The sequence below is a fragment of the Pinus tabuliformis genome, chromosome Q (genome assembly GCF_031772625.1).
Source record: "Pinus tabuliformis cultivar Carrire ecotype Pingquan chromosome Q, CPIR1, whole genome shotgun sequence".
Lineage (NCBI taxonomy): Eukaryota > Viridiplantae > Streptophyta > Pinopsida > Pinales > Pinaceae > Pinus > Pinus tabuliformis.
In genome coordinates, this window is record NC_142296.1 from 119295562 (window position 1) to 119367650 (window position 72089).

Genomic DNA, 72089 nt, shown 5'->3' on the forward strand with positions numbered 1-72089 from the left:
AACAACCTTTTGCATGTGCAATTGAGTTGACTGGTTCCCTCCGCGACCGAGAAAAATAGACTTGCATTCATGGGCTGCCTCTCCCAAGGCAGCATGAAAATGCATCCCTTGTTTCAGGGATCTATTTTTAAATTTTGAGGTTACATGCAAGGATCATTTTAGAAACCTCCCACTAAGCGTCGTTTTCCCTATATTTGTGGCATGCGCGTCATAACCTTGATGTTATAAAAAATCATCAACCAGACATTGTAGAGCTCATTCCTCACATCAACCTTGCAACCCTAACATCCCACATCACATCTATGAGCCATTGGCACACTTAGTTCAGTTGTTTTGGGGTAAGCCTTCTTTCCTTGACTTGCGTTATATTCTGGTGCCTTTTATTATGTTTCACTTCGTATGAACTTTGTCTGCTTGATTTCAGTGAGCGCTTGCTATCATTTTGATATATTCTAGTTTGTACTAGCACCATTTTAGTTTTCATTAACACCTCATTGTTGTCGTATGCATGAAACTATTTTCCATGAACGGTCGCCGATTCAGCGACTTGCCTCACCCACATGTGTGTTGTCCTCTTTTTTGAATTTTTCATTCACCATTTGCATGCATGATCATTCACTTATGCTTACACTCAGTATCGCCATGCATTCACACTCACATTCGCTTTCACTTGCCTGTCGGCGAGTCTGGGTAACCTTGGCCTAGACTCTGCCTTCACTGAGACAACAATGCGCAATCTGGGGAAGGAAGGCTCTATCTTCCTCTCCCGAAATGCACATTTCTTCCTAGGCATTGTTCTTTAGGACTATTTTACGCATTTCTGAGGGACAATGACTACTGGCCTAGAAAATTGTGCAATGTAGTCATTGAGCCTGCAGCCATTGCCAGCTGAGATTGTAAATTGTGTAATTCCAGAAGTTAGCAGTGAGACTGGATTGTGCGCAGTTCTAGCAGTCAGCCAGTCTCCCAGTAGCCCAAATTGTGCCTTGCGCAGTTAGTCTCTCGACCTCTTGGCCGAAATTGCGCAACCTTCATGATTAGTCACACAGGTATGTTGCAAGTCAGTTCTCGAGTTCATTTTGGTTTATTGACTGACAGATTGCTTGCCATGAGTGTTGCCATGTATCCAGGTATTTCAGGTTTTCATCTGCCTCTTAGCAGTGCAGGTACAATGGTTTCCAAGAAATCAGAGTCAAAGACACCGTTTAGAGCACACCTGGAGATGCAGTCGATCAAATGTCTACGAGCTTGCCTACTCACGAATATATCAAGTTTTTCATAGACAAGGACATGAAGATATGAAAAAAAAAACATCACAACGAGCAACATCATGAATAGTAGCTGAAGGCAACGTATCGAATGCAACGAATGCAAGAGGAAGATTGTTGACAACATAGAGGTGGAACAAAGTTGCAAGCTCAAGTAGATCCACTGATGATGAAAGCAACGTTGGAGACTCAGGTTATGAGGTGATGGCGCAACATGAATATCGCGTGAAGACATAGAATGGAACAAAGAAGGAGTTGCATGTGTTGAAGAAGCAACTCAAGGAAGAACATGAAGCTACATGGACAGGCGAATGAGTTGCAACAGGAACAAGAACAACAGTGGGTGCAACATGTACTCACGGATGAAACTACACACGCACAAGTTATAGATCTATCCCAATAGGTGGCACGAAGAAGACATGGTGAGTAGTGTTGTTGATCGCATGCAAGGGATTCAATAGCATGCATGTCATTGTGTGCACGCATGCGATTCAACTCATTCAGCACACTCACCAAGGCGAAGACAAGAAGCAAGTCCAACTGGAGTTGAACATGCACTTCAGAAAGCTGATGCACATAACCACTAGCACACACTTGAAGATTAGTACGGACACTATGCATTAGTGCATTGTTGGTTCAACCGCACCCAAGAATACCATGTGCATGTTAGCAGATGAGTTGGATGAAGGGGCTGAACCAATGCACCAGTTGCAACGGAGGCAAGAGTTCGCTTCAGAAAGATGTCACCATGGGGTGCATGCACACCATCACAGATGACCAAGCTTGGCATCAACTCACCAACTTCACCATCACAAGCATGTCAAAGAGTTGGTCTCAGCACAATGGACCGAGTGTCAATGATTTCTTGCGTGGCTTGCTCAAGCCATTTCGTCTCACATCAGCATATGTGCATTGTAATGTAACATCATGTTAAGTGGAAGTTTAAGTGTTGGATGTAACAGTCATAGAGTAGATGAAGAGTCATGAGGGTAAATGAGCTGTCACAAAGGGGAATGTCAACATTCACCCCACCCTTTGCTATAAATAGAACCTCATAACTCATTGTAAAGGTTTTTGGTCAGCCAAGCTTCTAATAAGACTATCTTGGAGAGAGCTTGGACAATATTGTAACACACCTTGGATTCTCCATTGCACGGAGTTAGTACATCTCTTTCGAGGAGCAGGAAGATGTGGCTGTAACGTTCTACTGTTGGAGCTAGTGGGTTTACATGGATGTATTGTATGCTTGGAACTTACACTTCTTAATAAAACATAGCCAACACGTTTTCATGCATATGTTTTTATTATAGTTGGACTATTCTGGTTGTTGTATCAATGTCTGTTGTTTAACTTACGTACTTGTGTATGAACTGTTTTGTATACAATTGTATGAATCTTGTTGCAGATGTGCTATTGGTTTAACCATCACTTTTTATTTCCCGCTGACTTGCTTTCCAGCTTGTGATGCATCTTTGCTCGTGTGTTCCCTTCCCATTTGAGTACTATTACATGTTGCCAAGGGGTGTACTCATCTCAATCCACATGTGTTATAACCTCTCATGCACCTTCCTTGACACACTGCAGCGGTCATACCCTTGCTACTGACAGAGTTATCTTACTTTCCTCTGTAGGAAATCATGGTCGAGGCATTGCTATACGACTCACTGTTGGGATTCCTACACCAAACGGTCTGAGGTCTAATTGGGACTTCTTATTGGGGAGATCCCCTTGACATGTTGGTGGGTCCAACACTGTCAACATATTATAAATATTTCTTTTCTTTTTCATTCCAGTTTAGCGCTAGGTTCAAATAAAATATTCACAGATTACAACATCACATTGTAGCACTGCATTTTTCTCTTCCTTGTGGAAATGCTAGAAGAAGGAAGACAATAAATATGATCTATGGATTTCATGGGATTCGAACCCAGATGGAGTTTGCATGGGAAACACCTTAGGATAGCATCAACGATTATATGGAGGAAGGGAAATGTCATTGGGCATGGAGATTTTGACCATTTGTACATGAGTATGAATTTGGACTATGGAGAGTTCTTCCTTTTTACTAAACATTTGTTCTTGTGGGTAAATTTTTTTGAGGGTTTATATGATCAAAGCATAAATTTCATCTACAATTGAGGGTTTAATGATTATGAGAATGCAAATATTGACTTATTGTTCTTTGTTGGAAATAATACTGAGAGGGGGGGTGAATCAGTATTATCAGATTAATAAAACCTTTTCAATTTCCTACTCAGAAACATATACGCGACTTCTGTTAAGTGAACCAGCGTGTACACGCGACTGTGTCTAAAGCAACTAGCGTATATGCAGATATCTTATGATTCAGTTAATCTTATCTTCAGTAAATGCATCAGAACATTATTAAGCAATTTAGGAGTAAACAGGTGCAGTATAACAGAACAGAATCATCACACAAGAGCCACACACATGAACACCATGATATAAGGTGGAAACCCAATGTGGGTGAAAACCACCTGCTGCAATTCGTCTCTTTCTTTCTTTAATGAGAAACTTCTTTTACAATATACTGGTGCAGTCCTTTACCAGTATGCAGGCTACAACCTGCAGAGGGCTACAACCCTCTCTTTCGTTTTCCAACTACTTTTGGAAGGGAGCTACAACCCCCTCAGCTCTTGTACTAGCTGATCCATTTACTAGTACGTAGGTGCTGACCCTACAACCTTCAGGGACCACGTTTCATCAATTTTCAGACTGGATCCAAGAGTACAAAGCAAACATTACTGCAATACAATCATCAACTTATACTTGCATCATAATTCATTAAACAACCCAATACCGAATCACTGAAACCCTGTCATCAAGAACACAGAACCCAAACCAGAATCTAGAACTCTGCAACAACCACCAGAATCAGCAACAACCTGAAATATCAACCCTTATCATGCATACGCTACTTCACTGTACCAAAACCGCGTGTATACGCGCTTTCTCCAAAGGCAACCCGCGTGCAGATCTAGAAATGATTACTTCTGCCTTTGCTGTCAGATCCGACCCTTACCAAGCGTCCCGAACAGATAACCAACAATACCAGATCCTCTCACTGCGTCAGCCACACACAATCCATGCACCTTTGCCTAGTGATCTTCTCCTTATATAGCTTTAGGCCTTGTTCAATACCAAGAGCCAAAACCATAGAAACACAATACCATCAACTTCAATACTAGGGATCGACACGCCCGTCGAGACACAATGGTCCGAAACCATAGGCACAACTTCCAAGGACTAACCGCCATGGACCAAAGGTACGTTTCCACATACACGCGCTTTTGCTGAAGCCAACCTGCGTGTACACGCTGATTCTCCTTGCTGAACCTGCGTATATCTCTTTCTTGTCCTGCTGTACTGAGATCTGTCTTCTAGTTAAGTTGTCATCACCTGTACCAGTCTTTGAGCACCTGTACCAACCTTCTGAGTGAGTTGCCATCAAGGACAACACTTGAATCATAATGCCAACAATCTCCCCCTTTGGACTTGATGGCAACCACCACACCAAGTCACTCTCCCCCTTTGACATCAAGGGCAAAGGGTGGACCAAGATATTCTCTTCCTTGGTATACCTTCTGCTGACCATACTGCTGTCCATACTCCCCCTGAGTATATGCTGAAATCTCCAAATGTGCTCCCCCTTTGTGTATGCCAAAGTGTACCAATCTATCCATCCTGCTCTTGCTGAATTGCGCTGTTCATGCTCCCCTTGACTGTAGGCAAGATCTGTAAAAGATGTTCTACAAGAAGAACAAAGACTTATACATCATAGAAGACCTTCCTATCATCAAGAGACTCAACATACATTCATCACCCAACCTAGTGGGGATATCCCAATATTGACTCATTCACCTAACCATGTGAAGATACATGATAATACATGAACATTTCATCATTCATCCCAGGCATAGTGGGGAAACCAACATAGGCCGTTACATGACCTTGACATCATAAAAGAGATACATGACATAGTGATGAAATATCTAGACCAAGACTTATGAAAGCCACCAACAGCATCATGATCTGTACCATCAGCCTGCAATACCATTCCTAAACAGTAAGATGTATCATTTAGCTTCATAGACTTTATCAACACCTTCTAACCATAATGCCAACAATGCATTATTCGAAGAATATTCTCCCCCTGAGTGTAAGCCAACCATGTCTGAACCATTTCCTGAGTCTGTTCTGCTCCCCCTGAGCCTGAGCCAACCATGACTGAACCTGGGTCTGTTCTGCTGCCCTTTCTTCATATACGCGACTTTGCAGCCTGTAACTCGCGTATATACGCGACTTGTCTTCAGTCTATCAGCGTATGCAGGATGGAATACTGAATTTCATCACTTTCAGATTCCCCTGTGTCTGTTATGTCAGCTGTCTGAGTTATCCCACACCTTTCTGTCTCTGTCTTCTTCAATTCCTGCAACTGTGATGATGTATGGTCCCCTTGTCTTGAATTTTGAAATCTGCTTCTGCATTCCCTTGCTTTATGCCCATAGTTGTTGCATGTATAGCACCTTATATTTTTCATGTTCCTTCTATCACACTCAAATGCTTTGTGTCCATATGCATTACAGGCAAAGCAATACCCTCTGAAATACCTGGGATGAGATGATCTTTCTTGAACCATTCTACTTCTGCATCTGGCTGCAACATGTCCAAGATTATGACATACATAACATTCAACTTTATTCAGCGGAGGAAATAATCGTCTATCACGTTCATAGTTAGGAGTAAAGGATCTTCCTTGAGGAATTTCTTTTCTTGGTTGTTCCTTGAGCATTTCAGATTTCTCATTAGAGTTTCTTGTCTCACCTTGTGAACTAGATTCACCTTCAACATATTCATGAAAACCAAGACCAGTCTTGATAGCAGGAGATCTTTGACTATTAAGAATATCATCCAAGACTTTAGAACTATCTTGAAATCGTAAAAGCTTATCCTTTTCTTCTAGTTTACCTTTCAAGATATTTACCTCAACTTGATGTTGTTCTTCCTTTTTCAGATACTGCTTCCTTAGGTCTTCTTCAACTTTTCTCCCTTCTTCTACTTGTCGCTTTAGTTTGATCACTTCATGTTCTTGATCTTCAAGATCTTCTTTTAGAGAGAGGATCTTTGATTCAAGTCTCTGAATAGTTGTGCTCTGATCTTTTGCTATATCCTGCAATTTCTCCCTTACCCTGGTTTCCGTTTCCAATAGTTCTTTTAATTTGGCAGCTTCTTCAGTTTCTGCATTCTTCTCTTCATGTGCCATGAGACTTTTAATATCCTCGCTATCATTGGATGAAGCATTCTTCTTCTTGTGCGCCATGAGACTTCTAATATCTTCACTATCTTTAAATGAACTTTTAATATGGGAATAATAGCTTCTACCATCTTCTTCATATATCCTTTCTTTGTTATGAGGACATCTAGCAGCATAGTGACCAACTCTACCACATAGAAAACATTTGAAAGGCAGCTTATCTTTGAACCGTCCAGTTCCACGTTCAAGATTCTTGACAAAATTTACCTCATCTTTTTCCTCTGACACTTCGAATGCGGCCTCTGGTGGTACCTCTAGTCGCATTTCAAAAGCAGTTAGGATCCCGTGAAGCTGTGACATGGTAAGTTTTCGCACATTCTCCTTTTCTTCTACGGCAGATACTTTAGAATCAAATTTAGTAGACAGAGATCTCAAAACCTTTTGAACTAAGACAACTTCCTCAAATTCTTCACCCAGATCCCTCATACAATTCACAATCTCATCCATACGCAGGAAATAATTAGCTACGCTTTCATTACTTCGCATCTTAAGAGTTTCATACCGGATTCTGAGAGTTTGAAGCTTCGCTATTTTTACCAGATCATCTCCTTCGTAGCTTGTAACGATTTTGTCCCATATTTCCTTAGCTGATTTGAGATGCATGATCTTCATAAATTCTGATTGAGTCAAAGTACCCAATAGGACATTAACTACTTTGGCATTGAGCTCATATTGCTTTTTCTCTGCTGGATCTGTAGGAGTTGCTGATGGGAATTTGTATCCTCCTTCTATGAGTCCCCAAACTTCTGCTCCAAGAGACTGTAAATATGCAGTGGTTCTTATCTTCCAGTGAGTAAAATTGTTCCCGTCAAAGACTGGTGGCCTGATGTGTGCCTCTCTTTCTGGATTAGCCATTTTGATGGATCTTTTCCTTCAAGCGATCAAGCTTCCTCTGAAGGACCTGCTCCGATACCAATTGTTGGAAATAATACTGAGAGGGGGGGTGAATCAGTATTATCAGATTAATAAAACCTTTTCAATTTCCTACTCAGAAACATATACGCGACTTCTGTTAAGTGAACCAGCGTGTACACGCGACTGTGTCTAAAGCAACTAGCGTATATGCAGATATCTTATGATTCAGTTAATCTTATCTTCAGTAAATGCATCAGAACATTATTAAGCAATTTAGGAGTAAACAGGTGCAGTATAACAGAACAGAATCATCACACAAGAGCCACACACATGAACACCATGATATAAGGTGGAAACCCAATGTGGGTGAAAACCACCTGCTGCAATTCGTCTCTTTCTTTCTTTAATGAGAAACTTCTTTTACAATATACTGGTGCAGTCCTTTACCAGTATGCAGGCTACAACCTGCAGAGGGCTACAACCCTCTCTTTCGTTTTCCAACTACTTTTGGAAGGGAGCTACAACCCCCTCAGCTCTTGTACTAGCTGATCCATTTACTAGTACGTAGGTGCTGACCCTACAACCTTCAGGGACCACGTTTCATCAATTTTCAGACTGGATCCAAGAGTACAAAGCAAACATTACCGCAATACAATCATCAACTTATACTTGCATCATAATTCATTAAACAACCCAATACCGAATCACTGAAACCCTGTCATCAAGAACACAGAACCCAAACCAGAATCTAGAACTCTGCAACAACCACCAGAATCAGCAACAACCTGAAATATCAACCCTTATCATGCATACGCTACTTCACTGTACCAAAACCGCGTGTATACGCGCTTTCTCCAAAGGCAACCCGCGTGCAGATCTAGAAATGATTACTTCTGCCTTTGCTGTCAGATCCGACCCTTACCAAGCGTCCCGAACAGATAACCAACAATACCAGATCCTCTCACTGCGTCAGCCACACACAATCCATGCACCTTTGCCTAGTGATCTTCTCCTTATATAGCTTTAGGCCTTGTTCAATACCAAGAGCCAAAACCATAGAAACACAATACCATCAACTTCAATACTAGGGATCGACACGCCCGTCGAGACACAATGGTCCGAAACCATAGGCACAACTTCCAAGGACTAACCGCCATGGACCAAAGGTACGTTTCCACATACACGCGCTTTTGCTGAAGCCAACCTGCGTGTACACGCTGATTCTCCTTGCTGAACCTGCGTATATCTCTTTCTTGTCCTGCTGTACTGAGATCTGTCTTCTAGTTAAGTTGTCATCACCTGTACCAGTCTCTGAGCACCTGTACCAACCTTCTGAGTGAGTTGCCATCAAGGACAACACTTGAATCATAATGCCAACATTCTTATGGGTAAACTATTTTGAGGGTTTATATGATCAAAGCATAAATTTCACCTAGAGTTGAGGGTTTAATGATTATGATAATGAAGACCTTGATTGCAGTCAACAATTCATCAAAAGACAATGCACAAGTAATCATTTTTCATGTCCTTATTGTACAGATCAGTTCGTTCCTCCCTAACTTTTCTAGGGTCAAAATGCATGAAATTTTATTTTTTCTTTTCACCTTTTTTTTAGTGGTTGATTTTTTGTGTAATGGACTCTACCATGCCCAAATTCAAAGGGCTTGAGTGATGCAAGCAAATTTTCTGGTAGGATGAAAATACTAGACCTTCCTCAAACTTTGTTACATCAAATTAAAATTTCTTGTAATCATGAACATAAAATATTTTCTGTTTCATCCTTAGATTCTGATCTCAATGTCTATAGTGTTAAACCATGTTACTATTCTTTAAGTAGAATATACTTAGGTCCATTAAGCCTTACAACTCTCCAAATATTAGGTTAATTTCAGCTAAAAAGGAGGAACTTGAATGGCTTTTGCAATTTATACTCAATTCTTACAGACAATGATTAAAAATGGAAGAACACAAATGGTCTGATAAATTTTACCCACCCATCAATTTTCAAGACCTTTGCTATTATTATGAACCTAAACAGAGAGAGTAGAAGAAGAAGAGGATCCTGGATGAGGTAGACCCTGATCTGCTTGATACTTTTCAAAAGTTGGGCATGCCCTTGATTACAAGAAGAGATTGACAAACATTGTTGTAGATGTTGTTTTTGACAGTGTTTTCATTGCTACCATGCATAGGTAGACTCTATAGGCAGTTGATGTTATCTTTTGTTCGTTATAAGAGGTAATTCAGGAGTATCTTGATCTAGTTAGGAAGTATCTTGGCAGGGTTGTTCCTCCTGGTGATAACTATTATGCTACATTGTGTTTTTTTATTTTATTTTAGTGATAACTATTTCTATTAAATCCTCAAGCACACTTTGTCGCCCATGGAAATATACACTTATTTCAAGATGAATGAGATGGAGACCAGGCAGTTTGAGAGGACTCTTGTTGTTGTAGATGAGAGGAGTTATGTGACATATATTGGACAATGCATTGCACCATTTTATGACACCAATAATCTCCATGCCACAATAGTGGATCTCTATTGCACCGAGGGAGCAACGATAAAGTATTCCACTTTAAAGAATTGGTATGTCTGGGATGAGAGGAATGCAGACATGGGATTTATAATTTTATTACGAAAAGAGGTTTGTGCATGGAGACAAATCAAGGATTTCATGAACCTGAGTAGAGACTGGTTCAACAATCACCTAGAAATGCTAAAGCATTGTTTTAAAAGGCAATGATGCAATTGGAGAGTTCTATTCTGTTTCCTTGAAAAATAACTATCAATAGGGGGGCACAAAGATGATCCATATAGGGAAGAATTGCAGGAGTAGTTTGGTTTCTAAAATTATATCTATAGGTTAGTCAAGGAACTACTACAGAGGATTAGTGTAGGTGCAACCAAATTCTCATAATGCAAGGAATTTTTCACAGTGTGATTTGATGCTCATCAGTGACTAGGCAGATACAAATACTTATCGTTACATTCGAGTACAATTTGAGTTGCATTCTAAAGTCTCTAATTTCATTTATTGATAGTCCTTCTTGTGTCCTTGTCTCTCTTAATTTCATTGTGTTAGGATTGGATTGGGTTAAAAAATCAAGCATATCATTGAGTAAAATAGACACCCACATGTCACTACATGTCATTGTGCATACTCTCTATTTTTGATACAACTAGAAGTGAGCAATATGATGTGTGCACAACTAAAAATCCTAGCAAGCATGCTGAATCTAGTCTTAGCATGTAAATCGAAACCAAGAATCATAAAATATCAATACATTTGTGACACAGAGTAAAAAAACACAATAAAAGATTCTATGTAAACATTGTCTATTTAGTGCAAGATACTGCTAATATTTCATAATTTTCATAGATGGTGGATGTCATGAAGATGCCCTCAAGCAAAGTTACTGACTTAAAGATAAGATGGTCAATGCAACTATTTACTTTAAATAGGCTAAATATAGGTAATTAAAACAAGTTTGAAAATCACTAGAAACACCACCCCCACATCATTTTATTTCCAGTTTTACAAGATAATATTGAATAAAATTATGAGCACTTCCATTTAAATTGACCGTACATAAAATAACAAACAAGGTTGATGCTTTTAAAATCTATATCATCATTAAATGTAATATATGACAAGGATGGCTCATAATTTTAAAGGCTATATCCCTCACTAACTATAAAATAAGAGTTAATGAGATGAGAAAAAGTTTGTCTTGATATAACATGTAAATGTTATATTACTTATAGCTCATGCATATTGTATCTTATTGTGCATATGTTGATTGTGTAACTTGAATCTCGGTAATTTTTTACATTTAAATTGTCAAATATGCAGAAGTCACATTACACTAGCTTAAATCTACACACAAATAAAATATCAAAAATATGGTGGGGGAATGAGTAAGCATTTTCACACTGGTTTAAAATTTCCCCTTGGTTGGTGAAGAACCAATTCAATGCTATTTTTGGTGGAGTATTAAGTTATTAACCAAAGATAAAAAAATGTTAGTCTCTTAAATGATTGAAAAAGGATATTTAGAATGTTATATAGAAGTTACATTTCACGTAACTATAATATCGGAACTCCATTTCTTATATAGAAGTTACATTTATGTAGCTATAGAAGTTACATTTACGCGTTTTAGATAGAAGTTATGTTTTACATAGCTATATCTACTGTGACATAACTATAATATTCCAACTCCATTTTTTTCACACTTCTCAACATTTTAAATATTTTTCTATTTTAGTGTGATTATGTAATTAAATAGTTGATATTTTTTAAGATATCTCCTATTTGCAACATTTTGAATTATTAAGTGGGATCTTGGGTAGGTTTTTGTCACTACCATAAGTAGATGGTGTTTTATAATTCACCCAAGAGACTTTAGGAGAAACCTTGAATTGCATGCTTGTTTCCATTATACATCTAATATTTGCAACCTTTTCCACGTGAAGAACCCAATAGCCCATGTTGAACATGAAACAAGTACCTCAAAAATTGGGGAATATTAATTATTCTATTTCCAAAGGGGGATAAATCTAGAGAAGGAAACGATAACTATCATAAATGGCTTTTGTCGGGTTGTATTTAATAAAATCTCACTACAATTTTCTACTAAAGTAAATCAATTGATGAATTTGAAGTTTGAAGGTAGCGTTGAATAGGTGTTGCAAGGTATCTCTATAACACTAGTTATCTACATGATTCTAATGCCATGAGATGGTGTCTTAATAACACTATTGTCCAGTGATGAGTGCTAGATATAGATAGCTTTCTCATATCCTACATGTAAATCGTATCATTATATTTCTATGAAATCTCATAATGTTTTCAAAGTTTGTCTCAGATAAGGAAATATGTATGTACTCTTGAATTTATATATGTTGTAATAATATCAAGAATAAAGTTGTCATTGCAAATAATTGCGATCTACCATGTAAGTTTACTTTACTACATGAAATTCTTGATTTGTTAAATCCCAACTAGTTAGGGTTGAATTTATTTTTGTTGTAATGAAATTAAGAATAAAGTTGTCATTTTAATCACTGAAATTTACCGTGTAAGATTTATTCACTACATGAAATTGTTTATTTGTTAGAGCCCAGCTTATTAGGATTATGAAGAGTCCTCTTTCACGACAATAGTTATGAATCCTTTATTCTTGCTCAAAGAATTACATATTATAGAAAGGTGGAAAATAAATGCGATGCAATTGAATGGTTTTTGTTTTAAAATGTGTGGAGGGAGTATAAAATCATTTTCAGTTGTGTTCAAATATTTTGGAGCACCCATTAAAGTGCTTCATTTTCCTCCTAGTTAATTCCATTTCTACTATCCCAATGCTTCTAGAAGTCATTCTCCAAAGTGATCTCTTAACTATCTTGGAGGGAAATTGATTACTTGATTGGAACCCATGAATTACAATTTGATTAGGAGCAAGGGATGAAAAAATTTCGTATTCTTCAATATATTCCGCAAGTTAAAATCATATCGAACGATTGCCTTTCTGTTTAATTGATACAACAATCACTCGAGCATTTGTTAGGATTTTGAGACCTTTTTCAATGATTTTTTTTTTGAAAGTTATTTTCTCAATTAAAGAAATTAAAGAAAAGGTGAAAATGATGCAATCAAAGGATTTTATTTTTTAGTGCCTAGGAATGCCTTGCTAATGCGAAGGCCTTGGTATTATCTTGACTCAAGATTAGTCACATTTGACTTCCTAGCATTTCTTTAATTTCATTTTTGTTGTGTTTATATTGCTATCCTTGAAGTTGGTGATCTACTATGTGTGTAATAGAAAATATTAACTACTTAGCACTCTCAAAGGTGATATTGATGGATGACTAACTTTAAATGTCCCTACTTGACACTTTAGTATTACATGATCATGCAAAGAAATTATTAATCAATATTAAATGGAAGATGATTAACGTGCAATGTTTCTTGGCTTGTCATATAATTACTACATTTTGGCACCCAATAATATACTTGAGGCTACTTTTTGGTTGTTACTTGTGGATCTTCCCTTTGGCTCAGAAAAAACATCGAGGATAAATGTCAATTGCATTGGCATTGGACATCATCAAAGAGGAATTCACCAAAAGCAGTAGAGGACATGGGAGCAATTGGTACAATGAGCAGATAACTATTAGAGAAACACCAAGGCACCATAGTTTATTGTGTATCTAAATTTACTCAAAATTAACTAGTCACAAAAGTACTTTTTTTATGAATATTTTCATGTATAGAGAAATACTTAAAACACAATTTCAGACTAATTATTCAAACTAATAGCTAATTGATAGTCATAATTTATAATTAAATAGTATGATATGATTAATATTATAGGACACAACTATAGGGTTGGATTGTGAGGGGCATTGTGACAATATATGTACACTTCTCATTGTATTAGACAATCATCTCTCAGAGTGTGATATCCATCCAATGAAATGTACTCTCATAGGCCATTGTGGGATTGAAATTTTTTCTTTTAGTGGAAAAGTGGTGATATATTTTCTTAGGTCTTAGTGTTCTTCTTCCCTAAGGTTTTGACACTACTCACAGTTAGCACCTTCATTTAACCAAGTGAGGTACTCATCTTGGAAACTTGAATCATTTTGTCTCCACAATCCAATATGATGTTGGATCAATCTCATGATCCTAAAAACATAGGTCATAATAGCGAGGAACTTTTACTGTGGGCAAAAGAATATCCAAATTTAAGGAACATGACTCTTTTATAACAAACAATAAAGATATTTATTACACTGATATTTTTTTCTCCCATTTGTTTTCACAAGTTATCTATTGCTGGATATTTTTAACATGTAACTTAGTTGGTATGATTGTGCCTAAGATTTTGTTGAAGGTTGAATTCTAAGTTCCTAAGGTGTTATTTTCTATGGTGATGTTTTATTTGTTTTGTTTATACAGGTCATCTAGCCGCATAGTGGCCATAATCGAATGTTAAGGTATACATCATATAAATATTTTATAGTCTAATTTATTTTATATTCAAGTATTCATCGTCTTTCATGTCTTATTTTATGCACTTTATCTTCTTTCATTTCTAGGAGAGGAACTCTATATTGATGGTAAAAAGCAACAATTGAAGAAAGATGAGAACAATAACACTGGAGCGACAAATGAAAAATGAGAGAGAGAATATAATTTGTCTAGTGATACCCTTAGAGCCAATATCTTACATAAGACACACTCATAGAGACTGATGGTCAAGCCTTCAGAGAAGGTGAATTCATTTGCAATGCTTTGGCAGCACAATGATAATGTTTTGAAATGATGAAACAATATTTCATGTGTAAATTGTAGTCTAGCCGATATTAAGTTGGAAACTCATATTGTACTACTTGATATTTTATATAATAAAATTTATATCGTTGAAATTATTTTTATTTGCACTTGATATTATTTAGTCTTGTAATTGACATATGTAACTTTCTGTTATCATATTATATAAACATGCACATTGTATGGCATTTTTTTTTTTAATTTAGTCGCAAAACAATACTAATTAATTTATGTTGATTAATAATGAACACATAAAATCAATCTAAAACTACTAAATTAGTAGTTTATATTAATTAATGATGAATACGAATAAAATGAATATATGAATAAATTAGTCGTTTATAATGATTATGAATGAAATTAAATAAAATGAATAGAACCTACTAAATCAGTCGTTTATATAATGAATATGAAAATACCAAAAAAAGATAAATAACTACTGCAAATGATAATTTTTTTATTAAAATGATGACTAAATTTTGCATATATACAACTATTAGTAACTAATTTATATTATCTTATAACACAACTAAAATTTAGTCATATTTGTTTGGTCATTAATTAATTTCAAATGATGACTAAAATTTGCATATATATGATATTAGTAGCTAATTTACAATATCTTATAACACGACAAACATTTTGGCCATATTTATTTGGTCATTGATTGGTTTTCTTGAGGATTCATATGGTAATATATTTTTTTTTCTATATTTGGTCATTAATGGCTACAATTAATGACTAAGCCAATGAAAAATTAATGACTAAATATACTACTAGATGGTAAAATTGAAGAAACCAATTAATGACTAAGCTAAAAATGACTAAAAGTTGATCATGTTATAAAATAATGTAAATTAGCTACTATTGGTCACCGACTGAAAAATGGTCATTTATATGCAAATTTTAGTTGTTTTTTTAGTAACTAATTAGTCATTTTGTATTAGTGAGGATAAACAATAATTAATTCAAATCCACAAATCCTCTCGTGGTTACAACCATTTAATAATAAGTAAGAACTAAAAATGTAATAGTAAATAATTACAAGATCTTTGCTAATAACTAAAAACTAATAAAAAAAATTATATATGGTCCAAGTTTATTTCCACATCCAAGATATTTGATGATGATCCAAATCTCCAATGGTTGAAGATAAAATTCAAATTCGAGGCTAGGTGGTGAAAATATGCATTGTTGGAATCTCCAAATATACATGCTACCATTACCAAACTCATCCAACTTTCAAGGATAAGTGAAAACATGTTATTTTTCTAAGATTTAATCATAAGTTCACTTGGAATACTAAAATAAATGCATTAGAATATATGGATCTTAATCCCACATATAATTATTAAAATGGTTTAAATTCAAGGTTAGAGATAAGGACAAGATGATTAAAAATAAAGGAAAATGATGTGAAATAAACAAAGTTACCGACTTAATAAGAACTGTTATCTACAAACTATAACTCTAGCCCAAAAAACCTCTATTTTTTGTGCACAAAATATGAAAAAACACCATGAAAATGAAAAGTGTTGATACTGTAGCAACATATATATATATATATATATGTGTGTGTGTGTGTGTGGGGATTATATATATATATATATATATATATATATATATATATATATATATATATTATCAACGATATCAAAACCAAAAAAATTGTGCAATAAGCATAGAAAAACAATGCAAAAATGAAAAGTGTTGAAGTTACATTTTTTTTTTTGTTTATTATTATTATTATTATTATTTTCAAGTCAAAATTCCAAATTTTTTTTACAATGACACTAAAAAATAATTTTTTTGTGCAATAAATGTGAAAAAAAATACTTGAAATCGAAAGGTGTTGATGTTGCATCAACGTTTGTTGTTGTTAAAATTCCAATATTTTTTAGCAATGGCATTAAAAATAAAATACCATGACTTTGAAATATTTAAAATTCCAATAGTTTTCAACAATAGAGTTAAAGATAAAATATTGTGATTCTAAAAAACATAAAAATTCCAATAATTTCTAACAATGGTATTGAAGATAAATATCATGAATTCAAACAACTTTAAAATTTTGACATTTTTTAGCCATGACATTAATGGTAAAGTATCAAGACTCCGAAAAACTTTCAAATTAAAAAAAAATAGCCATTACATTAAAATCAAATATCATGACCGAAAAAATCCTAAAAATGAATACATAAATCAAAGAGTCTAAATGCTAAAAGTATAGCTCTTTAAAAATCTTCACCTAAGACAATGTGACATATTGCAAACAAAATTTAAAAATCAACCAATAAATTGACACACAATGGGAGTGGACTTGACCCATTACAATGAAAACTTAAAAATAAACCATGAAATTGACATACAATGGGGCAAACTTGATTCATTGTAATGAAAGTTTAAAAATCAACTAACAAATTGGCACATAGTGGGGCCAGTTTGCTAATTGATCATCAGCTGAACTCTAACAAAAAAAATGAAAAAATAGATAAATAACTAAAAATGAAAAAAACAAATTGAAGAAAATAAATAAATAAATAAAATAAAAAAGAGTTAAAAAAAATTAAATGGACAAAAAATAATAATAATAATCACAAAAAAAACATAAAAAAATATTAAAAAAAAAACCCAAAAAAATAAAGCATAAAAAATAATAAGAAACATCTCACAAGAAAAAAAAATCAAACATAAAAAATATAAAAAAAAAACAAATTTAAAAACAATGAATGACAAAAAATATACCACTGAAAAAACATATTTTCAAAATAAAAATAAAAATAAATTAACAAATAAAAATAAATTAAAATACAAATTAATTAATAAAAAATCAATTAAAAAAAATAACATATAAAATACCATTAATTTTTTTTAAATAAATTAGAAAAATAAATTTTAAAAAATAAAGGAAAGGAAAAAAAAACCAAAACTTGTTTGTTTTTTGCCCTTAGGGTTTCCCCATTGATTCTTGGAATCAAAGAGGGGTAGTGCTGGCACAATCCCTCATCGATTTTGGGAATCAATGGGGAGACCCCACCCGGGCGCCAAGGGTTGTGGCTAGGGGATGGTGGAGTGGCAACACCCTACTCCACCAACCCCAGGCTGCGACCCTTGGTGCTTGGGTGGGGGCTCCCCATCAATTCTCGAAATCAATGAGGAACATGTTGAATAGTTGAGGTTGTAGTAAGTGTAGAGGAAGATTCATCTCAGTTTGAGACTCGAGCTTAACAAAGTCTTCCTAGCTACGAACTTATGTTCCTGAAATTGTCCGTAAGGTCTGTAATGAAGAACCATATACTAATATATATCACAGGTTCTTCTACTACCCACCATGAATAGTAGAGGGGGAGTCTAGACATTTCACCAGTCCAACAAGCCCCTTGTCGATTTCAGGAATCGATGGGGAGGCCTCACTCACTGGGGCCAAGTGTCGCACCCCCTTCCCCAAATGCGCCAACCATATGAATTTAAATATAATCGGGCTTCAACACCTGTTAAGAACCATTGGCGTAGCGTGATGGTAAACAACGGTATTTCTGCTTTAGGAGGTCTATGTGTTAAACCTTGCTAAGGCCCTTCATCCCTGTTACAAAATTTTTGGCCAATAATCGAGGGCCATGTGGTGCCCTCTCATTGGGCCATGTGGCGCGTCGTAATTAGGCCACTTCAACAACCAACAACCAATCACAAACTGCCAAACCGACTTGTATGACCCTGCCATTGGTCAACATAAAGTTGGCCCGTTTGACACCATACCCTACATAGTCCACTAATGACATCATCATACAACCTACCGAGTCAGCAACCCAGTCAACCCTGCAAGTTAACTTTTAATTTGTTAATTTATTAGAATTTTCGGAAAAAATCACATAGAGAGTATTTGGTCAACATGTTTCAAACCAACAAGTGTAGTTCATCGTCAGGACAAGTTGAAGAACTAGACCATGGCAGCAGTTTAAATAGAGAGAGGAGATCATCCAACGACTATCTTTGAACAAGAAACGGCTATATTTGACTAGGAAACGACTATAATTGACCATGAATTGTACTGGATCGAGGGATAGGGATAGAGAAATTCAATTAATTCAAAAGTTCGTTTTATTAAATTTATTACTATATTTGATTAAATTTAACTGTTTATATTTAATGAGAATAAACTAATAATAGACTTATTATTAAAGCTATATATAAGAATACAAACTAATATTATTAAATAAATTAAAATTGTTTATTAGAGGCTCACCTACTTAGTTAGAGTAAAATTATTTTAAAGTTATTAGTTCTTATTCATTTATATCATTCTTTAAATTTTACTTCATTAAGGTGAAACTTATTATATTAATTATTACATTATACTAATAATTAATTAAGTTTTAATTTAACTTTATATAATAGAAATATTATTAATGCTAAAGCCATATTAATATTAAATTTTTCTTTATTAAGGTGAAACTTATTATATTAAGTATTACATTATACTAATAATTAACTAAGTCTTAATTTAACTTTATATAATTAATGAGTCTAAAATAATAGATTTATTATTAATGCTAGAGCCATATTAAATAATAAAAAAAATAAAAATAAGAGTCTAACATAATTGAAAAGGGGGCAATTTCTTAATTAAAATTTTTATTTTAAGGATATTAAGGAATTGCAGAGAAAGAAGATGGCAGTTTCTAATTAGTTAAATCTAAGAATGAATATTCATTAATTTATATTAAAGTTTAAATGGGATAATTGGCATCATTCTTTAAAATTCTTTTATAAGGTAAAAAATATTATGTTAATAATGTTAATTACTAAGGCTTAAAAAGATCCTTACTACCTCCATAAATAAATATCTTATTATAATAAGAGAACAAGTAATATTCAAATTCAAGCTTCTGTGATCCATAACTTGTTAATTCATGAGAATTTTTAGAAAAAATCACATAGAGAGTATTTGGTCGACCAAATACTCTCTATGTGATTTTTTCCTAAAATTCTCATGAATTAACAAGTTATGGACCAGAGAATCTTGAATTCGAATATTAACTTTTAATTGTTTGACAAAAGCTTCAAAACGTGATAACTTTCACATAGGATGTCGGATTGAGGTGATTCAAGAATCATTGGAATCAGAACGACGAACACTATAACTTGGAACTAGTTTTGAGTAGCTTGGGTCACCTTTATTTTTTAGCATATTTTTCATCGCCTAGATCATTTCTCCCCACTAAAAGCTTTTGGACCACCAAAAGTTTATTTTTATTCAACAAGTGAGGGTACAACTCCCTCACATTCGTGATCTCAATCCACCTTGCTTTACTTGGATTAGTACCTTTGAGTCCCACTCGAAGATACTCCACATCATCTCTTCATGAAGTCTTGATTCTTCTGTCAAGAATTGTATCTTCCTCCAAATCACCTAAATATTCAGGAGAAAAATCTTTAATGGATGGAATCTGAACATTCTCTTCATTATCATCAACCATTGGAGGCCCATACAATCTCAACTTTTCTACATTCACAACTGAATAAATTTGCATATAAAGTGGCAAATCTAATCGAAAAGCATTATTACCAATCTTCTCCAAAATTTTGAAAGGACTATATCTGATTGGATTGAACTTTTTACCTTCACCTTAAAGTCTTTTCTTGTTGATATACAACCAAAATTGATCTCCCACTTGGAAATATTGATCAACTTGATACTTTTCATGCGTTGTTTTTTACTTTTCCTTGATTTTCTCAAGCCGCTCTTGTATTGTATGATACACTAGATGGATTTGTTTAATGCAATTCTTGGCTTTGTCCACATCATTATGTCCATCTATTGTAATATCTTTACCAAAGATAAAATCCAAAGGATACTTTGGAAAATCACCCAAATAAGCTTCAAATAAAGATACTTGTGTAGATGAATGCCTGGCACGATTGAAAGCATGCTGGATGGAGTGAAAATGTTCATCCCAAAGTTTAGGATGCTTACCACAATATGCATGAAGGAGATGCACTATTGTTTTGTTTACCACTTCTACATGGCCATCGGTTTGTGGATGAAATGTTATGCTCTTATTCAACTTGGTGTCCATGAATTCCCATAAGCTTGACCAAAACTTCCCGACAATTTGAGAATCTCTATAAAAAATAATAGAAGTGGGAAATCGAAAGTGTAGCATACATTTTGGAAGAACATATTTACAATTTGTTTAGCTGTAACATGTTTCTTACATGGCATCAATGCACACATTTTGATGAAACGATCCACAACAACATAAAGATAATCATGACCTTTCTTTGACATTGGTAGTCCTCCTACAAAATTCATAGAAATACTTTCCCAAGGATGAGAAGGAATAGGAAGTAGAGTATACAAACCCAATTTCCTATTGCTAGGCTTGCAAGTAGCACACATGGAACATGCTCTTACATATATTTAAACACTTTCATTCATGCGAGGCCAATAAAAATACCTGTGAATTTGTGCAGCTACTTTGCTTGCACCAAAGTGACCAACTATAAGAAAAGTGTGGGCTTCCCTTAAGACATTGACTCTTTCTCCCCGTGGAACACATAACTTCCCAAGATGATACAATAAGTTGTTATGAACATGATAATCCAACTCTTTAACACACTTGCAGAAAATGATGAAATTAGTGACTAGGTGACTAAAAAAGTTAGTCACAACAATTATTGCAAGTGAATTACTACTAAATTTGAGCAATTTTAAGTGACCAAACTAAAAATGACTGACTTAAACACCTAATTTAGTTTAGAGATAAAATATATGACTAAATAATAAGTGACCAAACTAAAAGCAATTAACTAAAATGACTAATTTAGTCCAAGACTTAAGTATATGAATAGATAAAGTGACAAAATTAATAATAATTAACGTAATTGACTACTATAGTCCAAGAATAAAAATATGACCAAATAATAAGTATAACAAGTATATGAATCAGTCATTTATGTTAGTAATTTTTAATTGTGTCACTACGGAAATGGAAAACTGTGATTTTGATACTAAAGTGTTTCGTTTCACTACAGGGGTCTCTGAATCCATCTGTAGTGTTAAAATTTAGAGACAAAGGGGTCTTTGAATCCATTTATAGTGTTAAAATTCTAAATACCCTTTTGTCTTTAAATTTTAACACTCCAAATGGATTCAAATATTATCAACATCAGTTTGACCTTCTTTTTCCATCGCGGCAATTCTCTCCTACACCAGTTCGTTCAAGGAGGGCAAAGCCAATGGCACTTGATATGAGGGAAAAGCAAAAAAACAAACCAGAGAAATTCGTAACTTCTGAAACTTTCGAAAACCCTAAGAAAGTCATAATACATTTCATTTCTTTCTTCGATCTCTAGGATGAAAGGGAAACCAAACTCAAAGCTAGACAACCCCCAAAAGAGTTTTTCATCCCGTCATAGATGACCTCGAGCCCTGGGGTGGACGAGATTAGAGGACCTCAACAACGAATAATTGGAGCAGGGGTTAGGGCCTCTAAATCGCTAGATGACTACTCTATCAAATTATTAACTTTGGTTTCCAAAGACATGGTAGGCCTGAAATCTGAGGCATGGTGACCTTTTGATCTAAGTTCCAAATGTGAATGGTTAAAATCCTTGTGCTAGACCAAATTTTGTGAAAACCCCCTCCTCCATTGCATAATCCACCAACTCCTCCTCCTTTCTGTGCGTCTGACAGTAAGAAACCAACATCTCATCTTAAAAGAACTTTGGAGGCTTGGCAATCATTTTATGCTTTTCAAAATATGTGTAGAGAAGCAGAGTTATGGGACTGGAAAACACTCAAACTTTTTTTGGCCTTCTAGTGATTCTAGTGATTATCTATGGTTGTGTACTATGGGCCAGCAGTATATCTGACATATAGTGGAAACAAATTGAGAAAATTCAAAAGAATTTGACTACAAACAAATTCAAAATTAAAAGTGCAGTTGCTTATGCTATCTTGTTAAGTGAAACATGGGTTGTTCCTATTGAATCAATTTCTATGGTGCAAGTCATGAGGTGTTTAAAAAAATTGAGCAAATGGAAGAGGGCAGATGGCCTAAGGTTGTCTTTAATGACATATTGTGCAAAAGAAAAAAGACTTGGATGCAACAAAATAACAAATGGTCTAATAAATGGGGTATTTGCTTGAATGTGTGTCCCATAAACAATAAAGAGATAAAAGCTTTGGTTATGGGTAAGTTCCACAAACATACTTGGGATAAGGAGCTAGGGAGAAAGAAAAAGTATCATATTGAAGTGTTTAATCCCACTCATAATCATCAACAAAAAGCATACTTAGAGGCCAATATTTCTTGGAGAGCCAAAATTCTTATTGCTCAGTTAAGGACTAATTCTCATCAACTCCATTGTGAAATAGGGTGCTAAAAAAGGCCAAAAGAAGTGTGGGAGGAAAGAGTATGTATTTCTTTTTCTTCAGGAAAAGTGGAAACAGAAGAGAATTTCATTTTAGAATGTGAGGCCTTCAAAGACAACAAGGAAATTTATGCAAATATTCAGGAAGCTAGCTCTTGGGATAATCTATTTAGCGAGGGGTTTGTTGAGAATCTAGGAGCATTTATTGTGATGCTTCACAGGTAAATAGCCGAATACATCCACCAAATGAAGAAGCAATCTCTCCCATAGGCTACCTTTTTCCTTGTGTACGTTAAAATAATTTTCTTTCTTTTTTACTTTTTATATTTTATAATTTGATTTATTTTTATTGAAAATTACTACATAAAAAAATTATAAAATAATTAAGTATAAAAATATATTATATTTAAAATCAAACAATAAACAAATTATCATTTTTAAGAATTTCGAAATTGAAAAGGAAAAGTTAAAACCTTTTATAGAAAGTTATCTATATATTATTATAATTATTTTCTTGGTAAAAAAGAAATGGATTTATAATTAAGGAAAATTAGAGTTTGGCATATCTTTGAATATTTATAAAAAATATTTTTGTGGAATAAATAAATTTTAGAATTCACTTATGACAAGTATTGAGAGGCTTCATTGTTTGTTTGTTTTTCTTTTTTTAAAGATATTTATGATAGCTCGATAGAGCCTCTATTTAACCACATTAAGGGCTTGATCTAGTGTTTTAAGCGCTCGTTTGAGCTATTGAGGGACTGAGAAATAGAGTTTTATATCCTCTTCTGCAGATTTTTGTGCAACACCATTTTGTACCCTAGAGGACTCCAAGTAGAATTTATCTTTAAGTGGAAGAACTGATCATCTTGGATTCGGGAAGGAACCTTCTATCCAATGGCATAAGATTTTGACATTTTCGAATTCATATGACATTTTTATCTAATTTCTTTTAAACATAATGCTTGAATTTTTTTGAACAGTTTTAAAGAGTTCGAATACAAAATCAATATCATAAAATATACACAATGATTTTTTCTTTTTAAATACCACTATCTTTGTTTACAAGTACTCTTCAAAAGGGTACTTTTGTTTTTCAATTTATTTAAATAGTTGAAAAATGCAATTGAAATATTGCTTCGCCAACTTTGAAAAAAAAAAAGATTTTTAATATTGAAAAATTAGATCTCTTAGTGTAGATCATGCTCATATATATATATTTTTAAAATTACACATTTAGACTAAGTTATGTTACGTGAACACACACATACCTCTTAAAATGTGTGAAAATTTAAAAAAATAAAAAAAATACCACTATCTTTGTTTACAAGTCCTCTTCAAAAGGGTACTTTTAGTTTTTCAATTTATTTAAATAGTTGAAAAATGCAATTGAAATATTTCTTCGCCAAGTTTGAAAAATAATAAAAAAATATAATTTTTCATTAAAAAAAAAATTAATATGAAAAACTTACTCTCTCAGTGTAGATCATGCTGGTATATATATATATATTAAATTACACGTTTTAGACTAAGTTATGTTACGTGAACACACACATACCTCTTAACTTGATGTGTGAAAATTTGCAAGGACAAATATTTCATTTAATGAAAATTTGACATATTATAGGACCCTAAATACTTTTTCAAAAAATATCATAAGGACAACAATGTAATTCTCCACAATTTGTCTTTTTACTCCAAATCATAATTCACAATGCTTATATGAATAACGAAGGCACCAATTTGATAAAAGAGGAAAAACTTGAAATTTCATCGCCACATTTGGCCCAAAAGTGTAACCCATTTTCATGCACTCACTCATAAGCTTATTAGAAATATTATGATGGTGTGGTTCCCTCGTCCCTTGTATTATATCAAATTGAACTTTGATAATTTTTTTAAGGGCTACCCTGGCCAAGTTGGATTCAAAGGGGTCTTTTGCAATGTGATAGGGGAAAATCTCAAAATCCATGCATGACCTTTGGAAATTGAAAAAAGAAATTCATTTGAGCACTATGTGCTTGAATATGGGATGATATTGGTGATACGTGAATGTTACTCCAAGTTGATCATTGAGGGAGACTTACAAATCATTGTCTAGATGTTTCAAAAATTGCAAAACATAATTGCCACTCACAAGCTCCTAAATATATGAAGGTTGGAGGAAGAAATTGAGCACATTCAATCCCTCATCCTAGAGACTCTTACCAGCATCCCCTCCCATTTTCGACAAATTCTATAAAAGTTGTAAATAAACTTTCCAATGATGACATTCTACATTCTCATTCTATTTCAGACCAATTTTAGACCCCGCCCCATAACTTTCTCTCTTCAAGGACTCCGATACTTTTGCTTTGCAAGTTAGTCATTCCCTTGATGGGGTGTCGAGGAGACGAGACTGTGAAAAACACATGATGCCACCATGCCCTTGTCTGCTTGTAAAAAGATAGGTGGATTGTCATTATGCCTTTGTCTGGTGTTGAACATGTGTATCCCTCGGCTTTAGTAATCTTATTAGGTGTTGAGGGCATTCAAACATGCATGATGTTGGTTTTTGTGGGTGGTTAGGGTTATTTGAGGTCCACAATTATGGAGGATATTCATCTCGTTAAGGGATGGGATAGGAAACACCTCTCCCCCCCCAACTTGTGCTAAGTGTAATGTTGTAGTTGTAGGAACCATCTTCAATCATCTTCAACCATCTCATCCATCTCAAGAATAGAGTTGAATTTTAGCTCTTTGTAGTTGAGGTAAACATTGAATGAGATTTCATTCTTGATGAAGAAGTGGATGAAGAATTTGCTCCTTGGATTCCTAACCCAAGAAACATTGGTAGTGGAAATTCCAAGTATTACCAGACCATTGACCTATAATGACAACTAAAAATAGTAATAGGGAATGTCTTAACTAAAAATAATGTGGATTACAATGAGATCCTACTTTGTGTGGGTGAAGTTATGACTACAATTCAGAGAGTAAGATTTTGAGTCGAGGCCATTTCAAAGAGCATTTCAAGCTTAAAGATGGACAACCTAGGCTTGGTTGTTGCATAAAATTCCACAAAAAAAACTCCACTCCAACAATTTTTGTTTATAATTTTTTGATTAATATAAACAATTTTGTTGGTTCATCATCTGGTCCTGATGATGAACCACACTTGTTGGTTCAAAAATTTCTTTTATGTGATTTCTACCGAAAGACTTTGCTTAATAAACATGTTTGATTTAATTTAAAAAGAAATTAATTAAAATGAAAAAAATGAAATAAAATTCATTATGATTGGGAAAAACCCTATCATAATATGTATATACCATTAAAATTTATAGTTTTTATTACAACTAATGAAGAATTGGTCAAACTATTCTGAGGGCATACATTGAATCCCATTAAAATTTAGGCTTTGTTTATTCGAAACAATTTTTTTGTTAAATCGATCAAATGTAGTTTTACAGATTGACTTTGTTGGTTTTCTTATGTGGTTTTTACATAAATACTTTGCTTAATTCATAATTTTAAGAAAAATTAATAAAATCTTATATTACATTATTTGGAAACTGACAGCTTGAATAAAATATCATAGGGAAACTTGAAATTGTTCAAAGTCATTGAGTTAACTCAACGGCTTTCAACGATTTTTTTCATTTACTTGTTTGTAGAGGTAGCGAACAAACAATTTTTTCTTATATTACGGTAACGGAGAGCAAACCTAGATCGCAAAAGAAGGCATAGCTTAGAGTTAATTAATGGTCATGGCAAGCCTCTTTGTTGATTCTTTCTTTAATGATTCTCCAAATAGACCTTGTTATTTATTCTCGAAATCAGCTTCTTATGTTCAGACTTTCGGAAACGATTCAAAATAATGGCTTTGAACGAATTTGGAGAACACAATTCTGATGTTTCATATATGTATATATTTTATAATAGATATATTTTCACAATTATAACTTTTGTCCAATATTGATTCATATTCTTTGTGAAACCTGCCACATTAGTGCAGTGCAATAAGAAATATTTTAAAGAAAGGTTGAGAAATCTTTCTTTATATATAAATACATATTTTTAATATGTTTTGAATTTATTTAAAAATGATCAGTTTGTATCAAATCTATGTATGCTTGGACAGTGCAGACCATTGTCACTATGAAGCTCTGACACATTGTATAATTCATACAGCTAGGCAGTACTTCTTAAGCAAACACTGTGAACTTTGCATGGTCTTTCCATAAAAGTACTTTTTAAGCAAATGCCGTGAATTTTGCATGGTCTTTCCATAAAATTGACTGCACCAAAAATGAGATCCATAGATTTAAAGAAACCTACACCACTGATTGAGAAAATCAAATCATGAAACTCTTCCAGAAATTCCATTTCTAATTTCTCATTTTTCAATGCCGATAGGGACATGTGGCATTTTTTTTGTATTATGTGGAGTTTCTAGAACCTTGAGTGAATTAGGTAAAGTGACATGTCTGTGCTTTCACATTTAGCTTCTTCCGTCGTACACTCTTAAAAAGTTATCACACTACGTTCTTTTGGCTTATACACTTAAAATCCTATCCCATACCTATACACTAAACATCATTAAATGTTGTATGAGTTGTACACGATCCCATACCTATATAACATTTAATAATTCATAAATAAATACCGATCCCAGATTTGGTCTTTTAAATACCATCCTGCTTAGAATTTGTCTTTCCATATTCATCTACTGAGCTGCTCTTTCTGAATCAAATTTATTTTTGTGAAGAAGAGAAGATAGTGAAGGAAGTAGCTCGGTTTAATGTCGAAGGATGGGCTACCAGGGACGAGTCTGCAATTCTCTCGCCCTTCAATTTCACTCGCAGGTTCTTCCTCTCGTCACTCTCTCGCCCTTCGATTTCACTCACAGGTTCTTCTTCTGTTCACTATCACAACTCCTTTTGCAGGAAATTTTGTCCCTTTTTTCTCTGTCGAAATAATGGCAACTTAAAGATGTGACAAGGGTTTTAGACTGCTGATTTTTGGAAGTTCATGCTAGAAAGTTCCGTTCGTTAGCTGTGACTTGTGTTTTATTAAGTTTTGATATTCTATCGTGATCGTTTAAGGAACGAATTGATGAAGACTTTTTGGTGTTTGACAATGGATATTCATGGTTTCTTAGATCAGAATGTTCATAGATTTATTAAAAAGGATGGAGAGGTGTTAGAACATTAATCACTCCTGACCGTATGACGGCGATAGTCGGCGAGTCATCAATGTTAGTCAGCAGCAAGCAGCGGTAGTCGGCCATTGTTGTTGAACCATAAATGTCGGCAGATTGTTGTAGAATTTACGGCTATCCGTGTGTATAAATTTCTATGTTTGTTAATGCACTGATCAAGCTCATTCCATGAGTCTTCAAGTTTCTGATATGGTATCAGAGCAATCTCCAATTTGGTATCAGAGCCGAGGGGCTGTGAGGTAGCGATCTTCTATCCATTGCGAGTGTTGTTCGTGAAAGAGTAAACCTTGTAGGGCCATAGTTGAGTGTGCTCATGAGCCAAGGTGCACAGAGGGCTCTGTGGTGTGAGGCCATGTGCCAAGTCCAATTGTAGTGCTGAGTGTATCAGAAACTTGAAGACTCATGGAATGAGCTTGATCATTGCATTAACAAACATAGAAATTTATACACACGGATAGTCATAAATTCTACAGCAATCTGCCGACTGACATTTATGGTTCAACAACAATGGCCGATTACCGCTGCTTGTTGTCGACTAACATTGATGACTCACCGACTATTGCCATCATATGGTCAGGAGTGATTAATGTTCTAACACCTCCGCTTAATCACCACGACCTAAACTTTAACTTTCCTGCTGGTCTAAGTCTCAGCTAGGCTTACAACAAAACATTTCATTTTTGCCTTCTTATTAAAGGGTCCATGCTTGTTCCTTTTCCTTTGCTGGTGCAGTTTCATTTTCACCTTTCTGGGTTTCCTTATGAAATTCCTTTGCTCCTTGCTTACGTACTTATCGTCAACAACCTCTTCTAGATTGGGATGCAATGCAAGATCCCGAACAAGGTAATCTAATTCATGTTCTCCCCACTTTCCATGAGGAGCCATCAAAATCCACTCATCCTCGAACGTGAGTGGCCTCGGAACAACATCCATGGTAGTATCCTCCACAGTAGCAGTCATCTTGAAAGCAGATCCAATAAAACTTCTAACAATTGGGTTATGAGAGAAGCAAGTTTTACTTTGAGTGATTTCTTCAACGACATGATCCTCAACAACATGAGTGATTTCTTCAACAACATGACCCTGTTTGTCAAAGATTTTTTCGAACCCAAAAATACTGCTAAACCCAAATGGGTTCCTGAGAAAATGATCATCGAAAGGATCATTATCAAAAAGGTCTAAAAATATAGACATATCAGCCAGGCTTAAATTTTCCTTAAACTCTAGCGAGCTTTGACTTCAAAATAGCACCACTCTTGGAATAACACCTCTCAGGTTTGCCTCTCACTTCCCCAGATGCACACCACACAATCTACACTGGCTTAATGTTCCAACACTAATACGCCTTTGGAACTGCCCTCTCCAACAATTTCTTCAAGGGATCAGACAGCGAACAACGCCCTCCATGTAACAAACAAATTCACAACACTCCCAAGTGGCACACAATTCACCACTATTCACACACAAATCAAATCTCACTACCCGAGACCTTCACAACTGTCTCCACTGCTCGGCCTTTAAGCTCCTTCCACAAGAAGATAACTCCACTTGCATCGATAACAGATCCACACACATTCAAATACAGGTTGAACCAATATTTCACACAACTGATGTCTCACAACAAGCCCAACTAGCAGCCGAAGCAACAACAATTTCCACAAAGAATCACCTCCAGACAATGCTCACACTCTTTCAACATCCACGTCCTGGTTACTCAATGACATCCACAACCCTTCAACTTCAGCACTTCTTCAATCCACAACAAGACTCTAGTTCTTCACAAGCTGCACACACCAGGCCACAATAGACTTTCCATTGTCAACACCGCAACAGACTTTCCACCGTCAGCTTTCACCAAGTCCGCGGCTTTGAACAGATCTGCCCACTGATCTGCAAAGATTTGCTTGAAATCCTCCGAGAAACAAATTTTACAAACAATAGCATGAAACCAACAAATTTACACAACATGCAGCAATTTTTACTTTAGAACCAAAGGTTCTCTCATGGGCCTTCGCCTCGACTGCAATTAAACACAGAAATTGCACAGCTGGACAGACTTACTCTGCTTCCAGCCTCACAACCCTCACAAATCTCGGCCTTCTGATGTTCACAAGCCTCAATGAGCAGCTCAACAACTCCTACTCACCACTCAATCACACAGCGCCACTGGCCCCGGCAGCCATACATGCACAATTCATCTTACCCGCAGCACTCTACTGCACAGCAGGCTTTCCACACAACTTAATGTCCACAGGCAGCAAGAGTTAAATTGCAACTTGCTGAGCACACAGCTCCACCACATGCAGCCACACGCACAACTCCTTCTCTTCAATCTGTAACCTGACTTCAGGGGTTCACAAGCGGCACACAAACATATCTCTCCAGGGGGACTGCAAGTTCACAGCCACACTATTTGCAGAAGAACTCTCACAAACTCACACAGCTCACCTCACCCGGGCTCAAACCCTCAGCTCTTCACTCCACCGAGCCCACTCGACTATGGCTCACCAACACTCACTGAGCTCACAGCTCTTTACCAGCACTTGACCTCATACCTTCTTTTTAACAGCGCCTCCTCTTAGCACTCACTAGCACTCCACGACACCAAGCAACTTGGGCTTCACTAAACACTCAGCACTATAATTGGACTTGGCACACGGCCTCACACCACAAAGCCCTTTGCGCACCTTGGCTCTCGAGCACACTCAACTATGGCCAAACACAGCTCACCTAAAGCATGGCGCTACAGGGTTTACTCTTTCACGAACAACACTCACTATGGATAGAAGATCGCTACCTCACAGCCCCTCGGTTCTAATACCAAATTGGAGATTGCTCTGATACCATATCAGAGAGAGCGAAAGACTCATAGAATGAGCTTGTTCATTACATTACAAACATTAGAAATTTATACACACAGACAACTGTAGATGCTACAGCAATCTGCCAACTGTCATTTATGTTTCAACAACTATGGCCGACTATCGCCGCTTGTCACCGACTAATATTGATGACTCACCGACTATCGTTGTCATACGGTCAGGCGTGATTAATGTTCTAACAAGAGGGATTCGATAAAGCCATGAAAGAAATCTCTCTTCCACTTACTTAATAATCTCGCTTGAATGACAAGATGTATGCTAGTTGTAGTATTTTAATATTCTAATTAAAACGTACAATATGTTGATGTTAAACTCCTAGTGGGGCACTGGAGAACATTCTTTTGAGGACTTCTAAACACTTTTGGCTTAGCTGTGTTAAACCCTTAGTGGATCACTTGAAAATAGAGTTATATGGACCTTTTTTCCAGATATAGCAATGCAAATTAGATCCAAAATGTGATCGAACTTAGGTTTTTGGAGGAATCACCGTATTTTTTATGGGAATTCATAATTTCTATTTTGGGATTTTGATTACTATTTTGGAATGTTAACATTGGTGGGTTTTGATATAATGACAAACTTTTTTTATGGTATCGAGCCTAAATCAAAGTTTGATTCCCCTAGTTACTTTTGAAAGGTGTTAGAGAAATCATTGCACCTCTCTAGGAGTCCATAATTTCCACTCTTAAGATCCTAGTTACTGATTTAAAAAAAAGTTGAAAAGTTTACTACCACCTAGGATAACCTCTTCAAATTATGAAATCGAGTTCTAAAACAACAAATCAACGAACAACATATGCCATATTGTTTATTTTCCCCTGCAAGAGCACAACGGTTGTTCTTGCCAGGTTGAAATCTAGGTCAAACCATTTCACAACATACGACATATGCTTCAACCATTTTCTGCGCATGAAGGTGATGGTGTTTCTTTGCCAGGTTTGAATCAGGGTCAAACCATTTGTGTGATCATGACACTATGAGACGAGGTTCGAATCAGTGCGGAATAAGGGCTACTCAGACGACCCCCATTTTCTATTTCCATTACACTTATGATGTTAATTTTGCTAAAACTCCCATGGATATCATAGTTTCACCGCCGTCTGCGTTCCCCCCCTAAAGCTCCGCCTTTGGAATTTTGACCCTATCTGAGTTTTGCATTGGGAGAAACTCTGCCCCGCTATCTCCAAATTTTCCTAGATCCATTAAATTCAATTACTGAAAATGAGCGGATCGGAAGGAACTTTGTTTGTGATGTTTGACTGGGTTCCAGAACTTGCTCCCTTGGAATAAGATGTTTTTAGGGCCCCTTACCAAGCTCCGCATCAATCGACTTCTGATATATAGCCATGTGAAAGTGCCTTTAATTAACCAGTGAACCACAACATAATTTGTCTACCCTTGGGTATCAACACATTAATCTATGTTTGCAGCGTTAGAAATCTTTACTCTTCCTTCCAACAGTCTGTGTTTTCCACATCCCCCAGCTTCAGATTCGTTGCCCATTTTTTCCCTTTTCTGATGCCAAGTCTGTAATATTTGTTTTTCTTATAGCCATCGTTACAGAATTTGATCCGCCCTTCTCACAGCAAAACCCTTTCAGGTTTTTTCTTGTTCGAATTACAAATTTAATTAATGAGGGATGCCCTATGCTTGTTAACTTGTGTACCATTTGTGCACGGGAAAGTTCTCTTCTGACTTTTTGTATTGCCTTGACAGGAACACTGGGCCACATGATGTTACTCTCAAGATCGCATACCGTGGAATCTGTCACTCTGATCTACATCAGATTCGTAACGATTGGAAAGGTTCCAGATACCCAATGGTTCCTGGGTAATGTCTTCATATTCTTCAACACTGCTTCAAATTAAATAGCATGTTAGGGAAAATATATGCCTGGAAATTCATAATCAATTTTAATTTATTCACATATATTTTTCTTGCAGCCACGAAATAATAGGTACAGTAGTCGAAGTTGGTTTAGAAGTGAAGAATTTTGCTGTCGGGGATCGAGTGGGCATGGGCTGTATGGTTGGGAGTTTCCAGCATTGCGATACTTGTATTAAAGGGCAAGAACAGTTCTGTGAGAAGGTCATTTGGACGTATGGCAGCACTGATGTTGACGGTTCTGTCACCTTTGGAGGTTACTCATCTTTGATGGTTTGTAATGAAAGGTAATTAGTCATTATTCCATCTCATGCAATCATTAATTAGGGCATAGGGTAAACTTGCCATAAAAGGCTTCCTTTTCTGTCCATATATAACAACGGCTAAAATCCTGATTTTGCTCATGTTTCGAACCGAAACAAGGAATTTTGGGAGTGTCCAAATGGACTCAAAATTCCAAGATTTTTAATTGTTTCAATATTACGCTGAAATTATGGTTGTGCTCATGTTTTCAACAGATCAAGGGGTTTTGGAAGTCTCCGAATTTACTCAAAACATCAGAAAATTTAATTGTGCCAAATTCTGCAAGGGCCTGCCGAGATGGGCGATTAACTATTTGCTTATAAAGCCTGGAACAATGCCATTTAATATATATATATATATATATATATATATATATATATATATATATATATATATAGGTTAAATAGAGAATAATTTGGGTGCTGTGTGGCTTGTAAGCAGCTTTGTGGTGAAGGTACCAGAGAATTTTCCCTTACATGCCACTGCGCCATTACTATGTGTGGGAATAACGGTGTATAGCCCCATGAAATATTTCCAGATGACAGAGCTTGGAAAGAGCCTGGGTGTAGTGGGCCTTGGTGGTTTGGGACACATGGCTGTCAAATTTGGCAAAGATTTTGGGTTGCAAGTGACTGTGATAAGCACATCGGCTAGAAAGGAAAAGGAAGCGAGAGAAGTTTTAGGCGCAGACCATTTCGTCATCAGCAAAGACGAGAAACAGATGCAAGCTGTAGTCAAGTCGTTAGACTATATTATTGACACAGTCTCTGCTAATCATCCAGTGGAGCCCCTCCTTAGTTTGTTAAAGGTAAATGGGAAGTTGGTCATACTTGGTTTGCTAGAAAAGCCTGCTCAATTTGCTGCTCCGGTTGTTGTAATGGGTAAAGTCTTTTCTGCCCTTTTCTCGCTCGCAAAAAGAAAAGAAAATTAAATTATATTAAGTGCACTAACAGTAGCAATTATATTTTGTTGAAATATTACTCTCAACTGCAGCGCCAGTCCTTTTCCGGAATCCGCCATTAAACAGCGACAACAAATAGTTTTTTTTCGGAAAACCATCATGGGATTCCCTGCACCGCTTTTACAGAATGGTGGTAATTCTCGATGGGGCATTGATGAATCCACCATTGCCATACCCCTGTCAAGTCGTAGCCACACATATGATATTAATCAAAGTTTGAATTGATGATCATAAAAACATAGATGAGGCTCAGATTTCTATCAGTAATATTTAAGATTACCTCTTGAGAAGAGCTGCAGGCAATCCTTGTTCGTAAAATCTCTAGTATTTGTACGCCACCGCAGACATCTCCATGCTATATTTTCTAGGAGAGACAGAGTGACGTTTTTTTTGAAAAACTGCCTCTGAAGCAGTCTTGTTGTAATCCCTCTGTTAGAGGAAGACTTTTGTAACAGTTGGTCTTGTTAATGAATAGAAGTTTTTTTTTGTGTGTGAAAACTTTGTCCTCCCGAAACAATTTTAGTTTCTCTGTGTTAAGAAATAGAGCATTATTCTTTGTTTATTTGTTTTGGAATTATCAGAAATTCCCAACATGGTATCGAAGCGTGTCCAGGCTCTTTGAAGGTGTCAAAGAAGCTGAAGGAAGGATTTCTTATTGCAGCAGCATCTCAAGCAGAGTGAAGACTCAGTCAAGAAAGAATCCAAGGGATTTCTCAAGTTAGTTTTTTGTGTTACTGTTGAGGACAGTTAATTATTTTAAATACACAGTCAAGTATTTTGAAGCATAGTTAAGAGTGCAAGTATGGCTGGAGCCAGCACTAGCATAGGTATCTGTAATACTCAGCTCCCACAATTTAAATGGAAAAACTATGGCTATTGGGCAATAACTATGAGAGCTTTGCTTGCTTCCCAAGACTTATGGGAATTTGTTGAGGATGGTTTTGAAGAACCGGCAGATGAAGATGAGTTTAATAATTTAACTTAGGCAGAGAAAGAACTATTGAAGAGCAATAAGAAGAAGGATTATGAATCTCTCTACTTTTTGTATCAAGAAGTGCATGAGAGTGTGTTTCCAAGGATAGCAGCAGCCAAGAGATCCAAAGAAGCATGGAAAACTCCCAAGATAGCTTATAAAGGCATGGAGAAAGTGAAGATAGCAAAACTACAGTTGCTGAGGAGAGATTTTGAGACTCTCTGCATGAAGGAGTCAGATAATATTGACTCATTCTTCACACATGTGATTGGAATGGTCACACAGATAAAGTCTCATGGAGAGATTCTTGAAGAAAGGAGGATTGTGGAGAAACTATTGAGGATCCTACCCTCAAGGTCCGATGTGATTGTCACCACCATAGAAGAGACAAAGGATCTCACAAACTTCTCAGTTGATGAACTACATGCATCACTAATGACACATGAGCAGAGATTGAGTAGAAATGAAAACTCATCTCTAGAGCATGCCTTTAAGACCCAAATGTTTTTTGGAAGAGGAAGAAGTCAAGGCAGAGGAAACAAGAGAGGAAGAGGCATAAGCCAAAATAGAGGTGGAAGAAACAGTTCAACAAATGCTCAAGTAAGAGGCAGCAATCCAAATCAGAACCTAGGCCAAGGCAGCAACCAACAAAGTGGAAAACATCATGCTTAAGGAGAAAGGTATGATAAATCCAATGTCCAATGTCACTATTGTAAAAAATATGGGCATTATGCAAATGAATGTGGGAAGAAGCAACATGATATGAGTAATAGAACTAGTGCAAATTTCACTAGAGAAAATATCAGCCAAGATAATTTGTTTTTAGCCTATAATATGGCTGAAGCAAAGAGTGAAGATGTATGGTTTCTAGACTCCAGTTGCAGTAACCATATGATAGGAAACATAGCCATGTTTTCTATGTTATATCAGAGTGTGAAGTCACAAGTCACACTAGGGACTGATAGTAAAGTTTCGGTTATGGGAAAAGGAGAAGTAAATGTCTTAAAAAGGAAAGGTGAAAAGGAAACCATAGCAGAAGTTTATTATGTTCCTGGAATGAAATGTAACCTCATAAGTATTGGACAACTTATTCAAAAGGGGTACAATGTTTTCTTTGTGGATGATGTATGCAGCATCATGGATAAACCACCCAGAAAACAATGTATTGCTGAAATGAAGATGACAAGGAACAAGATGTTCCCTTTCAAAATGAAAGCAGATTTTAAAAATGGAGAATAAATAGCAGCAGTGACACAAGAGGCTTTCCAAAGAGAACCAAAAGATGAAAATTGGTTGTGGCACTTGAGATTTGGACATCTCAACTTTGGAGGTCTTAACTTGTTGAATAGAAAAGGAATAGTAAGAGGATTACCATTGATAGAGAAACCAGATAGCCTTTGTGAAGGTTGTATCTTGGGGAAACAACACAGAGAAAGTTTTCCATCTGGGAAAAGCATAAGGGCAAAAGCACCCTTAGAGATTGTCCACTTAGATTTATGTGGACCAATGCAAACTCCATCACTTGCAAGTAGCCACTATATGCTAACATTTATTAATGATTTTACTAGAAAAACTTGGGTTTATTTCCTGAAGAACAAAAGTGAAGTGTTTGAAAGCTTTTGCAATTTCAAAGCACTTGTAGAAAACCAAAGTGGGCTGCATATCAAAGTTTTAAGAACTGATAGAGGAGGTGAGTATATCTCCAAAGAATTTCTACGTTTTTGTAGAGAAATGGAATTCGTAAGCAGTTTACCACTAGGTACACTCCGCAGCAAAATGGAGTTGCCGAAAGGAAGAATAGGACAATCATGGATATGGCGAGGAGTATGTTAAAGGCAAAGAATTTGCCAAATGATTATTGGGCTGAAGCTGTACACTGTGCAGCGTACATTTTGAATAGATGCCCTACAAAAGCAGTCATGAACAGAGTGCCGGAAGAAGCATGGAGTGGGACAAAACAAGGAGTCACCCACATGAAAGTTTTTAGATGTGTGGCTTATGCACACATTCCAGATCAATTAAGGAAGAAGTTGGAAAACAAAGGGGAGAAATGTATTTTCATTGGATACAGTGAGGAATCCAAAGCTTATAGGTTGTATAACCCATCCACCAAGAAGATTATTGTGAGTAGAGATGTTCAGTTCATTGAGGAGGAAGCTTGGGATGGAAGCATAGAGAAAACAATGAATGTTAAAAACTCCTTGTCTCTGTTAGAAAATTATATATTACGGAGCAATGGAACACATAAAATATTGCAAAAATATAAACACAGAAAATGCACAAAACAAGAGAGATACAGATATACGTGGTTCACCCAGTTTGGGCTACGTCCACCCCGAATAACCAGTCCTTCCTTTCTATTATCCAACAAAATGAAGAGACACAACCTACAGTAAATTCACTGTAATATCCTCTGTTTTCTCTCACAGTCTCACCTCTCTGTTTCTCGCTCACAGAATACACATCTATATCTCAGCCTCAAATACAATGCGCTCATACAAAGAGAGGGGGTTGCCTTCTAGGGCAAAAAACCCTAAACTAAACATAAGTTCTACTGTCAGACCATCTGCCTAATGAACAGCCCAGATTGACTAGAAATTACTATACTTTTACAAGGCAATTTTACATTTGTTTTTAGCTTTGGGGGTGCTGCCCCCGAGCCCCCGCCGGGGGACTGCTGGCCCCCGGACCCCCTAGCTGGGGGGGATCGGCCCCCCCGGACCCCCGCGGGGGGGACAAGTCCCCCCCGCACCCCCCCGCGTGGAGGGGTGTACAAACTTCCTGGGGTATACATCCGGCTGAAACAAAGACCTATGAACAATCATGCTACACACACAACAATCTCCCACTTGGAGAATGATTGTAGAAACTCCACCGCTGCTTCATTTGCTGGACAATGACTCCTCTTTGGACCTGGCTGTTTCTCATCTTCATCGTCATCCTTGAAGGCCAATTGAAACTGAGCATATTCTCAGTTTCTCCCTGGTTACAACTTTTGTTAGCATATATGCAGGATTCTGGCTAGTGTGTATCTTTTCCAGCTTCAACTCTCCATCTTCCAACACTAATCGTATGAAATGGTACTTGAGCTGTATGTGTTTAGTCCTGGAATGAAATGCTGAGTTCTTTGCAAGATGAATGGCACTTTGACTATCGCTGTATAACGTGCCCATATCATGCTCCTTACCCAATTCACCCATAAACCTTTGTAACCAAATCATTTCTTTACTAGCCTCTGTAGCAGCAACATACTCTGCTTCTGTTGTTGAAAGTGCAACAACACTTTGGATTTTTGAAACCCAACTGACAACTGTTCCTCCAACAGTAAATACATATCTTGTAGTGCTCCTCCTATTATCTCTATCACCTGCCATATCTGCATCAACATATCCCTATAGAGAAATGTTTGAACCACCAAAGCATAATGCTTGATTTGTGGTACCTTTCAAATATCTGAGAATCCATTTCACTGCCATCCAATGTTCCTTTCCTGGATTATTCATGTACCTGCTTACAACTTCTACTGCATGTGCAATATCAGGCCTTGTGTAGACCATTGCATACATTAAGCTTCCAACTGCTGATGCATATGGAACTTTAGACATATAATCCATGTCTTCTTGGGTCTTTGGGCACATTTCCTTGCTAAGTTTGAAATGGCTAGCAAAAGGTGTACTAACTGGTTTTGCATTTTGCATATTAAATCTTTTCAACACCTTTTGTATGTACTCATTCTGAGAAAATGTTAATTTGCGATTTTTCCTGTCTCTAGTTATTCTCATACCAAGGATTTGTTTTGCAGCTCCCAAATCCTTCATTGTAAATGAATTTGCCAATTTTCTTTTGAGTACATTTATTTCCTGCATGTTAGATCCTGCAACAAGCATGTCATCCACATACAATAACAATATAATATAACTGCCATCATTTTGCTTTTTCAGATAAACACAATGATCAGAGTGACATCTAGTATAACCTTGTTCAGACATAAACTTGTCAAATTTTAGATACCACTGCCTTGGAGCCTGTTTTAAGCCATACAAGCTCTTCTTCAACCTGCACACTAGTTTCTCCTTCCTTTCACCTCATATCCTTGTGGTTGTTGCATATATATCTCTTCATCCAAATCCCCATGGAGAAAGGTTGTCTTTACATCTAACTGCTCAAGATGCAAATCTTCAGCTGCTACAAGACTTAAAATAGTTCTGATTGAAGTCATTTTAACAACAGGAGAAAATATTTCATCAAAATCAATACCTTTCTTCTGTGCAAACCCCTTCACCACAATTCTACCTTTGTACCTCTGTTTCCTCCATCTTCTTCCTTCAGCCTATAAACCCATTTATTTTTCAATGTAGTTTTTCCTGCAGGCAACCTGACTAAATCCCAAGTCTGGTTATGCATTAAGGAGTCCATCTCTTCTTCCATGGCTACCTCCCACTTCTTCCTGCTTTCAACCTGCATTGCTTCTTCATAACATTCGGTTCACCAGAATTAGTCAACAATAAATAATATAATGAAGGAGAGTATCATTCAGGGGGTCTACTTATCCTGGTAGATCTTCTAACACCACTTTCAGGTGTTTGGGGTCCCTGTTGCTGTTGTGGTGGTTGCTGTTGTTGATTATTATTATTTTCAGGCACCTTTACCTTTTCAGTGATGTCATCAAGAATTGTGTATTCCTTGTTTTCGTTTTCTTTCTTCTTTTCCTGCAACTGATTCTTATACAAGACCTTTTCATTGAATATTACATCTCTGCTCTTAATGATTTTGTGATTTTCATAATCATATAAGCGATAACCAAAATCATTAACACCATATCCAATAAAGGTACATTTCTTTGACTTTGCCTCAAGATTTGTTCTATTTTCTTTATCAATATGGACAAAGGCCTCACAACCAAAAGGCTTTAAAAAAGAGTAGTTTACCTTTTTACCTGTCCATGCTTCCTCCGGAACACCACCATCCAAGGAAATTGAAGGGCCTCTGTTTATTAGATAAACAACAGTATCTACAGCATCTGCTCAAAACTGTAAAGGCAATCCTGCATGCAATCTCACGCACCTTGCACGCTCCATGATTGTTCTGTTCATCCTTTCTGACACACCATTTTCTTGTGGTGTTCTTGGAACTGTCTTCTCTCTGCAAATTCCATGTTCTGAACAGTACCTATCAAACTCGTTGCTGCAATATTCACCTCCATTGTCTGATCTAAGACACTTCAATTTATTTCCTGTCTCAATCTCAACCAAAGCTTTCCATTTCTTGAAAGTATCAAATACATCAGATTTATTCTTAATACATTAAATCCAAGTTTTTCTAGTTGCATCATCAATAAAGGTAACATAATAACGAGAGCCACAGAGAGATGATAGCTGAGCAGGTCCCCATACGTCTGTATACACAAGCTCTAATTTTTCGTTCTTCTTTTCTCTCCCAACTCTGAGAAATCTGACTCTCTTCTGTTTTCCATAAATGCAATTCTCACAGAAGTCCAAATCAACATTCTTCAAACCCGGAAACAAATTCCTTGAGTGAAGAATCTTCATCCCCTTTTCACTCATGTGTCCGAGCCTATGATGCCATAATGCTGCATTTGCTCCTTTGGAAGTTAAAGCATTAACAGAGTTAGAAATACCATTGCATAAATACAATGTACCAACCTTTTCGCCTTTTGCTATTACCAGGGCTCCTTTGGTGACCTTCCAAGATTTATCTGTGAAAGTTGTTACACAACCTTCACCGCCTAACTGCCCTGTTGAAATCAGATTTTTCTTTAGATCTGGAACATGCCTTACCTCCTTTAATAGCCATTGGTTCCCATTCTGCTGTTTTACAAGAACCTTACCCATTCCAACGATTTTACAGGGTTTATCATCACCCAGACGAACTTGTCCAAAATCTCCTTGAACATAGTCATGAAAGTATTTCTTATCAGGTGTGGCATGGAATGAAGCCCCTGAATCTACCACCCAGGAATCAGTAATATTTTAGAAAGAAAGAATCAAAGCATCTTGTAACACCTCACCTGTCACATTTGCTTCATGATTGTTTTCTTGTTGTGCATCTCCTTCTTTTCCCTTCCGAGATCTACAGTCTTTCTTTAGGTGTCCTTTCTTTCCACATTTCCAGCACACTATCCCCAATCTGGACTTGGATCTGCCTTTCCTTGATTTACTGCGATATCCTGAGCTCTTTCCTCTTTCCATTTTTCTTCCTCTAGACTCTGCACTCAAATAATTTCCTGATGTCTCACCGGAGCTTTTCCGTCACATTTCCTCACTAAGGATAACACCGACAACATCATCAAACTTTAAAGTAATAGATCCAGAAATGGAGTTACTAATGGCCATTACCAAACCATTCCAACTTTCTGGTAATGAGCACAAGAATAACAGAGCTCTAACTTCATCATCAAAGTTTACCCCTATAGAACTTAACTGACTTGTAACTGTATTAAAATCATTTAAATGGTTTGCAATAGATCCACCTTCCAACATATTCATATTAAATAACTGTTTCATAAGAAATACCTTGTTTGAGGCTGAGGGTTTTTCATATAGTTTCGACAACGTCTGCATCAAACCCTCTGTCGTGGTTTCCTTCGAAATGTTGAAGGTGACTGAAGCAGCAAGGCACAACCGTATTGTTCTGAGTGCCTTTCTATCGAGAAGGTTCCATTCTTCGTCTTTCATACCCGTCGGCATATTTGTTTTTCCGCCCAACGGTAGGTATAGATCTTTTTGATACAGATAATCTTCCATCTGCATCTTCCATAGCGAGAAGTTTTGGCCGTTAAATTTCTCGACCCTAAACTTACCATCTTCCGCCATTGCTCCCACTCGAACCAGGAACCCTTCTTTCCTGCGAGTTTATCAGCCAAATAGACCTTCGGCTCTGATACCAGTTGTTAGAAAAATTATATATTACGGAGCAATGGAACACATAAAATATTGCAAAAATATAAACACAGAAAACGCACAAAACAAGAGAGACATAGATATACGTGGTTCACCCAGTTTGGGCTACGTCCACCCCGAACAGCCAGTCCTTCCTTTCTATTATCCAGCAAAATGAAGAGACACAACCTATAGCAAATCCGCTATAATATCCTCTGTTTTCTCTCACAGTCTCACCTCTCTGTTTCTCGCTCACAGAATACACATCTATATCTCAGCCTCAAATACAATGCCCTCATACAAAGAGAGAGGGTTGCCTTCTAGGGCAAAAAACCCTAAACTAAACATAAGTTCTACCGTCAGATCATCTGCCTAATGAACGACCTAGATTGACTAGAAATTACTATACTTTTACAAGGCAATTTTACATTTGTTTTTAGCTTCGGGGACGCTGCCCCCGAGCCCCCGCCGGGGGACCGCTGGCCCCCGGACCCCCCAGCCGGGGGACTGCTGGCCCCCGGACCCCCGCGGGGGGGACAAGTCCCCCCCCGCGTGGAGGGGTGTACAAACTTCCTGGGGTATACATCCGGCTGAAACAAAGACCTCTGAACAATCATGCTCCACACACAACAGTCTCATGATGAAGATGATGAGGAGATGGCTGAAATACATCCCCAAATAGCAGCACCAACACAAGGGCAACAAGAGACACCCTTGAGGAGAAATGAAAGTGCTTCTCCAAGCACACCACAAGGAGGAAATTCAAGTGCTTCTTCAAGCACTTGTACACCAAATGAAAGAGGTAAGAAGTTCAGAAATTTAAGTGACATTTATGAACAAGAGGCAACAAATGAAGGTATGAACTCTTTGTTTGCTTTATATTGTCATGTTGATGACCCTGTTCATTTCGAAGAAGCAATTAAGGATAGGAAATGGATAGAAGCTATGGATGAGGAGATCAATGCCATAGAAAGAAACAAGACATGGGATTTAGTTGAACTACCAAAAGGAAAGGAAGTCATTGGAGTTAAATGGGTCTACAAGACCAAGAGTAATGCTGAAGGCAAAATAGAAAGACACAAGGCAAGACTTGTTGTCAAAGGATATAAGCAGCAGCATGGGAGAGACTATGAGGAAACCTTCGCACCGGTTGCTAGAATGGAAACCGTGAGAGCAGTGCTGTCCATTGCAGCACAAAACAATTGGAAAGTTTACCAAATGGATGTGAAATCAGCATTCCTAAATCGAGTGTTAATGGAAGAGGTTTACATTGAACAACCTCTAGGCTATGAAAAGAAAGGCCAAGAGCACAAAGTGTGCAGATTGAAGAAAGCTCTTTATGGGCTGAAGCAAGCACCAAGAGCGTGGTACAGTAGGATAGATTCCTATCTACTGGAAAATGGATTTGAAAAGTGTGAGGGAGAACCCACCCTCTACATCAAAGAAAAGGATGGTAAAATACTAATTGTTGTGTTATATGTTGATGATGTTATTTTCACAGGTAATGATGATTACCTTATTGAAAATTTCAAAACAGTCATGAAAGAAGAATTTGAAATGATTGACATGGGTTTGCTGAGATACTCTTAGGAATAGAAGTAGAACAAAATGGAAATGGGAACTTGAAGGGCCTCTGTTTATTAGATAAACAACAGTATCTACAACATCTGCTCAAAACTGTAAAGGCAATCCTGCATGCAATCTCATGCACCTTGCACGCTCCATGATTGTTCTGTTCATCCTTTCTGACACACCATTTTCTTGTGGTGTTCTTGGAACTATCTTCTCTCTGCAAATTCCATGTTCTGAACAGTACCTATCAAACTCGTTGCTGCAATATTCACCTCCATTGTCTGATCTAAGACACTTCAATTTATTTCCTGTCTCAATCTCAACCAAAGCTTTCCATTTCTTGAAAGTATCAAATACATCAGATTTATTCTTAATACATTAAATCCAAGTTTTTCTAGTTGCATCATCAATAAAGGTAACATAATAACGAGAGCCACAGAGAGATGATAGTTGAGCAGGTCCCCATACGTCTGTATACACAAGCTCTAATTTTTCGTTCTTCTTTTCTCTCCCAACTCTGAGAAATCTGACTCTCTTCTGTTTTCCATAAATGCAATTCTCACAGAAGTCCAAATCAACATTCTTCAAACCCGGAAACAAATTCCTTGAGTGAAGAATCTTCATCCCCTTTTCACTCATGTGTCCGAGCCTATGATGCCATAATGCTGCATCTGCTCCTTTGGAAGTTAAAGCATTAACAGAGTTAGAAATACCATTGCATAAATACAATGTACCAACCTTTTCGCCTTTTGCTATTACCAGGGCTCCTTTGGTGACCTTCCAAGATTTATCTGTGAAAGTTGTTACACAACCTTCACCGCCTAACTGCCCTGTTGAAATCAGATTTTTCTTTAGATCTGGAACATGCCTTACCTCCTTTAATAGCCATTGGTTCCCATTCTGCTGTTTTACAAGAACCTTACCCATTCCAACAATTTTACAGGGTTTATCATCACCCAGAGGAACTTGTCCAAAATCTCCTTGAACATAGTCATGAAAGTATTTCTTATCAGGTGTGGCATGGAATGAAGCCCCTGAATCTACCACCCAGGAATCAGTAATATTTTAGAAAGAAAGAATCAAAGCATCTTGTAACACCTCACCTGTCACATTTGCTTCATGATTGTTTTCTTGTTGTGCATCTCCTTCTTTTCCCTTCCGAGATCTACAGTCTTTCTTTAGGTGTCCTTTCTTTCCACATTTCCAGCACACTATCCCCGATCTGGACTTGGATCTGCCTTTCCTTGATTTACTGCGATATCCTGAGCTCTTTCCTCTTTCCATTTTTCTTCCTCTAGACTCTGCACTCAAATAATTTCCTGATGTCTCACCGGAGCTTTTCCGTCGCATTTCCTCACTAAGGATAGCACCGACAACATCATCAAACTTTAAAGTAATAGATCCAGAAACGGAGTTACTAATGGCCATTACCAAACCATTCCAACTTTCTGGTAATGAGCACAAGAATAACAGAGCTCTAACTTCATCATCAAAGTTTACCCCTATAGAACTTAACTGACTTGTAACTGTATTAAAATCATTTAAATGGTTTGCAATAGATCCACCTTCCAACATATTCATATTAAATAACTGTTTCATAAGAAATACCTTGTTTGAGGCTGAGGATTTTTCATATAGTTTCGACAACGTCTGCATCAAACCCTCTGTCGTGGTTTCCTTCGAAATTTTGAAGGCGACTGAAGCAGCAAGGCACAACCGTATTGTTCCGAGTGCCTTTCTATCGAGAAGGTTCCATTCTTCGTCTTTCATACCCGTCGGCATATTTGTTTTTCCGCCCAACGGTAGGTATAGATCTTTTTGATACAGATAATCTTCCATCTGCATCTTCCACAGCGAGAAGTTTTGGCTGTTAAATTTCTCGACCCTAAACTTACCATCTTCCGCCATTGCTCCCACTCGAACCAGGAACCCTTCTTTCCTGCGAGTTTATCAGCCAAATAGACCTTCGGCTCTGATACCAGTTGTTAGAAAAATTATATATTACGGAGCAATGGAACACATAAAATATTGCAAAAATATAAACACAGAAAATGCACAAAACAAGAGAGACACAGATATACGTGGTTCACCCAGTTTGGGCTACGTCCACCCCGAACAGCCAGTCCTTCCTTTCTATTATCCAGCAAAATGAAGAGACACAACCTACAGCAAATCCGCTATAATATCCTCTGTTTTCTCTCACAGTCTCACCTCTCTGTTTCTCGCTCACAGAATACACATCTATATCTCAGCCTCAAATACAATGCCCTCATACAAAGAGAGAGGGTTGCCTTCTAGGGCAAAAAACCCTAAACTAAACATAAGTTCTACCGTCAGATCATCTGCCTAATGAACGACCTAGATTGACTAGAAATTACTATACTTTTACAAGGCAATTTTACATTTGTTTTTAGCTTCGGGGGCGCTGCCCCCGAGCCCCCGCCGGGGGACCGCTGGCCCCCGGACCCCCCAGCCGGGGGACTGCTGGCCCCCGGACCCCCGCGGGGGGGACAAGTCCCCCCCCGCGTGGAGGGGTGTACAAACTTCCTGGGGTATACATCCGGCTGAAACAAAGACCTCTGAACAATCATGCTCCACACACAACAGTCTCATGATGAAGATGATGAGGAGATGGCTGAAATACATCCCCAAATAGCAGCACCAACACAAGGGCAACAAGAGACACCCTTGAGGAGAAATGAAAGTGCTTCTCCAAGCACACCACAAGGAGGAAATTCAAGTGCTTCTTCAAGCACTTGTACACCAAATGAAAGAGGTAAGAAGTTCAGAAATTTAAGTGACATTTATGAACAAGAGGCAACAAATGAAGGTATGAACTCTTTGTTTGCTTTATATTGTCATGTTGATGACCCTGTTCATTTCGAAGAAGCAATTAAGGATAGGAAATGGATAGAAGCTATGGATGAGGAGATCAATGCCATAGAAAGAAACAAGACATGGGATTTAGTTGAACTACCAAAAGGAAAGGAAGTCATTGGAGTTAAATGGGTCTACAAGACCAAGAGTAATGCTGAAGGCAAAATAGAAAGACACAAGGCAAGACTTGTTGTCAAAGGATATAAGCAGCAGCATGGGAGAGACTATGAGGAAACTTTCGCACCGGTTGCTAGAATGGAAACCGTGAGAGCAGTGCTGTCCATAGCAGCACAAAACAAGTGGAAAGTTTACCAAATGGATGTGAAATCAGCATTCCTAAATGGAGTGTTAATGGAAGAGGTTTACATTGAACAACCTCTAGGCTATGAAAAGAAAGGCCAAGAGCACAAAGTGTGCAGATTGAAGAAAGCTCTTTATGGGCTGAAGCAAGCACCAAGAGCGTGGTACAGTAGGATAGATTCCTATCTACTGGAAAATGGATTTGAAAAGTGTGAGGGAGAACCCACCCTCTACATCAAAGAAAAGGATGGTAAAATACTAATTGTTGTGTTATATGTTGATGATGTTATTTTCACAGGTAATGATGATTACCTTATTGAAAATTTCAAAACAGTCATGAAAGAAGAATTTGAAATGATTGACATGGGTTTGCTGAGATACTCTTAGGAATAGAAGTAGAACAAAATGGAAATGGGAACTTGAAGGGCCTCTGTTTATTAGATAAACAACAGTATCTACAACATCTGCTCAAAACTGTAAAGGCAATCCTGCATGCAATCTCATGCACCTTGCACGCTCCATGATTGTTCTGTTCATCCTTTCTGACACACCATTTTCTTGTGGTGTTCTTGGAACTGTCTTCTCTCTGCAAATTCCATGTTCTGAACAGTACCTATCAAACTCGTTGCTGCAATATTCACCTCCATTGTCTGATCTAAGACACTTCAATTTATTTCCTGTCTCAATCTCAACCAAAGCTTTCCATTTCTTGAAAGTATCAAATACATCAGATTTATTCTTAATACATTAAATCCAAGTTTTTCTAGTTGCATCATCAATAAAGGTAACATAATAACAAGAGCCACAGAGAGATGATAGCTGAGCAGGTCCCCATACGTCTGTATACACAAGCTCTAATTTTTCGTTCTTCTTTTCTCTCCCAACTCTGAGAAATCTGACTCTCTTCTGTTTTCCATAAATGCAATTCTCACAGAAGTCCAAATCAACATTCTTCAAACCCGGAAACAAATTCCTTGAGTGAAGAATCTTCATCCCCTTTTCACTCATGTGTCCGAGCCTATGATGCCATAATGCTGCATCTGCTCCTTTGGAAGTTAAAGCATTAACAGAGTTAGAAATACCATTGCATAAATACAATGTACCAACCTTTTCGCCTTTTGCTATTACCAGGGCTCCTTTGGTGACCTTCCAAGATTTATCTGTGAAATTTGTTACACAACCTTCACCGCCTAACTGCCCTATTGAAATCAGATTTTTCTTTAGATCTGGAACATGCCTTACCTCCTTTAATAGCCATTGGTTCCCATTCTGCTGTTTTACAAGAACCTTACCCATTCCAACGATTTTACAGGGTTTATCATCACCCAGAGGAACTTGTCCAAAATCTCCTTGAACATAGTCATGAAAGTATTTCTTATCAGGTGTGGCATGGAATGAAGCCCCTGAATCTACCACCCAGGAATCAGTAATATTTTAGAAAGAAAGAATCAAAGCATCTTGTAACACCTCACCTGTCACATTTGCTTCATGATTGTTTTCTTGTTGTGCATCTCCTTCTTTTCCCTTCCGAGATCTACAGTCTTTCTTTAGGTGTCCTTTCTTTCCACATTTCCAGCACACTATCCCCGATCTGGACTTGGATCTGCCTTTCCTTGATTTACTGCGATATCCTGAGCTCTTTCCTCTTTCCATTTTTCTTCCTCTAGACTCTGCACTCAAATAATTTCCTGATGTCTCACCGGAGCTTTTCCGTCGCATTTCCTCACTAAGGATAGCACCGACAACATCATCAAACTTTAAAGTAATAGATCCAGAAACGGAGTTACTAATGGCCATTACCAAACCATTCCAACTTTCTGGTAATGAGCACAAGAATAACAGAGCTCTAACTTCATCATCAAAGTTTACCCCTATAGAACTTAACTGACTTGTAACTGTATTAAAATCATTTAAATGGTTTGCAATAGATCCACCTTCCAACATATTCATATTAAATAACTGTTTCATAAGAAATACCTTGTTTGAGGCTGAGGATTTTTCATATAGTTTCGACAACGTCTGCATCAAACCCTCTGTCGTGGTTTCCTTCGAAATTTTGAAGGCGACTGAAGCAGCAAGGCACAACCGTATTGTTCCGAGTGCCTTTCTATCGAGAAGGTTCCATTCTTCGTCTTTCATACCCGTCGGCATATTTGTTTTTCTGCCCAACGGTAGGTATAGATCTTTTTGATACAGATAATCTTCCATCTGCATCTTCCACAGCGAGAAGTTTTGGCCGTTAAATTTCTCGACCCTAAACTTACCATCTTCCGCCATTGCTCCCACTCGAACCAGGAACCCTTCTTTCCTGCGAGTTTATCAGCCAAATAGACCTTCGGCTCTGATACCAGTTGTTAGAAAAATTATATATTACGGAGCAATGGAACACATAAAATATTGCAAAAATATAAACACAGAAAACGCACAAAACAAGAGAGACACAGATATACGTGGTTCACCCAGTTTGGGCTACGTCCACCCCGAACAGCCAGTCCTTCCTTTCTATTATCCAGCAAAATGAAGAGACACAACCTACAGCAAATCCGCTATAATATCCTCTGTTTTCTCTCACAGTCTCACCTCTCTGTTTCTCGCTCACAGAATACACATCTATATCTCAGCCTCAAATACAATGCCCTCATACAAAGAGAGAGGGTTGCCTTCTAGGGCAAAAAACCCTAAACTAAACATAAGTTCTACCGTCAGATCATCTGCCTAATGAACGACCTAGATTGACTAGAAATTACTATACTTTTACAAGGCAATTTTACATTTGTTTTTAGCTTCGGGGGCGCTGCCCCCGAGCCCCCGCCGGGGGACTGCTGGCCCCCGGACCCCCCCGCGTGGAGGGGTGTACAAACTTCCTGGGGTATACATCCGGCTGAAACAAAGACCTCTGAACAATCATGCTCCACACACAACAGTCTCATGATGAAGATGATGAGGAGATGGCTAAAATACATCCCCAAATAGCAGCACCAACACAAGGGCAACAAGAGACATCCTTGAGGAGAAATGAAAGTGCTTCTCCAAGCACACCACAAGGAGGAAATTCAAGTGCTTCTTCAAGCACTTGTACACCAAATGAAAGAGGTAAGAAGTTCAGAAATTTAAGTGACATTTATGAACAAGAGGCAACAAATGAAGGTATGAACTCTTTGTTTGCCTTATATTGTCATGTTGATGACCCTGTTCATTTCGAAGAATCAATTAAGGATAGGAAATGGATAGAAGCTATGGATGAGGAGATCAATGCCATATAAAGAAACAAGACATGGGATTTAGTTGAACTACCAAAAGGAAAGGAAGTCATTGGAGTTAAATGGGTCTACAAGACCAAGAGTAATGCTGAAGGCAAAATAGAAAGACACAAGGCAAGACTTGTTGTCAAAGGATATACGCAGAAGCATGGGAGAGACTATGAGGAAACCTTCGCACCGGTTGCTAGAATGGAAACCGTGAGAGCAGTGCTGTCCATTGCAGCACAAAACAATTGGAAAGTTTACCAAATGGATGTGAAGTCAGCATTCCTAAATCGAGTGTTAATGGAAGAGGTTTACATTGAACAACCTCTAGGCTATGAAAAGAAAGGCCAAGAGCACAAAGTGTGCAGATTGAAGAAAGCTCTTTATGGGCTGAAGCAAGCACCAAGAGCGTGGTACAGTAGGATAGATTCCTATCTACTGGAAAATGGATTTGAAAAGTGTGAGGGAGAACCCACCCTCTACATCAAAGAAAAGGATGGTAAAATACTAATTGTTGTGTTATATGTTGATGATGTTATTTTCACAGGTAATGATGATTACCTTATTGAAAATTTCAAAACAGTCATGAAAGAAGAATTTGAAATGATTGACATGGGTTTGCTGAGATACTTCTTAGGAATAGAAGTAGAACAAAATGGAAATGGGATTTTTATCTCACAAGCGAAATATGTTAATGAAGTGTTGGAAAGATTTAATATGCAGGAGAGCAAAGTAGTAATCACTCCCACAGTGATGGAATTAAAACTCAGCAAAGAGGACAACAACAAGGATTTTGATCCTAGTTTGTACAAGAGCATAGTTGGCAGTCTCATGTATTTGACTGCAACTAGGCCGGATATAATGCATGCTGTTAGTTTGATTTCCAGATTCATGGAGAGGCCAAAAGAAGCACATTGGAAGGCAGAAAAAAGGATTCTGAGGTATGTTAAAAGTACTAAAAGATTTGGCATTTTATATACTGCTTCAGAATGTTCAGATTTAATTGGATACACTGATAGTGATTGGGCTGGAAGTGTAGATGATCGGAAAAGCACATCCGGTTATGTTTTTCACATGGGTTTAGGAGCCATTTCATGGGCTTCTAAAAAACAGCCTATTGTAGCGTTGTCTACAGCAGAAGCAGAATATGTGGCAGCTACAGCAGTAGCGTGTCAAGCAATTTGGATGAGAAGGATGTTAAGGAGTTTATGCCAAGAGCAAGCAAAAGGAACTGTGATTTTTTGTGACAATAGCTCAGCTATTGCATTATCCAAGAATTCTGTGTTTCATAAGAGAACGAAACACATTGACACAAAGTTTCATTACATCAGGGAATTGGTAAACAATGGAGAAATTGTTTTACAACACTGCAGAACTCAGGAGCAGGTTGCAGATATTCTGACCAAACCATTGGGGCATAAAAGTTTTGAGTTTTTGAGGAAATGTCTGGGTATGACTGATAACCCAGTAGTTGAAATTAAAGGGGAGTGTTGAAATATTACTTTCAACTGCAGCGCCAGTCCTTTGCCGGAATCCGCCATTAAACAACGACAACAAATAGTTTTTTTTCGGAAAACTGTCATGGGATTCCCCGCACCGCTTTTACGGAATGGTGGTAATTCTCGATGGGGCATTGATGAATCCACCATTGCCATACCCCTGTCAAGTCGTAGCCACACATATGATATATTAATCAAAGTTCAAATTGATGATCATAAAAACATAGATCAGGCTCAGATTTCTGTCAGTAATATTTAAGATTACCTCTTGAGGAGATCTGCAGGCAATCCTTGTTTGTAAAATCTCTAGTCCTTGTACGCCACCGCAAACATCTCCATGCTATATTTTATAGGAGAGACAGAGTGAGGTTTTTTTTGAAAAATTGCCTCTGAAGCAGTCTTGCTATAATCCCTCTGTTAGAGGAAGACTTTTGTAACAGTTGGTCTTGTTAATGAATACAAGTTTTTTTTTTTGTGTGTGAAAACTCTGTCCTCCCGAAACAATTTTAGTTTCTCTGTGTTAAGAAACAGAGCATTATTCTTTGTTTATTTGTTCTGGAATTATCAGAAATTCCCAACATATTTACTGTTTAAGTTGATATGAAGTAGATATGTGATATTAGAATTGGGAAAAATGCGTTGCCATAACAATAATTTGGGATTTTATTTTAATTTTGGTGTGTGCAGGTCGTCATTTTGTAGGTGGGAGTTTGATTGGGGGAGTGAAGGAAACTCAAGAAATGCTGGACTTTTGTGGAGAACATAACATATGTTGCATGATAGAGAATATTTCAATGGAGTATGTAAACACAACAATGGAAAGATTGGCAAAGGGAGATGTGAAGTACTGTTTTGTAATTGATGCTGCTAAGAGTTTCAAGTCTGATGGCAGATCTGATAAGTGAAGTGTTATGATTTTAATTATCATTGAACATGGTTCTCAAAGTATAGTATATGTGAATGAGTTGCATGTGTATGTGACAGAGTAAGTTGTTAAGGCGAGATAGAGAAGATTATTGTCAACATCTAGAGATAGAAATCTAGGTGAAGGTGGAAGATTTTTTGTTTAATTGTTGTCGTTTAGAACTGGTATCGTCCATGTTGTAGTTTGTCAGTGGTATCTCCTGTCTATCCATATTTCACAATAATAAATTTTAGGTTTTGAGACTCTTCAATTGAAATGTTTTCCTTTAGGAGAGTGACTAGAGTGTGACAAGATTTTGGATTTATCGAATCTATCTCAAATGATAAGCAGAGGAGTATGGTAATGATTAAAATAAATAGAAGGTTTATTTTTTCATCTTATATAATATATATGTTGAAAAATAACTCAAAACAATAAAGTTTTGGTATCAATTTTGCCATAAAATCATGTTCGTCCTTGTATACTACAGAGCCTGTTGTAATTGTGTTTGTCCTTGTATGCTACAGAGTGCTGTAATAATTCTGCTGTAATCATGTTCGTCCTTGTATGATACAAAGTGATTTAATAACTCTGCTATAATCATTTCGTCCTTGTATGCTACAGAGTGTTGTAATATTTTTATTAATATGATTGAGTCTAAATAGTGAATAAAAAAGAAGAAAGTGATAGTGGTCACAATTGTAATCTTCCAAAATTTCCACGAGAATCAGTGCCACCAACAGCGTAACTAGAGAGATGTTACTTTGGATGGGAAAAAATGTATGTTTCAAAAGGCAAAAATTAAAATTTTTTCCTAATTGAAAAAAAAACCTAGGTAAAGAAAATTGGGAGAGATGTTTTTTTGGATTGGAAGAAATGTATGTTTCTAAAGGCAAAAACTAAAGATTTTTCCTAATTGAAAAAAAAAACATAGGTAAAGAAAAAATATGTAGACCTTAAAAGCAGAATAAAAAATGAAAGATTTTTCCTAATTGGAAAAAAGAACCTAGATAAAGAAAAATGATGTAGACCTTAAAAGCAAAATGGTGTTAAAAATTTATTGGGTGAAGAAAATTAATAAATACCACTGAGTAAAAATAGTTTTCTGGGATAAAAAAAATCGTGAAACTCGAAGGGAGTTTCCATGAATGCTACTCACTGGTAGGGTTGAACATGGTGGTTCTACTTTATTTTCAAAGGTTGAGATAACTAAATAGTTGTGATGAATGATACTCATTGGTAGGGTTGAACATGGTGGTTCTACTTTATTTTCAAAGGTTGAGATAACTAAATACATTGTTGAATGTCAACAATTATGCTTTAGTAGTGTAACTAAATACATGGATGAATGTCAGCTATTATGCTTTAGTAATGTAGTAGTTTGTAGATATTACCGTATGGTTGTTTAGTATATAGAATAAATACATCTACCTATAGTAACATGCACTTTGAGATAGCCAAGATTTTAAGTTTCCTTTGACCATCAATTAGGAATGAATACATGTTATGATTAATGGGAAATCTTATAATAGTTTATGAACAAAGAAAAAACTTATACAACCAAATATGTATGTGTGTATGTGAAGTGAAATTTTAGTAATACTTGAGAATTTAGCTACCCTTATTAAGATTGGTGAATAGTGTGAGAAAAACTTTGTAGATTATTGTTACAAATATTATATAATATAATAAAGAAAATCGTAAATTTAATACACTACTATGTCAAGCGCTAAGAGATAATTTTGGTCATAATTGATTACCATAAGCAGTATTAATTTGTGACATAAAATTCCTCTTGGGAAACCGTAGGAGACCTATAACTATCCTTTCTAGAAAAAAAATATATACTACTTAGAAGAATCATGAACACAACATTGAGTATGTATCATAAGGGAGAACTATCCTTTCTAGAAAAAAATATATATTACTGAGAAGAATCATGAACAGAAAAAAATATATATTACTGAGAAGAATCATGAACACAACATTGAGTATGTATCATAAGGGAGAAATGAATAACAATAGTGAAACCCTTTGAGAAGGAAAGAAAAAAAAACAATTGCAAAGTGAATATGAATGAATGAAATGTGCTTTGAGTAAAGTCAGTCCAAAACAACCACGAAATTTGAAGGTCAAAAGTGGAAGAATAAAATGAGAACACTCATAAAATTGCCTGAAATACACTTACATACACGACAACTCCATATAAGGTTAGGAAGTTAAATTATAAAATACAATGTATCTCTTTATATAACTCTCTCCAAAACAAGTGGCATGTGCACACTCTAGAGAGTAATCGACAAAAGTGTTCAAAAAAATCTAGTGACAAATAACATTGTATAGAGTTATGAAAATTAGTTGCGTGCACAAGAATGAGCATGCTTAAAACTTACACATTGATACTTGAACATGCCAGCCATGACCCTAAGAGTCAAATGACGTTTTGACCTGTAGAAGCAAATTCACAGTGAAATAATTAGGTCGAATATTGAAGTTCAAACTTGTCAGAGAAACAAGTTATTTTTAGCACCCTAGTGTTGATTTTAGCCACTAATTTGAAAACAAGGGAATGAGAATATCAAAAACTTATCTTAAGAATCTTATAACAGTTGTTTTCAGTTGAAGGCCCGTAAATGTACAAAATTTATCAGAGAACATATGAACCTATGTGGTTATAGACTTTTAAGGAAATGGAAGAACATGATTACAAATTATTGTAAATTAAAGAAAAAAATGAAACTTTGATTATGATGTGAAAAGAATTAGCCACAATGAAAAATAATATAAAAGGCCCAAGAGAAAAGAAAAAAACTTCGGGAAATGAGAAAATCCCACAAATATATGGTTGAAACCTGGTAACTATCACTAGTACAGTCGTTGAAGATATCCCCTGAAAAGAAAAAGATAATAGTTTCATATGAACCTGTAAGGAAGGGTATAAGAATTAAATTTTATTATAATGACCATAATAAAACATATATGGAGTAAGAGGGGTCCATAGCTATAAAACTCCCTTCCCTTTTAAACAAATATCAGCAACTCATAAAGAAGTGAGGATTACCTGGGATAAGATTAGGGTGTTTAACTACTAAAAATCCCTCAGTTGAAGCTTGATGTATAGACCTAGTACCAAATAACATAGTACTTATTTAAGTATTTATCAATGGGAACCCTTCAAAAATTAAATAAACGTTAATAGAAAACTAAGAAAAGTAAAATTGCCTAAAGGATTTACATGGTCATGGAAGGTAATATATGTTACAAGTATATGGATAATTTGTTTTTAAATGAACAAAATTATGAAACCATAAAAGGGGAGAATGAAACTAATAGAACACGAATGATCTTAGGTCTTATGAAATCCATGGAGGGAGCATTTTGAAGAAATTCAATCTCTGATATGAGTAACAGAGGGGAATCGGTACAAATGGAAAATAAATTTAGTAGTTACTACATGATTATGCAACCTTAGAGCCCATCGTAAGCTTTACTGCGAAGCTGTCAACGATTATCTGACCTAAGAGGCCTGCCCCATTGAGAAACTAGTAGAAACCTTTAAAAATAAAGATTAAATTGAGAAATTGTAGTCCTAAATAATTCTTAAGCTTTAAGTGTAGCCAAAGGGTTTGAAATCTCTTAGCATTTTAAAGAAGCCTCGTATGAGGATGAATAACCAAAACTTCAAGGGAGGTAAATTAAAATAAAAAATCCTCATATCAAACATACTCGGGAGGAAATAAAACTCACCTAGTTTAAAAACCCTCATATTGGAAAATGGTCGAAAAACATCGTGTCATTACATGCCCTAACATCTAAATTCAAGTTGGCTCATGTTATGTTGGAAGCTTGCAACAAAAGGAGGGAGATGCATCATGGTAATCTCCCTAAAACCTTAGATAAAGTCAGAAACCCTTAAGAGTTATGTTGACTAAACAAAACTTACAAGGAAAAACGCAAATGCATTAATCAAATTCTTCTTGAGGCAGACCGGTCCAAACCAACAAGGAAATTAGTACATCAGAAACGAAACCCCTCTAGAAAACATAAAGGTACCTTGTTTGCAAATTTCTGTGGTGATTTGAATTTGAAGAATAGGTTTCCAGAGATTTACCTACAATATTCATTTTAGCTCAATGTTTCGAGTCCAGACCAGGACCCATCATCAAGAGAAATATTGATGAGAGAAAGGATAAGATAGGAGGTGCAAATAAATAAATAATCAGAATAATTCACACTAAAAACCACATCTCTACATAGAGAATCTAGAACCAGTGATTTAAATGGTAAAAGAGCTAATGAAAAAGAAAGAGAACCATTGAAGTGTTGGGGTTGTGGAAAACCTCACCTATTTTGAAATTGCTTGTAAAATGTCAAATCAAATCAAACCTTACACAATGTACACGAAGCCTCCATAGGAAATGGTGTGGCTAGAAACACTCCCAGAATCAATGCAACCTTAGAGGATTGCCAAGTTAAACATCAATCTACTATGATTGAAATAGAAAGTAATATTCTGAGCCAAACTATGTCAATTTTAATAGACCCAAGAGCTAGTTTAAGTTATGTCAGTGAAAAAATAGTGGACAAATGTAAGCTAAACATGGAAAAATATAAAATTTCTTGGTTGGTATAGTTAGCAATTGGTGCAAAAAGGAAAATTACCATCTTAGTTAAAGACTACCTTATCAATTTGAATGAATTGAAAACAGAAATGAACTTGAATGTTCTACCCCTAGGATTTTATTACGTATTATTGGGTGGGGATTGGTTAGAGAGGCATAAATAAATCATCGACTGGCTAGAAAATATTGTTACATATATCACTAATGAGGGAGAGGTATAGGTCATTAGAGGTATGCTCAGACCAATCTCAACTAGACAAATATCAACCTTAAAATTAAAAAGATGTGTAAGAACAAGTTGTAAATTATTTATAGTACAGGTGGAAGACTTATCATAGGAAACTAATTAAGGTTAAGACTTTGGATGACTTTGTAGTGGTGTGGGAATTCAAGGATGTTTTCTTGGATGAAATTATTGCGTTACCACCCAAGAGAGATATTGATTTTACTATTGAACTGGTACCTAGGGCAACTCTAGTGTCAAGGGCACCCTATAGAATGAGTGTACCAGACTTAACTGAATTGAAGATGCAACCTTAGGAATTGTTAGAAAAGGGGTATATTAGACCAAATGTATCACCTTGGGGAGCACCAGTACTTTTTGTAAGGAAGAATGATGACACCCTTAGGCTATGTATTGATTACAAATAGCTGAATAAGTTGACAATAAAAAATAAATACCCATTACCTAGAATTGATGATCTATTTGATTAGGTAAATGGAGCCACAATCCTCTCTAAGATAGATCTGAGATCTGGTTATCACCAACTCAGAATTAAATATGAGGACATACATAAGATTGATTTTAAAATTATATATGGTCATTATGAATTTGTTTTGCTTCCTTTCAGACTTACAAATGCCCCAACCACATTCACATGTTTAATGAATAGTGTTTTCAGCCAATACTTGGATAAGTTTGTACGAATATTCTTCAATAATATTTTTGTTTATTCCAAGACTCTAGAAGAACATGAAGAACACTTAAAAATAGTGTTACAAACACTTAAAGAACGTCAATATTATGCCAAATTCAGTAAGTATGAGTTTTCTCAAGATAAGATTTAGTATTTGGGACATGTAATTTTCAAAGAAGCAATTACAATAAGCCATAAAAAGGTCAAATCAATCCTTAATTCACATGTCCCTAAAGATGTAGTAGACATTAGACATTTTATGAGAATTAAAGGTTATTATCGCAGATTTATTAAAGTTTGTTTGTTTGTTTGTTTTTTTTTTTTTTTTAAATTGGCCTACCTTATAACATATTTACAGAAGAAGGGAGTTAAACTTGTATGGAGCCAAAAATGTCAAGAGAGTTTTGATCAGTTGAAATACCTGTTAACTCCTATACTTAAAATTGTTTATCCCAATAAAGATTATAAAGTATACACAAATACTTTCCTAGAAAGATTACGTGGGTATTAAGGCAAGATAGCCATGTTATAGCCTATGAATCTAGAAAGTTAAAAGAACATGAAAATAATTATGTTGTGTATGATGTAGAGCTACTTGTAATAATTCATTATTAAAAATGTAACACCATTATCTTTTTGACACGAAAGGTGGATGGCTTTCCTAAGCGAGTTTTATTTAAATGCAAGGCAAGTAAGGTGGATGGCTTTCCTAAGTGAGTTTGATTTTAAAATCAAACATATCAAAGAAAAAATAAAGTTGCAAATGCATTAAGAAGAAGTTAATTAAGTTAAGCAAAGTCTTTCTGTAGAAATCACATAAGAGAATTTTTTCGCTGACGTGTTTCGAACCAACAAGTGTGGTTCATCAGCGGGACCAGATGAAGAGGTGGACCATGGCAAAGACTTAAATAGAGAGCAATGTAGAGACATAATTTCAAGTAACAACTGTATTTGAACAATAATATTTAAATTATGATATTAATTTATTAATATGTTAAAAACAAATATTATTAAGTAACAGAGCTATATTAAATGACTAGTTTTTGAAAAATAATATTTAAATAATGATATTATTTTATTAATTATTAAAAATATTAATAGGTAACGACTATATTAAATGGGTAGTTTTTGAAAACTAATATTTAAATAATGATATTAGTTTATTAATTTATTAAAATATATTAATATGTAATGGCTATATTAAACAACTAGTTTTTGAGAAATAATATTTAAATTAATTTATTAAAACCAAATATTACTAGTTTTTGAAAAATAATATTTAAATTATGATATTAGTTTATCAATTTATTAAAAAAAATATTAACAAGTAACCGTTATATTAAATAGCTAGTTTTTGAGAAATAATATTAAAAAAATAAAAATAAAAAATAAAAATCAAAGTCAAAATCTAAAGAAGGAGGGAAGGCAATATCAAAAGAAAAGGAATCAATAAATAAAACAGGGTCAACAATAAAATATGGGGTTGAGGCCCATTAAACAAATAACAAAAATACTAAAAGGAGTTAAGAACAAATATGATGATAAAATACATAAAAAACATATGAAGGATCAAGAAAATAAACTCTAATGAAGAATAAAATCAACAACACATATTTTATTGTTGACCCTGTTTTATTTGTTGATTACTTTTCATTTGATATATATATATATATATATATATATATATATATATATATATATGATATTTTTGTTCTTGTTTATTTATTTGTATTTATTTATTTATATATATTTCTTTTGACTTGTGTATATATTTGTTTTATTTTATTTATTTTTCCATTGATTATTTTTAATTTAGTTTATTTTATTTCCATTAATTATTCTATTTATCAAATGATCTTGTCTCGATTAAGGTCTTGACCCGTTTTTATAATTTCTACTTCCCTCCTTTAGAGTTTGACTTTGATTTTTTGTTTTTTGTTTTTTCAAAAACTAGCTATTTAATATAGTGGTTACTTATTAATATTTTTTTAATAAATTAATATCATAATTTAAATATATTTATTTCAAAAACTAGTAATATTTGGTTTTAATAAATTAATTTAAATATTATTTTTCAAAAACTATTAATATTTGGTTTTAATAAATTAATTTAAATATTATTTTTCAAAAACTAATCATTACCTATTAATATTTCTAACAAAATAATAAAATAATATCATTATTTAAATATTATTTTTCAAAAACTAGCCGTTTAATATAACAGTTACTTAATAATATTTGTTTTTAACATATTAATAAATTAATATCATAATTTAAATATTATTGCTCAAATATAGTCGTTACTTGAAATTATGTCTCTACATTACTCTCTATTTAAGCTTTTGCCATGGTCTGCATCTTCATCTGGTCCTGATGATGAATCACACATGTTGGTTCGAAACGCGTTAACCAAAAATTTCGCTTATGTGATTTCTACTGGAAGACTTTGCTTAATTCATTATGCATCACAGAAGCTTGAATACAGAAGTTTAATTAAGGTTTGTGGAATTTCTATAAGAAATGTTAAAACAAGCTTTGTTGAGAAAATCAAAACAACAATTTTAGAGGATCAAGTGTATAGAACAACAATAAGGAAAATTGATGAATGAAGTTGGCCAAACAGAAAAAACAGATTATGCACTAAAATGGAAGGATTGTTAACTTTCAGAAACAAAATTTACATTCCTAATGTGCATACAATTAAGCAATTGATTTAAGATGAGCAACAAAAAAAAATCCCTTTTTCAATTCATCAAGGATATCAAAAACTTGTTACATCACTTCGAAAGGAATTCAACTGGCCAGGAATGAAAGCATAGATAGTTGCTTATTTAGCAAAGTGTCTCGAATGTCAAAAAGATAAGGTAGAATACCAACACCCTATTGAGTTATTAAACCCTTTACCGATTCCTCAGTGGAAATGGGAGATTATTATTTAGATTTTATTACAGGATTACCTAGAACTAGAAGGAAACATGATTTTGTCATGGTTGTAGCAGACAAACTAATCAAGACAAGCCATTTTACACTAGTTAAATCAACAAATAAATATGTTCATATAGCTAAAATTTTTATGAAGGAAATTTTTAGACTACATGGGGTTCCAAAAACAATAGTCGCAAACAAAGATGCAAGATTTACATCAATTTTTTGTAAGGTTCTCTTCATAGGATTGGGCACAAAATTGAATTTCAACATTGTCTATCATCATCAAATAGATGGGTAGATTGAAAGAACCAAACAGATTCTCGAAGATATGCTTCACATGTATGTAATGGATCAACCCATTAAATGGGAAGACTACTTACATCTGTTTGGATTTGAATATAATAACAACTATCAATAAGCTCTTAAAATGAGTCCCTTTGAATTCATTTATGGAAGAAAATGTCATAATCCATTGAGTTGGAGTAAACCAAAGGAAAGACTACTTTTTAGACCCGAACTCTTAAAAGATATGGAGTAGATGGTTAAGAAGGTAAGGCAAAACCTAAAAACTAATCAAGCCAAATAGAAAAGTTATGTAGAGCATAAAATGATTCATAAAGAATACAATATGGGGTAACATGTTTATATCAAATTAAAACCAAGGAAAAGTACTTTGAGATTGGAAACTTGTGATAAATTAGCACCTAGGTTTTGTGGGTCGTTCGAGAGTCTGACATAGTAGGATAAGTGGCCTACCAACTAGAATTACCCGCCTACATTAAAGTACATAATATATTCCATGTATCACTGCTAAACAAATATTTTCACGATACTACTCATATTATTGACTGGAATGTGTGTGAGTCAAATCGTAAGACAAGTTCAAGGTTGAGCCTCTACAAATTTTAGACACAATGGAAACTACACTCCAAAATCGAGCCATCGTCGAGGTTAAAGTGCAATGGAACTAATTCATCTTTGAGGAGACTACTTGGGAAATGGAAGAGAAAATGTGGGAAACATTGTTGAAAATGCAACAAGAAAAAAATTCCTGATTTAATTTCCCTTGAATTAAATTATGAATAAAATTGTAATTCCACATCACAAGACAACTTCTATGAGTTAACTAAGTTCATTTGACCTAGTGGACTCAGTTAATTCGAGTTGAGGGTCTAACTTGAGTTATGTAGAGTGTCTCCTACTTTATAGGAGCACTCGTTGAGTTTATTTTGAGTTGTAATTAATTAATTCAGTTTAACTCGGTTAAAGTTAGTTAAACTAGATCTAACTGATGGAGGAACTAGTAGGAGGTCAGATAGTGGGGTGTTGTTTCATGTGTTCAACCAATTAACTAATAGTTCACTCATAAAGAACTCATGCATGTCAGATCTCAGAGTTAACCAGTTGAGATTAGAGTTCAAGGGTAGTGTACTATTAATTGTATAATCATTTGAATTGTACAGGTGGTGCATGTAGTCAGAGGAAGGCCTATGAGGATTGTACAATTCCAATTGAGGAATTTCCCTAATTAATAGAGGGATAATTCCCAAGGAAATAACGCAAGGAAATAGGGACTTGGGCAAGAAAAAAATTGGTTTTAACTATTTGCCTAGGCTTGTCTAGGAAGTTGAGACAAAATAAGATAGTGTAGAGGTTGATTGGGCTTGAGAAAAGCATTGTAATATTCTCATATTTTATTACTAATGTAATATACAGAGAGCAGAGGTTTTTAGCTGTGGATTTCCCCAAGAAATAATTGTGCAATGTGTTAATTGAATTCTTTCTCTTGTATGCTTCGTGATTTCACGATCGTTTAATTGTATTTGTTGATGAGTAGAGCAGATTCAAGTCTATTGTTTTAGTAGATGACAATTAGCAGTCTGAATCTATAAGGAATTTCTACATGGTATGAGAGCAGAAATCACACTAAAAGAGGAGAATAGGAGTTTTTCTTTGTAGGTGAAATCAAATTTGCGAGACCATTCTTCAAAGCCAGCAGGATGTCGTTCTACGAATTGAGACTCGAATATTCTCTTGAGGGTAGTTGGAATTATATTTCTTGGAAGGATAGGATGGAGGAAGCGTTGGAAGAGAATGGGTTGAAGGAATTTATAGACAAAGATATTCCTAAGCCTCCAACAATAGATGTTGAATATTTGGCAAAGTGGAAGAAATGTGTTGCAAAGGCGAGAAGGATCATACTAGAAGCCCTATATTAAACGGCTAGTTTTTGAAAAATAATATTTAAATAATGATATTATTATATTAATTCATTAAAAATATTAATAGGTAATGGCTATATTAAATGGGTAGTTTTTGAAAAATAATATTTAAATAATGATATTAGTTTATTAATTTATTAAAACATATTAATATGTAACGACTATATTAAATGGCTAGTTTTTGAGAAATAATATTTAAATTAATTTATTAAAACCAAATATTACTAGTTTTTGAAAAATAATATTTAAATTATGATATTAGTTTATTAATTTATTAAAAAAATATTAATAAGTAACTGTTATATTAAATAGCTAGTTTTTGAGAAATAATATTAAAAAAATAAAAATAAAAAATAGAAATCAAAGTTAAACTCTAAGGAAAGAGAGAAGTCAAAAATTATAAAAACGGGTCAAGACCCTGATCGAGACAAGATCATATGATAAATAAAATAATTAATGGAAATAAAACAAACTAAATTAAAAATAATTAATGGAAAAATAAATAAAATAAAACAAATATATACACAAGTCAAAAGACACACACACACACACACACATGCACACACACACACACACACACACACACACACATGCACACACACACACACACACACACACACACACATATATATATCTCAAAAGAAATGTAATCAATAAATAAAACATGGTCAACAATAAAATATGGGGTGAGGCCCATTAAACAGATAACAAAAACACTAAAAGGAGTTAAGAACGAATAGGATGATAAAATACATAAAAAACATACGAAGGATCAAGAAAATAAACTTTAATGAAGAATAAATCAACAACAAATATTTTATTGTTGACCCTATTTTATTTATTGATTACTTTTCTTTTGATATGTGTGTGCGTGTGTGTTTTTATTTATTTACTTATATATTTGTTTTATTTGTTTTATTTTATTTATTGAATATTTTTAATTTAGTTTATTTTATTTCCATTAATTATTTTATTTATCAAATTATCTTGTCTCGATTAGGGTCTTGACCTGTTTTTATCATTTTTGACTTCCCTCCTTTAGAGTTTGACTTTGATTTTTTTTCTCAAAAACTCGCTGTTTAATATAGCGGTTACTTATTAATTTTTTTTAATAAATTAATATCATAATTTAAATATATTTATTTCAAAAACTAATAATATTTGGTTTTAATAAATTAATTTAAATATTATTTTTCAAAAACTAGCCGTTTAATATAGCAGTTACTTAATAATATTTGTTTTTAGCATATTAATAAATTAATATCATAATTTAAATACTATTGTTCAAATATAGCCGTTACTTGAAATTATGTCTCTACATTGCTCTCTATTTAAGCTTTTGCCATGGCCTGCATCTTCATCTGGTCCTGATGATGAACCACACATGTTGGTTCGAAATGCGTTGGCCAAAAATTTATCTTATGTGATTTCTACCGGAAGACATTGCTTAATTCATTATGGATCACAGAAGCTTGAATAAAAAAGTTTAATTAAGGTTTGTGGAATTTCTATAAGAAATGTTAAAAAAAGCTTTGTTGAGAAAATAAAAAACAACAATTTTAGAGGTTCAAGTGTATAGACAACAATAAGGAAAATTGCTAAATGAAGTTGGCCAAACAGAAAAATCAGATTATGCACTAAAATGGATGGATTGTTAACTTTTAGAAACAAAATTTACATTCCTAATGTGCATACAATTAAGCAATTGATTTAAGATGAGCAGCAAAAGAATCCTTTTTTCAATTCATCAAGGATATCAAAAACTTGTTACATCACTTTGAAAGGAATTCAATTGGCCAGGAATGAAAGCAGAGATAGTTGCATATTTAGCAAAGTGTCTCGAATGTCAAAAAGATAAGGTAGAATACCAACACCCTATTGAGTTATTAAACCCTTTACCGATTCCTCAGTGGAAATGGGAAATTATTATTTAGATTTTATTACAGGATTACCTAGAATTAGAAGGAAACATGATTTTGTCATAGTTGTAGTTGACAAACTAATCAAGACAAGCCATTTTACACTAGTTAAATCAACAAATAAATATGTTCATATAGCTGAAATTTTTATGAAGAAAATTTTTAGACTACATGGGGTACCAAAAACAATAGTCTCAGACAAAGATGCAAGATTTAAATCAATTTTTTGTAAGGTACTCTTCATAGGATTGGGCACACAATTGAATTTCAACATTGTCTATCATCATCAAATAGATGGGCAGATTGAAAGTGTTAGGATATTTCAACACATAAGAAATAGTTAAGTATAACTTGGTCTAGTGTAGAGTTAGGTAAAGTGTGTTTCTTTACTATGTACTTTTGTAACTTACAATCGGAAGGTCACGATATGTAGTGATCTGACGATTCATTCTATCCTTGGTATTATCGACACTTGATCCGTGGCTTAACACCCGATTGGTCCATGATCTCTATTTAAAGAGCATGGAGGGTCATTTGTAGGGTAACCATTCAAGAGAGAAGCTTATGTAAATTTTCATTCTTTTATTAATAAATTTCTTGAAGTGGCCGCATTGGCTCAGGCTGTGGATTGTTTCCCTCTTTGAGGGTTTTAACCACGTCAACAATATTGATGTATTGATCTGTGATCTATTTGTGAGCGGTGTCCTTCGATGTTCTATCTGAATGACTTACCCTGTAAATTCCTACATGGTATCAGAGCTATTTGAGGGTTGCATCTGTTGGTGATCCAATTATGAAGCCGGTAGAACTGCATCCGGCTGCCGTTTCCTAGATCTACTGTTTCTGACTGCTTTCGGGCCGAGAGGACTACTTTATTGTGGTAGGAGCATCTGTTCCAGTGAGGAACCCCTTTTGTTTCATGCGAAAAGGTTTTTGGTAGCTCGAGGTACATCATTTTTAATATATGGTGGTATACAGTGTTTATTTGCAGTTTCTAGTTATTTTCTCTCTGTATATTTTGGTTTATTTAGCTCTTTGCTTTTTTTTATTATTACCAGATCTATACCTTTCATTTCTGCGTATGCTTGTTGCCTCGCGACTCTGTGCAATTTGGGCAAATCAGAAACATAAAGGAAGGATTTTTCTCATGCGTATGCTCTTTTCCGCCGCGCCTTAATGTGATCTTGGAAAATTAGAAACATTGAGGAAAATATCTGGTTTTCGACTAAAGCTAACTTCAAATCGTAAGGTTTGTTTTTGTTTTGCATGTTCGTGTTGGGTTTTGTGATTTTTGTTTTGTAGGGAAAAAAGAGCTTTCTCAAGTAAGCACACAACCCAAAGCTTCAGTGACAAAAAAAGAAAAAACCCTTCCTCTTTTCCAAAAATTGCTAACCTTTTAATCTAGCTCACTTGGTCCAAAGCTACTTTATGAGAGTAGAGGTCTTGAGTTCAAATCTTCTTTTTTGTTGAGCTAATTATATTAAGTTTGGAAAGGGGGCGGAATTTCTTTTATATATATATATATATATAACATTATTATTCATTTCTGCACATTCCCGCACTTCATAGGCATCTTCAACAACTTTTCTTCAAAAAGCCATAACTTCTTCATCCGGAAGCCATTTTCAGAGCCATTTTTTTGAACCAGCCTAATTTTTCGAGATCTTTCCATTGGAGCACTTAGTTTCAACATCTATAGCTTTAGTTTATGTTAAAATGAAAAGTCCATGCCAAGTTATTCTTGACAGCACCAACTACTTCCAATGGTGGTCCTACATTGTGGATTTACTTAGAAGTAAAGGTCTTTACAGAATAGCCTTAGGCCAAGAAACCAAACCGAAAGATGAAGATAAGGCAACCAAATGGGAAAATAGGCAAGATCAACTACATGGGTTGATAGGGATGTCTATTTCTCCAGATCTTAGATTCCATATCACAGAACTTGATACTCCTGATGAAGCAATGAAACAGATCACTAAAGTTTTTGGAATTAAAAATGAACTTAGAGCCCGTCAACTCGAAAATGAGTTGCTTACATTGGACCCCAATACTTTTTCTTCCATTGAAGATTTTCTGTCCAGGTTCAAGACCCTTAGACTTCTCTTGGAATGTGTTAAGGTTAAGAAAGAAGATGGTAACCTTATCTATTCCATTCTTACTAAGTTGGGACCAGCCTACTCTGTGTTTGTTTCCACCTTCCATTCTACAAGAGAAGCCTTCATTTCTCAAGGACAAGAGTACAAGTCCCCTTCCTTTGATTCCTTTTGTGATTCTTTAATAAGAGAACAGTAAAAACTCTTACACCTTGGTCTTCTTAATCTTGGAAACTCTTCTAAGAAAGCTTTAGCCACCCAGTAGCAACCAAATTCAAAGAATCCTAAGAAGCCGTATCCTAAAAAGAATGGTCCTAAACCAAACAAGGGTCCTAAGCAATTTCAGCCTCAAAATGAAAAATCATTTCAACAAAATGATAAGGCAAATAAAAACAAAGGGAAGAAGACTGATAGACATTGCCACTTTTGTAATCGAGATGGCCACTTAGAATCCAAATGCTTTAAGAAGATGGAAGCCTTGGAAGCAGCAATGAAGAAGCATAACATCCATTTGGAGCACTCTTCAACTTCAAATTCATCTTCATGAATAGCACTTTCTGCATGTGGTTGTCAAACATCTCGATCTGGATATGCACTAAATGTATCTTCTTCGTCTAATTCTCATGAGTGGCTCAATGATTCTGGAGCTTCTTATCACATGGTAAAAAACAAAGCCATGTTTTCTTCTTTAAATGATTGTAACACCAAAAATATATATGTTGGTGATGATAGATCTCTTAGTGTTGTAGGAACTGGAACTGTTCATATAGAAAATGGTCAATTTAATGATGTATTATGTGTTCCAACCTTATCTTGCAACCTTCTATGTGTATATTAGATAACTCATTCAGGTGAAGGTAAAATCGTTGAATTTTCACCTCACGATGTTGTAATTAAGGACCTAAGAGATCCTAGACAGATTTTAGCTACTAGCATTGCTAATGATTCTACAAGGTTGTATAAGTTTAACAACTTTGGGTCATCAAATCTTCCCTCAGTATTTATTGCTCATAATGATGAAGTGAGAAAACTTTGGCATGAGCGATTTGGTCACTTAAACTATCGCTCCCTTCAAAATCTATGTAAAGAAAATATGGTGACAGCTCTTCCAATGGTATCTTGCAGAGATGGTGTTTTTTTCGGATGTGTACTCAGAAAACATCATCAAGATAGTTTTGAAAAATGTGCCTCTTGGCATGCCTCAGCCCCTTTACAACTTGTGCATAGTGATTTATGTGGTCCACTTCCAGTTATTTCATTCTCTGGCTACAAGTATTTCTTAACTTTCATTGATGATTTCTCCAGGCGCACCTAGGTATACTTCTTAAAACTCAAGAGTGAAGTATTTAACATGTTTTTGGCCTTTGCTGAAGAACAATCTGGACATCAAATTCCTAAGCTAAGATCTGATAATGGCGAAGAATATGTTAACAAAAAATTCATCAACTTTTGCACTAAGAATGGAATTCAAATGCAAGATACTATTCCATATACTCTACAACAAAATGGTGTAGCTGAAAGGAAGAATCACACCTTAAAGGAAATGGCTAATTGTATGCTTCAATCTAAAGGACTTAGTGTTAATTTTTGGGCAGAAGCAATTAACTGTGAAAATTACACAATAAATTGCACTCCTACTAAGCCTTTAAAGAATATCACTCCAGAAGAAGCATGGAGCTCAATTAAACCAGATGTAAGTCACTTTCATGTTTTTGGAAGTAAACCATGGGCCCGTATTCTAGATGAGAAACATAAAGCTTTAGAACCCAAGAGTGAAAAATGTATTTTTGTTGGATATTCTGAAGATGTCAAAGGATATAGACTTATTCCACTTAAGTTCAAAAATTTTATCATTAGAAGAGATGTAAAGTTTGCTGAAAATATATCGGCCTACGAGCCTAGTTCGGCAGATGTGCCACTTGTCTCTATCTCTTCTACTTTTGAAAATATTTCTTCTTCAGATGATGAAAGCGAGGATGAAAATCCTCCCCCACGTTCTTAGGATCCTTCTTCAGCTCCTCAGCTTCCAAAATGGGTCCATGCTACTCGGGATGTAGCAGGCGCTCTTGCTGGTGATCCTACAGATCAGTGACGTACACGTTCTGAGTTCGATAGAGCCTCTTCTTTACTGGCTCAAGCATCAATGAATTATGATCCTGGCACCTTTGCAGAAGCTTCAGGCCATATAGATTGGGATGTAGCTATGAATGAAGAATATCATTCATTATTGGCAAATGATATATGGGATCTTGTTCCTCTACCAAAGGGAAAAGAACTTGTTAGATGCAAATGGGTTTACAGAACCAAGTATGGACTAGATGAAAAAGTTGATAAACATAAAGCTCGTCTTGTTGCTAAGGGTTTTTCACAAGTTGAAGGCATTGAATATACTGAAATGTTCTCCCCTATTGCCAAAATGAACTCTATCCGCCTTGTTCTTTCTCTTGCTGCCTCTTTCAAATGGGAAGTCCATCAGATGGATGTTAAATCTGCCTTCTTGCATGGGGACTTGCATGAAGAAATCTATATGGAACAACCTTCTGGATTTATACAAATAGACTCTAGCCTTGTATGTCGACTTAAGAAATCCCTCTATGGTCTCAAGAAAGCTCCTTGGGCTTGGTATGCCAAAATGGATAGCTTTCTTTTAGGAACTGGCTCTTCTAGGTGTCATTCTGACAATACTATCTACACCAAGAAAGTGGGCAAGTCTCTTATCATTCTTGTTCTTTATGTTGATGATATTATCCTCACTGGTAGTGATCCCAACCTTATAAACCATGTGAAGCCTAGCCTTAAAAATAAGTTTGAAATGATAGAATTAGGACACTTGCATTATTTTCTTGGTCTTTAAGTCTTGCGATCCAAGGAAGGTATTTCCCTTTCCCAGTCCAAGTATGCCTGTGATATTCTATGCCATTTTCACATGGAATACTGTAAGCCAGCCCCTTTTCCCTTTCAGTCTGGAGCCAAACTTTCAGTCACTTGTACTTCCCCTAAAGTAGATGCTACCTTATACCGTCAACTTGTAGGAAAACTTTTGTATCTGACCCATACTCGTCCTGACCTTTCCTTTGTTGTTGGCCTTATTGCTTGGTTTATGCAAAACCCACATGAAAGTCATTGGAAAGCAACTAAAAGAATACTTCGTTATGTTTGAGGTACAGTCCAGTTTGGGATTCATTACAGTGTAGAAGCATCTCCTCTATTGGTTGGTTTCACTGATTCTGATTGGGCTGGTGACCTTGATTATCAGAAGTCTACTGCAGGTTATGTGTTCACTCTTGGTTCAGGACCTATTACATAGGCTTGCAAGAAAAAAAGTGCCATTTCTCTTTCTTCAGCAGAAGCAGAGTATTGTGGTGTCGTAGAAGCTAGTAAGGAAGCCCCGTGGCTTCGTCAGATCCTGTCAGAGTTTGGATTTCAGCAACAACATCCGACTACACTTTAGTGTGATAATCAAAGTGCCATTCAACTATGCAAAGATCCAGTCCAACATCAGTGAAACAAACACATTGAACTGCACATGCGCTTCATCAGAAAGCTCATTCACGACCATGTTCTTGAAGTGCAATATTGTTCAACAGATGATCAAGTTGCGGACATCTTTATGAAGGCTCTCACAGAGGCGAAGTTTTCTAAACTTCAATTTATGGTTGGAGTTCAGGAAGTTGTCACTAAGGGGGGATAGGCTCTAATGCCTCCTTCCTTCTCCTATTGTGTCATATTTTTACATCCTTCAATCCTATCCCAAGTTGTTCTTAAGGGGGGATGTTAGGATATTTCGACACATAGGAAATAGTTAAGTATAACTTGGTCTAGTGTAGAGTTAGGTAAAGTGTGTTTCTTTACTATGTACCTTTGTAACTTATAATCCGACGGTCATGATATGTAGTGATCTGATGGTTCATTCTCTCCTCAGTATTACCGATACTTGATTCATGGCTTAACACCCGATTGGTCCATGATATCTATTTAAAGAGCATGGAGGGTCATTTGTAGGGTAACCGTTCATGAGAAAATCTTATGTAAATTGTCATTATTTTATTAATAAATTGCCTAAAGTGGTTGCGTTGGCTCAGGCCGTGGACTGTTTCCCTCTTTGAGGGTTTTAACCACATCAACAATACTGGTGTATTGATCTGTGATCTATTTGTGAGCGGTGTCCTTTGGTGTTCTGTCTGAGGAACTTACCCTGTAAATTCCTATAGAAAGAACCAAATAGATTGTCGAAGATATGCTTCACATGTATGTAATGGATCAACCCATTAAATGGGAAGACTACTTACATCTGTTTGGATTTGAATATAATAAAAACTATCAAGAAGCTCTTAAAATGAGTCCCTTTGAATTCCTTTATGGAAGAAAATGTCATAATCCATTGAGTTGGAGTCAACCAGAGGAAAGACTAGTTTTTAGACCCGAACTCTTAAAAGATATGGAGTAGATGGTTAAGAAGGTAAGGTGGAACCTAAAAACTAATCAAGCCAAATAGAAAAGTTATGTAGAGCATAAAATGATTCATAAATAATACAATATGAGGTAACATGTTTATATCAAATTCAAACCAAGGAAAAGTACTTTGAGATTGGGAACTTGTGATAAATTAGCACCCAGGTTTTGTGGGTCGTTCGAGAGTTTGACATAGTAGGATAAGTGGCCTACCAACTAGCATTACCTGCCTACATTAAAGTACATATTATATTCCATGTA

General features: G+C 35.6%; 1 protein-coding gene across 1 annotated transcript; it reads left to right on the forward strand.

The window, feature by feature from the left end:
- The first annotated feature begins 1108 nt into the window (after window positions 1–1108).
- On the forward strand, window positions 1109–52676 carry LOC149218536 (8-hydroxygeraniol dehydrogenase-like). Its single transcript, XM_089386580.1, has 6 exons — window positions 1109–1166; window positions 27924–28020; window positions 32975–33088; window positions 33202–33429; window positions 33887–34326; window positions 52459–52676. Exons 1-6 carry the CDS (start codon window positions 1109–1111, stop codon window positions 52674–52676), a joined length of 1155 nt encoding a protein of 384 aa, XP_089242706.1.
- Window positions 52677–72089: the final 19413 nt, after the last annotated feature.

Coding starts and splice junctions, on each gene's coding strand:
- LOC149218536 (XM_089386580.1), top strand. CDS start 1,109: ATGAGTGTTGCCATGTATCCAGGTATTTCAGGTTTTCATCTGCCTCTT. Junction 33,089..33,201: donor AGATACCCAATGGTTCCTGG/GTAATGTCTTCA, acceptor TTTTTCTTGCAG/CCACGAAATAATAGGTACAG. Junction 34,327..52,458: donor TGCTCCGGTTGTTGTAATGG/GTAAAGTCTTTT, acceptor TGGTGTGTGCAG/GTCGTCATTTTGTAGGTGGG.